Raw genomic sequence first — 72,089 nt, 5'->3', positions numbered from 1 at the left:
ATGACTCTAATCAGCCTTTAATAACAGGGCACTACAATGGGATCCTTCATGACTCTAATCAGCCTTTAATAACAGGGCACTACAATGGGATCCTTCATGACTCTAATCAGCCTTTAATAACAGGGCACTACAATGGGATCCTTCATGACTAATCAATCTTTAATAACAGGGCACTACAATGGGACCCTTCATGACTCTAATCAGCCTTTAATACAGGGCAGTACGATGGGATCCTTCATGACTCTAATCAGCCTTTAATAACAGGGCACTACAATGGGATCCTTCATGACTCTAATCAGCCTTTAATAACAGGGCACTACAATGGGATCCTTCATGACTCTAATCAGCCTTTAATACAGGGCACTACAATGGGATCCTTCATGACTAATCAGCCTTTAATAACAGGATCAATGGGATCCTTCATGACTCTAATCAGTCTTTAATAACAGGGCACTACAATGGGATCCTTCATGACTCTAATCAGCCTTTAATAACAGGGCAGTACGATGGGATCCTTCATGACTCTAATCAGCCTTTAATAACAGGGCACTACAATGGGATCCTTCATGACTAATCAATCTTTAATAACAGGGCACTACAATGGGACCCTTCATGACTCTAATCAGCCTTTAATAAAGGGCAGTACGATGGGATCCTTCATGACTCTAATCAGCCTTTAATAACAGGGCACTACAATGGGATCCTTCATGACTCTAATCAGCCTTTAATAACAGGGCACTACAATGGGATCCTTCATGACCCTAATCAGCCTTTAATACAGGGCAGTACGATGGGATCCTTCATGACTCTAATCAGTCTTTAATAACAGGGCACTACAATGGGATCCTTCATGACTCTAATCAGCCTTTAATAACAGGGCACTACAATGGGATCCTTCATGACCCTAATCAGCCTTTAATACAGGGCAGTACGATGGGATCCTTCATGACTCTAATCAGTCTTTAATAACAGGGCAGTACGATGGGATCCTTCATGACTTTAATCAGCCTTTAATAACAGGACAGTACAATGGGATCCTTCATGACACTAATCAGCCTTTAATAACAGGGCAGTACGATGGGATACTTCATGACCCTAATCAGCCTTTAATAACAGGGCACTACAATGGGATCCTTCATGACTCTAATCAGCCTTTAATAACAGGGCACTACAATGGGATGCTTCATGACTAATAAGCCTTTAATAACAGGGCACTACAATGGGATACTTCATGACTCTAATCAGCCTTTAATAACAGGGCACTACAATGGGATCCTTCATGACTCTAATCAGCCTTTAATAACAGGGCACTACAATGGGATCCTTCATGACTCTAATCAGCCTTTAATAACAGGGCACTACAATGGGATCCTTCATGACTCTAATCAGCCTTTAATAACAGGGCAGTACGATGGGATCCTTCATGACTCTAATCAGCCTTTAATAACAGGGCAGTACAATGGGATCCTTCATGACTCTAATCAGCCTTTAATAACAGGGCACTACAATGGGAGCCTTCATGACTCTAATCAGCCTTTAATAACAGGGCACTACAATGGGATCCTTCATGACTAATCAATCTTTAATAACAGGGCACTACAATGGGACCCTTCATGACTCTAATCAGCCTTTAATACAGGGCAGTACGATGGGATCCTTCATGACTCTAATCAGCCTTTAATAACAGGGCACTACAATGGGATCCTTCATGACTCTAATCAGCCTTTAATAACAGGGCAGTACGATGGGATCCTTCATGACTCTAATCAGCCTTTAATAACAGGGCAGTACAATGGGATCCTTCATGACTCTAATCAGCCTTTAATAACAGGGCACTACAATGGGAGCCTTCATGACTCTAATCAGCCTTTAATAACAGGGCACTACAATGGGATCCTTCATGACTAATCAATCTTTAATAACAGGGCACTACAATGGGACCCTTCATGACTCTAATCAGCCTTTAATACAGGGCAGTACGATGGGATCCTTCATGACTCTAATCAGCCTTTAATAACAGGGCACTACAATGGGATCCTTCATGACTCTAATCAGCCTTTAATAACAGGGCAGTACGATGGGATCCTTCATGACTCTAATCAGCCTTTAATAACAGGGCACTACAATGGGATCCTTCATGACTCGAATCAGCCTTTAATAACAGGGCACTACAATGGGATCCTTCATGACTCGAATCAGCCTTTAATAACAGGGCACTACAATGGGATCCTTCATGACTCTAATCAACCTTTAATAACAGGGCACTACAATGGGATCCTTCATGACTCTAATCAGCCTTTAATAACAGGGCACTACAATGGGATCCTTCATGACTCTAATCAGCCTTTAATAACAGGGCACAACAATGGGATCCTTCATGACTCTAATCAGCCTTTAATAACAGGGCAGTACGATGGGATCCTTCATGACTCTAATCAGCCTTTAATAACAGGGCACTACAATGGGATCCTTCATGACTCTAATCAGCCTTTAATAACAGGGCACTACAATGGGATCCTTCATGACTTTAATCAGCCTTTAATAACAGGACAGTACAATGGGATCCTTCATGACACTAATCAGCCTTTAATAACAGGGCAGTACGATGGGATACTTCATGACCCTAATCAGCCTTTAATAACAGGGCACTACAATGGGATCCTTCATGACTCTAATCAGCCTTTAATAACAGGGCACTACAATGGGATGCTTCATGACTAATAAGCCTTTAATAACAGGGCACTACAATGGGATACTTCATGACTCTAATCAGCCTTTAATAACAGGGCACTACAATGGGATCCTTCATGACTCTAATCAGCCTTTAATAACAGGGCACTACAATGGGATCCTTCATGACTCTAATCAGCCTTTAATAACAGGGCACTACAATGGGATCCTTCATGACTCTAATCAGCCTTTAATAACAGGGCAGTACGATGGGATCCTTCATGACTCTAATCAGCCTTTAATAACAGGGCACTACAATGGGATCCTTCATGACTCTAATCAGCCTTTAATAACAGGGCACTACAATGGGATCCTTCATGACTCTAATCAGCCTTTAATAACAGGGCAGTACGATGGGATCCTTCATGACTCTAATCAGCCTTTAATAACAGGGCACTACAATGGGATCCTTCATGACTCTAATCAGCCTTTAATAACAGGGCACTACAATGGGATCCTTCATGACTCTAATCAGCCTTTAATAACAGGGCACTACAATGGGATCCTTCATGACTCTAATCAGCCTTTAATAACAGGGCACTACAATGGGATCCTTCATGACTAATCAATCTTTAATAACAGGGCACTACAATGGGACCCTTCATGACTCTAATCAGCCTTTAATACAGGGCACTACAATGGGATCCTTCATGACTCTAATCAGCCTTTAATAACAGGGCACTACAATGGGATCCTTCATGACTCTAATCAGCCTTTAATAACAGGGCACTACAATGGGATCCTTCATGACTCTAATCAGCCTTTAATAACAGGGCACTACAATGGGATCCTTCATGACTCTAATCAGCCTTTAATAACAGGGCAGTACAATGGGATCCTTCATGACTCTAATCAGCCTTTAATAACAGGGCACTACAATGGGATCCTTCATGACTCTAATCAGCCTTTAATAACAGGGCACTACAATGGGATCCTTCATGACTCTAATCAGCCTTTAATAACAGGGCACTACAATGGGATCCTTCATGACTAATCAGCCTTTAATAACAGGGCACTACAATGGGATCCTTCATGACTCTAATCAGTCTTTAATAACAGGGCACTACAATGGGATCCTTCATGACTCTAATCAGCCTTTAATAACAGGGCAGTACGATGGGATCCTTCATGACTCTAATCAGCCTTTAATAACAGGGCACTACAATGGGATCCTTCATGACTAATCAATCTTTAATAACAGGGCACTACAATGGGACCCTTCATGACTCTAATCAGCCTTTAATAAAGGGCAGTACGATGGGATCCTTCATGACTCTAATCAGCCTTTAATAACAGGGCACTACAATGGGATCCTTCATGACTCTAATCAGCCTTTAATAACAGGGCACTACAATGGGATCCTTCATGACCCTAATCAGCCTTTAATAACAGGGCAGTACGATGGGATCCTTCATGACTCTAATCAGCCTTTAATAACAGGGCACTACAATGGGATCCTTCATGACTTTAATCAGCCTTTAATAACAGGACACTACAATGGGATCCTTCATGACTAATCAGCCTTTAATAACAGGGCACTACATGGGATACTTCATGACTCTAATCAGCCTTTAATAACAGGGCACTACAATGGGATCCTTCATGACTCTAATCAGCCTTTAATAACAGGGCACTACAATGGGATCCTTCATGACTCTAATCAGCCTTTAATAACAGGGCACTACAATGGGATCCTTCATGACTCTAATCAGCCTTTAATAACAGGGCACTACAATGGGATCCTTCATGACTCTAATCAGCCTTTAATAACAGGGCACTACAATGGGATCCTTCATGACTCTAATCAGCCTTTAATAACAGGGCACTACAATGGGATCCTTCATGACTCTAATCAGCCTTTAATAACAGGGCAGTACGATGGGATCCTTCATGACTCTAATCAGCCTTTAATAACAGGGCACTACAATGGGATCCTTCATGACTCTAATCAGCCTTTAATAACAGGGCACTACAATGGGATCCTTCATGACTCTAATCAGCCTTTAATAACAGGGCACTACAATGGGATCCTTCATGACTCTAATCAGCCTTTAATAACAGGGCACTACAATGGGATCCTTCATGACTAATCAATCTTTAATAACAGGGCACTACAATGGGACCCTTCATGACTCTAATCAGCCTTTAATACAGGGCAGTACGTCCTTCATGACTCTAATCAGCCTTTAATAACAGGGCACTACAATGGGATCCTTCATGACTCTAATCAGCCTTTAATAACAGGGCACTACAATGGGATCCTTCATGACTTTAATCAGCCTTTAATAACAGGACAGTACAATGGGATCCTTCATGACACTAATCAGCCTTTAATAACAGGGCAGTACGATGGGATACTTCATGACCCTAATCAGCCTTTAATAACAGGGCACTACAATGGGATCCTTCATGACTCTAATCAGCCTTTAATAACAGGGCACTACAATGGGATGCTTCATGACTAATAAGCCTTTAATAACAGGGCACTACAATGGGATACTTCATGACTCTAATCAGCCTTTAATAACAGGGCACTACAATGGGATCCTTCATGACTCTAATCAGCCTTTAATAACAGGGCACTACAATGGGATCCTTCATGACTCTAATCAGCCTTTAATAACAGGGCACTACAATGGGATCCTTCATGACTCTAATCAGCCTTTAATAACAGGGCAGTACGATGGGATCCTTCATGACTCTAATCAGCCTTTAATAACAGGGCACTACAATGGGATCCTTCATGACTCTAATCAGCCTTTAATAACAGGGCACTACAATGGGATCCTTCATGACTCTAATCAGCCTTTAATAACAGGGCAGTACAATGGGATCCTTCATGACTCTAATCAGCCTTTAATAACAGGGCACTACAATGGGATCCTTCATGACTCTAATCAGCCTTTAATAACAGGGCACTACAATGGGATCCTTCATGACTCTAATCAGCCTTTAATAACAGGGCACTACAATGGGATCCTTCATGACTCTAATCAGCCTTTAATACAGGGCACTACAATGGGATCCTTCATGACTAATCAGCCTTTAATAACAGGGCACTACAATGGGATCCTTCATGACTCTAATCAGCCTTTAATAACAGGGCAGTACGATGGGATCCTTCATGACTCTAATCAGCCTTTAATAACAGGGCACTACAATGGGATCCTTCATGACTCTAATCAGCCTTTAATAACAGGGCACTACAATGGGATCCTTCATGACTCTAATCAGTCTTTAATAACAGGGCACTACAATGGGATCCTTCATGACTCTAATCAGCCTTTAATAACAGGGCAGTACAATGGGATCCTTCATGACTCTAATCAGCCTTTAATAACAGGGCACTACAATGGGATCCTTCATGACTAATCAATCTTTAATAACAGGGCACTACAATGGGACCTTCATGACTCTAATCAGCCTTTAATAACAGGGCAGTACGATGGGATCCTTCATGACTCTAATCAGCCTTTAATAACAGGGCACTACAATGGGATCCTTCATGACTCTAATCAGCCTTTAATAACAGGGCACTACAATGGGATCCTTCATGACCCTAATCAGCCTTTTAATACAGGGCAGTACCCTTTAAATAAATAACAGGGCAGTACAATGGGATCCTTCATGACTTTAATCAGCCTTTAATAACAGGGCACAGTACAATGGGATCCTTCATGACACTAATCAGCCTTTAATAACAGGGCAGTACGATGGGATCCTTCATGACTCTAATCAGCCTTTAATAACAGGGCACTACAATGGGATCCTTCATGACTCTAATCAGCCTTTAATAACAGGGCACTACAATGGGATGCTTCATGACTAATCAGCCTTTAATAACAGGGCACTACAATGGGATCCTTCATGACTCTAATCAGCCTTTAATAACAGGGCACTACAATGGGATCCTTCATGACTCTAATCAGCCTTTAATAACAGGGCACTACAATGGGATCCTTCATGACTCTAATCAGCCTTTAATAACAGGGCAGTACGATGGGATCCTTCATGACTCTAATCAGCCTTTAATAACAGGGCACTACAATGGGATCCTTCATGACTCTAATCAGCCTTTAATAACAGGGCACTACAATGGGATCCTTCATGACTCTAATCAGCCTTTAATAACAGGGCACTACAATGGGATCCTTCATGACTCTAATCAGCCTTTAATAACAGGGCACTACAATGGGATCCTTCATGACTCTAATCAGCCTTTAATAACAGGGCACTACAATGGGATCCTTCATGACTCTAATCAGCCTTTAATAACAGGGCACTACAATGGGATCCTTCATGACTCTAATCAGCCTTTAATAACAGGGCAGTACAATGGGATCCTTCATGACTAATCAGCCTTTAATAACAGGGCACTACAATGGGATCCTTCATGACTCTAATCAGCCTTTAATAACAGGGCACTACAATGGGATCCTTCATGACTCTAATCAGCCTTTAATAACAGGGCAGTACAATGGGATCCTTCATGACTCTAATCAGCCTTTAATAACAGGGCACTACAATGGGATCCTTCATGACTCTAATCAGCCTTTAATAACAGGGCACTACAATGGGATGCTTCATGACTAATAAGCCTTTAATAACAGGGCACTACAATGGGATACTTCATGACTCTAATCAGCCTTTAATAACAGGGCACTACAATGGGATCCTTCATGACTCTAATCAGCCTTTAATAACAGGGCACTACAATGGGATCCTTCATGACTCTAATCAGCCTTTAATACAGGGCAGTACGATGGGATCCTTCATGACTCTAATCAGCCTTTAATAACAGGGCACTACAATGGGATCCTTCATGACTCTAATCAGCCTTTAATAACAGGGCACTACAATGGGATCCTTCATGACTCTAATCAGCCTTTAATACAGGGCACTACAATGGGATCCTTCATGACTAATCAGCCTTTAATAACAGGGCACTACAATGGGATCCTTCATGACTCTAATCAGTCTTTAATAACAGGGCACTACAATGGGATCCTTCATGACTCTAATCAGCCTTTAATAACAGGGCAGTACGATGGGATCCTTCATGACTCTAATCAGCCTTTAATAACAGGGCACTACAATGGGATCCTTCATGACTAATCAGCCTTTAATAACAGGGCACTACAATGGGATCCTTCATGACTCTAATCAGCCTTTAATACAGGGCACTACAATGGGATCCTTCATGACTCTAATCAGCCTTTAATAACAGGGCACTACAATGGGATCCTTCATGACTCTAATCAGCCTTTAATAACAGGGCACTACAATGGGATCCTTCATGACCCTAATCAGCCTTTAATACAGGGCAGTACGATGGGATCCTTCATGACTCTAATCAGTCTTTAATAACAGGGCAGTACGATGGGATCCTTCATGACTTTAATCAGCCTTTAATAACAGGACAGTACAATGGGATCTTTCATGACACTAATCAGCCTTTAATAACAGGGCAGTACGATGGGATCCTTCATGACTCTAATCAGCCTTTAATAACAGGGCACTACAATGGGATCCTTCATGACTCTAATCAGCCTTTAATACAGGGCACTACAATGGGATCCTTCATGACTAATCAGCCTTTAATAACAGGGCACTACAATGGGATCCTTCATGACTCTAATCAGTCTTTAATAACAGGGCACTACAATGGGATCCTTCATGACTCTAATCAGCCTTTAATAACAGGGCAGTACGATGGGATCCTTCATGACTCTAATCAGCCTTTAATAACAGGGCACTACAATGGGATCCTTCATGACTCTAATCAGCCTTTAATAACAGGGCAGTACGATGGGATCCTTCATGACTCTAATCAGCCTTTAATAACAGGGCAGTACAATGGGATCCTTCATGACTCTAATCAGCCTTTAATAACAGGGCAGTACGATGGGATCCTTCATGACTCTAATCAGCCTTTAATAACAGGGCACTACAATGGGATCCTTCATGACTCTAATCAGCCTTTAATAACAGGGCACTACAATGGGATCCTTCATGACTCTAATCAGCCTTTAATAACAGGGCAGTACGATGGGATCCTTCATGACTCTAATCAGCCTTTAATAACAGGGCACTACAATGGGATCCTTCATGACTCTAATCAGCCTTTAATAACAGGGCACTACAATGGGATCCTTCATGACTCTAATCAGCCTTTAATAACAGGGCACTACAATGGGATCCTTCATGACTCTAATCAGCCTTTAATAACAGGGCACTACAATGGGATCCTTCATGACTCTAATCAGCCTTTAATAACAGGGCACTACAATGGGATCCTTCATGACTCTAATCAGCCTTTAATAACAGGGCACTACAATGGGATCCTTCATGACTCTAATCAATCTTTAATAACAGGGCACTACAATGGGACCCTTCATGACTCTAATCAGCCTTTAATACAGGGCAGTACGATGGGATCCTTCATGACTCTAATCAGCCTTTAATAACAGGGCACTACAATGGGATCCTTCATGACTCTAATCAGCCTTTAATAACAGGGCACTACAATGGGATCCTTCATGACTCTAATCAGCCTTTAATACAGGGCACTACAATGGGATCCTTCATGACTAATCAGCCTTTAATAACAGGGCACTACAATGGGATCCTTCATGACTCTAATCAGCCTTTAATAACAGGGCACTACAATGGGATCCTTCATGACTCTAATCAGCCTTTAATAACAGGGCAGTACGATGGGATCCTTCATGACTCTAATCAGCCTTTAATAACAGGGCACTACAATGGGATCCTTCATGACTAATCAATCTTTAATAACAGGGCACTACAATGGGACCCTTCATGACTCTAATCAGCCTTTAATAACAGGGCAGTACAATGGGATCCTTCATGACTCTAATCAGCCTTTAATAACAGGGCACTACAATGGGATCCTTCATGACTCTAATCAGCCTTTAATAACAGGGCACTACAATGGGATCCTTCATGACCCTAATCAGCCTTTAATACAGGGCAGTACGATGGGATCCTTCATGACTCTAATCAGTCTTTAATAACAGGGCAGTACGATGGGATCCTTCATGACTTTAATCAGCCTTTAATAACAGGACAGTACAATGGGATCTTTCATGACACTAATCAGCCTTTAATAACAGGGCAGTACGATGGGATACTTCATGACCCTAATCAGCCTTTAATAACAGGGCACTACAATGGGATCCTTCATGACTCTAATCAGCCTTTAATAACAGGGCACTACAATGGGATGCTTCATGACTAATAAGCCTTTAATAACAGGGCACTACAATGGGATACTTCATGACTCTAATCAGCCTTTAATAACAGGGCACTACAATGGGATCCTTCATGACTCTAATCAGCCTTTAATAACAGGGCACTACAATGGGATCCTTCATGACTCTAATCAGCCTTTAATAACAGGGCACTACAATGGGATCCTTCATGACTCTAATCAGCCTTTAATAACAGGGCAGTACGATGGGATCCTTCATGACTCTAATCAGCCTTTAATAACAGGGCAGTACAATGGGATCCTTCATGACTCTAATCAGCCTTTAATAACAGGGCACTACAATGGGAGCCTTCATGACTCTAATCAGCCTTTAATAACAGGGCACTACAATGGGATCCTTCATGACTAATCAATCTTTAATAACAGGGCACTACAATGGGACCCTTCATGACTCTAATCAGCCTTTAATACAGGGCAGTACGATGGGATCCTTCATGACTCTAATCAGCCTTTAATAACAGGGCACTACAATGGGATCCTTCATGACTCTAATCAGCCTTTAATAACAGGGCACTACAATGGGATCCTTCATGACTCTAATCAGCCTTTAATAACAGGGCACTACAATGGGATCCTTCATGACTCTAATCAGCCTTTAATAACAGGGCACTACAATGGGATCCTTCATGACTCTAATCAGCCTTTAATAACAGGGCACTACAATGGGATCCTTCATGACTCTAATCAGCCTTTAATAACAGGGCACTACAATGGGATCCTTCATGACTCTAATCAGCCTTTAATAACAGGGCACTACAATGGGATCCTTCATGACTAATCAATCTTTAATAACAGGGCACTACAATGGGACCCTTCATGACTCTAATCAGCCTTTAATACAGGGCAGTACGATGGGATCCTTCATGACTCTAATCAGCCTTTAATAACAGGGCACTACAATGGGATCCTTCATGACTCTAATCAGCCTTTAATACAGGGCACTACAATGGGATCCTTCATGACTAATCAGCCTTTAATAACAGGGCACTACAATGGGATCCTTCATGACTCTAATCAGTCTTTAATAACAGGGCACTACAATGGGATCCTTCATGACTCTAATCAGCCTTTAATAACAGGGCAGTACGATGGGATCCTTCATGACTCTAATCAGCCTTTAATAACAGGGCACTACAATGGGATCCTTCATGACTAATCAATCTTTAATAACAGGGCACTACAATGGGACCCTTCATGACTCTAATCAGCCTTTAATACAGGGCAGTACGATGGGATCCTTCATGACTCTAATCAGCCTTTAATAACAGGGCACTACAATGGGATCCTTCATGACTCTAATCAGCCTTTAATAACAGGGCACTACAATGGGATCCTTCATGACTCTAATCAGCCTTTAATAACAGGGCAGTACGATGGGATCCTTCATGACTCTAATCAGCCTTTAATAACAGGGCACTACAATGGGATCCTTCATGACTCTAATCAGCCTTTAATAACAGGGCACTACAATGGGATCCTTCATGACTAATCAGTCTTTAATAACAGGGAACTACAATGGGACCCTTCATGACTCTAATCAGCCTTTAATACAGGGCAGTACGATGGGATCCTTCATGACTCTAATCAGCCTTTAATAACAGGGCACTACAATGGGATCCTTCATGACTCTAATCAGCCTTTAATAACAGGGCACTACAATGGGATCCTTCATGACTATAATCAGCCTTTAATACAGGGCACTACAATGGGATCCTTCATGACTAATCAGCCTTTAATAACAGGGCACTACAATGGGATCCTTCATGACTCTAATCAGCCTTTAATAACAGGGCACTACAATGGGATCCTTCATGACTCTAATCAGTCTTTAATAACAGGGCACTACAATGGGATCCTTCATGACTCTAATCAGCCTTTAATAACAGGGCACTACAATGGGATCCTTCATGACTCTAATAAACCTTTAATAACAGGGCACTACAATGGGATCCTTCATGACTCTAATCAGCCTTTAATAACAGGGCAGTCTGGGATCCTTCATGACTCTAATCAGCCTTTAATAACAGGGCACTACAATGGGATCCTTCATGACTCTAATCAGCCTTTAATAACAGGGCACTACAATGGGATCCTTCATGACTAATCAGTCTTTAATAACAGGGCACTACAATGGGATCCTTCATGACTAATCAGTCTTTAATAACAGGGCACTACAATGGGACCCTTCATGACTCTAATCAGCCTTTAATACAGGGCAGTACGATGGGATCCTTCATGACTCTAATCAGCCTTTAATAACAGGGCACTACACTGGGATCCTTCATGACTCTAATCAGCCTTTAATAACAGGGCACTACAATGGGATCCTTCATGACTCTAATCAGCCTTTAATACAGGGCACTACAATGGGATCCTTCATGACTAATCAGCCTTTAATAACAGGGCACTACAATGGGATCCTTCATGACTCTAATCAGCCTTTAATAACAGGGCACTACAATGGGATCCTTCATGACTCTAATCAGTCTTTAATAACAGGGCACTACAATGGGATCCTTCATGACTCTAATCAGCCTTTAATAACAGGGCACTACAATGGGATCCTTCATGACTCTAATAAACCTTTAATAACAGGGCACTACAATGGGATCCTTCATGACTCTAATCAGCCTTTAATAACAGGGCAGTACGATGGGATCCTTCATGACTCTAATCAGCCTTTAATAACAGGGCACTACAATGGGATCCTTCATGACTCGAATCAGCCTTTAATAACAGGGCACTACAATGGGATCCTTCATGACTCGAATCAGCCTTTAATAACAGGGCACTACAATGGGATCCTTCATGACTCTAATCAACCTTTAATAACAGGGCACTACAATGGGATCCTTCATGACTCTAATCAGCCTTTAATAACAGGGCACTACAATGGGATCCTTCATGACTCTAATCAGCCTTTAATAACAGGGCACAACAATGGGATCCTTCATGACTCTAATCAGCCTTTAATAACAGGGCAGTACGATGGGATCCTTCATGACTCTAATCAGCCTTTAATAACAGGGCACTACAATGGGATCCTTCATGACTAATCAGTCTTTAATAACAGGGCACTACAATGGGACCCTTCATGACTCTAATCAGCCTTTAATACAGGGCAGTACGATGGGATCCTTCATGACTCTAATCAGCCTTTAATAACAGGGCACTACAATGGGATCCTTCATGACTCTAATCAGCCTTTAATAACAGGGCACTACAATGGGATCCTTCATGACTCTAATCAGTCTTTAATAACAGGGCACTACAATGGGATCCTTCATGACTCTAATCAGCCTTTAATACAGGGCACTACAATGGGATCCTTCATGACTAATCAGCCTTTAATAACAGGGCACTACAATGGGATCCTTCATGACTCTAATCAGCCTTTAATAACAGGGCACTACAATGGGATCCTTCATGACTCTAATCAGTCTTTAATAACAGGGCACTACAATGGGATCCTTCATGACTCTAATCAGCCTTTAATAACAGGGCACTACAATGGGATCCTTCATGACTCTAATAAACCTTTAATAACAGGGCACTACGATGGGATCCTTCATGACTCTAATCAGCCTTTAATAACAGGGCAGTACGATGGGATCCTTCATGACTCGAATCAGCCTTTAATAACAGGGCACTACAATGGGATCCTTCATGACTCTAATCAGCCTTTAATAACAGGGCACAACAATGGGATCCTTCATGACTCTAATCAGCCTTTAATAACAGGGCAGTACGATGGGATCCTTCATGACTCTAATCAGCCTTTAATAACAGGGCACTACAATGGGATCCTTCATGACTCTAATCAGCCTTTAATAACAGGGCACTACAATGGGATCCTTCATGACTCTATGACGTTTTACTGCCTACGCGGAGCCCCACCGGGCCTTCACAACTGGACTGCCGACGTTATCTACCCGAAGGAGATCCGGCTGGCTCCTCCGTCGCGACGTTACCTGAACGCCCATCTGCGGCCTGCTAACCGTTAGCTGTCTTACCGGCTGCTCTCAGAATAGACAATCGGACAATTTATTTATTTTTATTATTATTATGTTTCTTCTTGGGCCTCTATAACTATATCTATTGTTTTTATTTTTTTGTTTTGCGATTTGGATTAATCCCCTCTACCACACGGAACCCCACTAATCTACTGACGGAATGCAAGAGGTGGCTAACAACAGACCTCCATCCTATGCTAGCTTGCTACCGATGGCCTGGCTAGCTGTCTAAATCGCCGTGACCCCCAACCAACCTCTCCACTCACTGGACCCATTTGATCACTCGACTAAGGATGCCTCTCCTTAATGTCAATATGTCTTGTCCATTGCTGTTCTGGTTAGTGTTTATTGGCTTATTTCACTGTAGAGCCTCTAGTCCTGCTCACTATACCTTATCCAACTTATTAGTTCCACCACCCACACATGCAATGACATCTCCTGGTTTCAATGATGTTTCTAGAGACAATATCTCTCTCTTCATCACTCAATACCTAGGTTTACCTCCACTGTATTCACATCCTACCATACCTTTGTCTGTACATTATACCTTGATGCTATTTTATCGCCCCCAGAAACCTCCTTTTACTCTCTGTTCCAGACGTTCTAGACGACCAATTCTTATTGCTTTTAGCCGCACCCCTATTCTTCTCCTCCTATGTTCCTCTGGCGATGTAGAGGTGAATCCAGGCCCTGCAGTGCCTAGCTCCACTCCTATTCCCCAGGCGCTCTCTTTTGATGACTTCTGTAACCGTAATAGCCTTGGTTTCATGCATTAGAAGCCTCCTCCCTAAGTTTGTTCTATTCACTGCTTTAGCACACTCTGCCAACCCGGATGTACTAGCTGTGTCTGAATCCTGGCTTAGGAAGACCACCAAAAATTCCGAAATTTTAATGACAAACTACAACATTTTCAGACAAGATAGAACTGCCAAAGTGGGCGGTGTTGCAATCTACTGCAAAGATAGCCTGCAGAGTTCTGTCCTACTATCCAGGTCTGTACCCAAACAATTTGAACTTCTACTTTTAAAAATCCACCTCTCTAAAAACAAGTCTCTCACCGTTGCCACCTGCTATAGACCACCCTCTGCCCCCAGCTGTGCTCTGGACACCATATGTGAACGGATTGCCCCCCATCTATCTTCAGAGCTCTTGCTGCTAGGCGACCTAAACTGGAACATGCTTAACACCCCAGCCATCCTACAATCTAAACTTGATGCCCTCAATCTCACACAAATTATCAATGAACCTACCAGGTACCCCCCCAAAGCCTTAAACACGGGAACCCTCATAGATATCATCCTAACCGACTTCCCCTCTAAATACACCTGCTGTCTTCAACCAAGATCTCAGCGATCACTGCCTCATTGCCTGCATCCGTAATGGGTCAGCGGTCAAACGACCTCCACTCATCACTGTCAAACTCTCCCTGAAACACTTCAGCGAGCAGGCCTTTCTAATCGACCTGGCCGGGGTATCCTGGAAGGATATTGATCTCATCCCGTCAGTAGAGGATGCCTGGATATTTTTTTAAAATGCCTTCCTAACCATCTTAAATAAACATGCCCCATTCAAGAAATTTAGAACCAGGAACAGATATAGCCCTTGGTTCTCCCCAGACCTGACTGCCCTTAACCAACACAAAAACATCCTATGGCGTTCTGCATTAGCATCGAACAGCCCCCGTGATATGCAGCTGTTCAGGGAAGCTAGAAACCATTATACACAGGCAGTTAGAAAAGCCAAGGCTAGCTTTTTCAAGCAGAAATTTGCTTCCTGCAACACTAACTCAAAAAAGTTCTGGGACACTGTAAAGTCCATGGAGAATAAGAACACCTCCTCCCAGCTGCCCACTGCACTGAAGATAGGAAACACTGTCACCACTGATAAATCCACCATAATTGAGAATTTCAATAAGCATTTTTCTACGGCTGGCCATGCTTTCCACCTGGCTACTCCTACCCCGGTCAACAGCACTGCACCCCCAACAGCACTCGCCCAAGCCTTCCCCATTTCTCCTTCTCCCAAATCCATTCAGCTGATGTTCTGAAAGAGCTGAAAAATCTGGACCCCTACAAATCAGCCGGGCTAGACAATCTGGACCCTTTCTTTCTAAAATTATCTGCCGAAATTGTTGCCACCCCTATTACTAGCCTGTTCAACCTCGCTTTCGTGTCGTCTGAGATTCCCAAAGATTGGAAAGCAGCTGCGGTCATCCCCCTCTTCAAAGGGGGGGACGCTCTTGACCCAAACTGCTACAGACCTATATCTATCCTACCATGCCTTTCTAAGGTCTTCGAAAGCCAAGTCAACAAACAGATTACCGACCATTTCGAATCTCACCATACCTTCTCTGCTATGCAATCTGGTTTCAGAGCTGGTCATGGGTGCACCTCAGCCACGCTCAAGGTCCTAAACGATATCTTAACCTCCATCGATAAGAAACATTACTGTGCAGCCGTATTCATTGATCTGGCCAAGGTTTTCGACTCTGTCAATCACCACATCCTCATCGGCAGACTCGACAGCCTTGGTAGCCTTGGTTTCTCAAATGATTGCCTCGCCTGGTTCACCAACTACTCCTCTGATAGAGTTCAGTGTGTCAAATCGGAGGGTCTGCTATCCGGACCTCTGGCAGTCTCTATGGGGGACATCAATGAGGTCGCTCTTGCTGCTGGTGAGTCTCTGATCCACCTCTACGCAGACGACACCATTCTGTATACTTCAAATCAAATCAAATAAAATTTATTTATATAGCCCTTCGTACATCAGCTGATATCTCAAAGTGCTGTACAGAAACCCAGCCTAAAACCCCAAACAGCAAGCAATGCAGGTGTAGAAGCACGGTGGCTAGGAAAAACTCCCTAGAAAGGCCAAAACCTAGGAAGAAACCTAGAGAGGAACCAGGCTATGTGGGGTGGCCAGTCCTCTTCTGGCTGTGCCGGGTGGAGATTATAAAAGAACATGGCCAAGATGTTCAAATGTTCATAAATGACCAGCATGGTCGAATAATAATAAGGCAGAACAGTTGAAACTGGAGCAGCAGCACAGTCAGGTGGAAGTTGAAACTGGAGCAGCAGCATGGCCAGGTGGACTGGGGACAGCAAGGAGTCATCATGTCAGGTAGTCCTGGGGCATGGTCCTAGGGCTCAGGTCAGTTGAAACTGGAACAGCAGCATGGCCAGGTGGACTGGGGACAGCAAGGAGTCATCATGTCAGGTAGTTCTGGGGCATGGTCCTAGGGCTCAGGTCCTCCGAGAGAGAGAAAGAAAGAGAGAAGGAGAGAATTAGAGAACGCACACTTAGATTCACACAGGACACCGAATAGGACAGGAGAAGTACTCCAGATATAACAAACTGACCCCAGCCCCCGACACATAAACTACTGCAGCATAAATACTGGAGGCTGAGACAGGAGGGGTCAGGAGACACTGTGGCCCCATCCGAGGACACCCCCGGACAGGGCCAAACAGGAAGGATATAACCCCACCCACTTTGCCAAAGCACAGCCCCCACACCACTAGAGGGATATCTTCAACCACCAATTTACCATCCTGAGACAAGGCTGAGTATAGCCCACAAAGATCTCCGCCACGGCACAACCCAATCGGGGGGGGGGCAACCCAGACAGGATGACCACAACAGTGAATCAACCCACTCAGGTGACGCACCCCCTCCAGGGAAGGCATGAGAGAGCCCCAGTAAGCCAGTGACTCAGCCCCTGTAATAGGGTTAGAGGCAGAGAATCCCAGTGGAAAGAGGGGAACCGGCCAGACAGAGACAGCAAGGGCGGTTCGTTGCTCCAGAGCCTTTCCGTTCACTTTCCCACTCCTGGGCCAGACTACACTCAATCATATGACCCACTGAAGAGATGAGTCTTCAGTAAAGACTTAAAGGTTGAGACCGAGTTTGCGTCTCTGACATGGGTAGGCAGACCGTTCCATAAAAATTGAGCTCTATAGGAGAAAGCCCTGCCTCCTGCTGTTTGCTTAGAAATTCTAGGGACAATTAGGAGGCCTGCGTCTTGTGACCGTAGCGTACGTGTAGGTATGTACAGCAGGACCAAATCAGAGAGATAGGTAGGAGCAAGCCCATGTAATGCTTTGTAGGTTAGCAGTAAAACCTTGAAATCAGCCCTTGCTTTGACAGGAAGCCAGTGTAGAGAGGCTAGCACTGGAGTAATATGATCACATTTTTTGGTTCTAGTCAGGATTCTAGCAGCCGTATTTAGCACTAACTGAAGTTTATTTAGTGCTTTATCCGGGTAGCCGGAAAATAGAGCATTGCAGTAGTCTAACCTAGAAGTGACAAAAGCATGGATTAATTTTTCTGCATAATTTTTGGACAGAAAGTTTCTGATTTTTGCAATGTTACGTAGATGGAAAAAAGCTGTCCTCGAAATGGTCTTGATATGTTCTTCAAAAGAGAGATCAGGGTCCAGAGTAACGCCGAGGTCCTTCACAGTTTTATTTGAGACGACTGTACAACCATTAAGATTAATTGTCAGATTCAACAGAAGATATCTTTGTTTCTTGGGACCTAGAACAAGCATCTCTGTTTTGTCCGAGTTTAATAGTAAAAAGTTTGCAGCCATCCACTTCCTTATGTCTGAAACACATGCTTCTAGCGAGGGCAATTTTGGGGCTTCACCATGTTTCATTGAAATGTACAGCTGTGTGTCATCCACATAGCAGTGAAAGTTTACATTATGTTTTCGAATAACATCCCCAAGAGGTAAAATATATAGTGAAAACAATAGTGGTCCTAAAACGGAACCTTGAGGAACACCGAAATTTACAGTTGATTTGTCAGAGGACAAACCATTCACAGAGACAAACTGATATCTTTCCGACAGATAAGATCTAAATCAGGCCAGAACATGTCCGTGTAGACCAATTTGGGTTTCCAATCTCTCCAAAAGAATGTGGTGATCGATGGTATCAAAAGCAGCACTAAGGTCTAGGAGCACGAGGACAGATGCAGAGCCTCGGTCCGATGCCATTAAAATGTCATTTACCACCTTCACAAGTGCCGTCTCAGTGCTATGATGGGGTCTAAAACCCCATTGTTTGTCTTCAGGAAGGCAGTGAGTTGCTGCGCAACAGCCTTCTCTAAAATTTTTGAGAGGAATGGAAGATTCGATATAGGCCGATAGTTTTTTATATTTTCTGGGTCAAGGTTTGGCTTTTTCAAGAGAGGCTTTATTACTGCCACTTTTAGTGCGTTTGGTACACATCCAGTGGATAGAGAGCCATTTATTATGTTCAACATAGGAGGGCCAAGCACAGGAAGCAGCTCTTTCAGTAGTTTAGTTGGAATAGGGTCCAGTATGCAGCTTGAAGGTTTAGAGGCCATGATTATTTTCATCATTGTGTCAAGAGATATAGTACTAAAACACTTGAGCGTCTCGTCTCTCTTGATCCTAGGTCCTGGCAGAGTTGTGCAGACTCAGGACAACTGAGGTTTGGAGGAATACGCAGGTTTAAAGAGGAGTCCGTAATTTGCTTTCTAATAATCATAATCTTTTCCTCAAAGAAGTTCATGAATTTATCACTGCTAAAGTGAAAGTCATCCTCTCTTGGGGAATGCTGCTTTTTAGTTAGCTTTGCGACAGTATCAAAAAGGAATTTCGGATTGTTCTTATTTTCCTCAATTAAGTTAGAAAAATAGGATGATCGAGCAGCAGTAAGGGCTCTTCGGTACTGCACGGTACCGTCCTTCCAAGCTAGTCGGAAGACTTCCAGTTTGGTGTGGCGCCATTTCCGTTCCAATTTTCTGGAAGCTTGCTTCAGAGCTCGGGTATTTTCTGTGTACCAGGGAGCTAGTTTCTTATGAGAATTTTTTTAGTTTTTAGGGGTGCAACTGCATCTAGGGTATTGCGCAAGGTTAAATTGAGATCCTCAGTTAGGTGGTTAACTGATTTTTGTCCTCTGGCGTCCTTGGGTAGGCAGAGGGAGTCTGGAAGGGCATCAAGGAATCTTTGTGTTGTCTGTGAATTTATAGCACGACTTTTGATGTTCCTTGGTTGGGGTCTGAGCAGATTATTTGTTGCAATTGCAAACGTAATAAAATGGTGGTCCGATAGTCCAGGATTATGAGGAAAAACATTAAGATCCACAACATTTATTCAATGGGACAAAACTAGGTCCAGCGTATGACTGTGACAGTGAGTGGGTCCAGAGACATGTTGGACAAAACCCACTGAGTCGATGATGGCTCCGAAAGCCTTTTGGAGTGGGTCTGTGGACTTTTCTATGTGAATATTAAAGTCACCAAAGATTAGAATATTATCTGCTATGACTACAAGGTCTGATAGGAATTCAGGGAACTCAGTGAGAAACGCTGTATATGGCCCAGGAGGCCTGTAAACAGTAGCTATAAAAAGTGATTGAGTAGGCTGCATAGATTTCATGACTAGAAGCTCAAAAGACGAAAACGTCATTTTTTTTTTTGTAAATTGAAATTTGCTTTCGTAAATGTTAGCAACACCTCCGCCTTTGCGGGATGCACGGGGGATATGGTCACTAGTGTAGCCAGGAGGTGAGGCCTCATTTAAAACAGTAAATTCATCAGGCTTAAGCCATGTTTCAGTCAGGCCAATCACATCAGGATTATGATCAGTGATTAGTTCATTGACTATAATTGCCTTTGAAGTAAGGGATCTAACATTAAGTAGCCCTATTTTGAGATGTGAGGTATCATGATCTCTTTCAGTAATGACAGGAATGGAGGTGGTCTTTATCCTAGTGAGATTGCTAAGGCGAACACCGCCATGTTTAGTTTTGCCCAACCTAGGTCGAGGCACAGACACGGTCTCAATGGTGATAGCTGAGCTGACTACACTGACTGTTCTAGTGGCAGACTCCACTATGCTGGCAGGCTGGCTAACAGCCTGCTGCCTGGCCTGCACCCTATTTCATTGTGGAGCTAGAGGAATTAGAGCCCTGCCTATGTTGGTAGATAAGATGAGAGCACCCCTCCAGCTAGGATGGAGTCCGTCACTCCTCAGCAGGTCAGGCTTGGTCCTGTTTGTGGGTGAGTCCCAGAAAGAGGGCCAATTATCTACAAATTCTATCTTTTGGGAGGGGCAGAAAACAGTTTTCAACCAGCGATTGAGTTGTGAGACTCTGCTGTAGAGCTCATCACTCCCCCTAACTGGGAGGGGGCCAGAGACAATTACTCGATGCCGACACATCTTTCTAGCTGATATGCACGCAGAAGCTATGTTGCGCTTGGTGATCTCTGACTGTTTCATCCTAACATCGTTGGTGCCGACGTGGATAACAATATCTCTATACTCTCTACACTCGCCAGTTTTAGCTTTAGCCAGCACCATCTTCAGATTAGCCTTAACGTCGGTAGCCCTGCCCCGGGTAAACAGTGTATGTTCGCTGGATGATTCGCTTTAAGTCTAATACTGCGGGTAATGGAGTCGCCAATGACTAGAGTTTTCAATTTGTCAGAGCTAATGGTGGGAAGCTTCGGCGTCTCAGACCCCGTAACGGGAGGAGTAGAGACTAGAGAAGAATCGGCCTCTGACTCCGACCCGCTGCTTAATGGGGAAAACCGGTTGAAAGTTTCTGTCGGCTGAATGAGTGACACCGGTTGAGCGTTCCTACAGCATTTCCTTCCAGAAACCGTGAGAAAGTTGTCCGGCTGCGGGGACTGTGCCAGGGGATTTATACTACTATCTGTACTTACTGGTGGCACAGACGCTGTTTCATCCTTTCCTACACTGAAATTACCCTTGCCTAACGATTGCGTCTGAAGCTGGGCTTGCAGCACAGCTATCCTCGCCGTAAGGCGAGTACAGCGGCTGCAATTATAAGGCATCATGTTAATGTTACTACTTAGCTTCGGCTGTTGGAGGTCCTGACGAATCGTGTCCAGATAAAGCATCCGGAGTGAAAAAGTTGAGGAAAAAATAAATAAATATATGAACGGTAATTAAAAAGTGAAAACCGTAAAGTTGTCAGGTAGCAAAATAGGTTGGCAACAAAACGCACAGCAACTCGAAAACAAGCCTACTTCCGGCCCTTCTTTGGACACTGTGTTAACAACCCTCCAGGCAAGCTTCAATGCCATACAACTCTCCTTCCATGGCCTCCAATTGCTCTTAAATACAAGTAAAACTAAATGCATGCTCTTCAACCGATCGCTACCTGCACCTACCCGCCTGTCCAACATCACTACTCTGGACGGCTCTGACTTAGAATACGTGGACAACTACAAATACTTAGGTGTCTGGTTAGACTGTAAACTCTCCTTCCAGACCCATATCAAACATCTCCAATCCAAAGTTAAATCTAGAATTGGCTTCCTATTTCGCAACAAAGCATCCTTCACTCATGCTGCCAAACATACCCTTGTAAAACTGACCATCCTACCAATCCTCGACTTTGGCGATGTCATTTACAAAATAGCCTCCAATACCCTACTCAACAAATTGGATGCAGTCTATCACAGTGCAATCCGTTTTGTCACCAAAGCCCCATATACTACCCACCATTGCGACCTGTATGCTCTCGTTGGCTGGCCCTCGCTTCATACTCGTCGCCAAACCCACTGGCTCCATGTCATCTACAAGACCCTGCTAGGTAAAGTCCCCCTTATCTCAGCTCGCTGGTCACCATAGCATCTCCCACCTGTAGCACACGCTCCAGCAGGTATATCTCTCTAGTCACCCCCAAAACCAATTCTTTCTTTGGCCGCCTCTCCTTCCAGTTCTCTGCTGCCAATGACTGGAACGAACTACAAAAATCTCTGAAACTGGAAACACTTATCTCCCTCACTAGCTTTAAGCACCAACTGTCAGAGCATCTTACAGATTACTGCACCTGTACATAGCCCACCTATAATTTAGCCCAAACAACTACCTCTTTCCCAACTGTATTTAATTAATTTATTTTTTTTGCTCCTTTGCACCCCATTATTTTTATTTCTACTTTGCACATTCTTCCATTGCAAAACTACCATTCCAGTGTTTTACTTGCTATATTGTATTTACTTTGCCACCATGGCCTTTTTTGCCTTTACCTCCCTTCTCACCTCATTTGCTCACATTGTATATAGACTTGTTTATACTGTATTATTGACTGTATGTTTGTTTTACTCCATGTGTAACTCTGTGTCGTTGTATCTGTCGAACTGCTTTGCTTTATCTTGGCCAGGTCGCAATTGTAAATGAGAACTTGTTCTCAACTTGCCTACCTGGTTAAATAAAGGTGAAATAAATAAATAAAATTAATAAATAATCAGCCTTTAATTACAGGGCAGTAATATGGGATCCTTCATGACTCTAATCAGCCTTTAATAACAGGGCACTACAATGGGATCCTTCAGGACTCTAATCAGCCTTTAATAACAGGGCACTACAATGGGATCCTTCATGACTCTAATCAGCCTTTAATAACAGGGCACTACAATGGGATCCTTCATGACTCTAATCAGCCTTTAATACAGGGCACTACAATGGATCCTTCATGACTAATCAGCCTTTAATAACAGGGCGGTACGATGGGATACTTCACAATCTAATCCAGTGGTAATCAAACCTTTCCCCGGGGACCCATCAGCCATTCCATGTATTTAATCTAATCCAGAGCTAGAACACGTGATTCAACTTGTTGACTATTTATCAAGCCATTGACTAAGTGAGTCAGGTGAATTAGTTCAGGGCTACAACAAAATTGTGAAATGTCTGGGGGTCCCCGAGGAGAGGTTTTGAGAACTGCTCTAATCGGCCTATAACAAGAGGGTACTCCAATGGGAACCTTGATCGCTGTAGCAAGGTGAGAAAGCTAGAAAGCAAGAGAGCTGACGCTGGCTATCAGGGAGCCAATGGCCTTTGACCAAAACATTTAGATGATCACAGATAAGCTTAATGAGCTATTGCTCCCAAAACAACTCACTTTAACGCCTCTGAGAATAGCCTTCACCAGCACTTGAGGTTGGACATAACCCAATGTATGAGAGGGTTTTGACCAATGAGGAATTAAGACTGTGTCCGTCTATCAGTTTATGTAATTACCCCTATACTGGCTTACTGACTTAGCAGTGTAATATGTCCAAAATAGAAATCCTCAAAGAACCATCTGACTGATGAATTGAAATATAATACTACAACCATAGAAGACATTTATTGTATTATACTGTAGACCAGAGGTGTCAAACCCAATCGACGGAGGGCCGCGTGTCTGCTGTTTTTTAAAAATATTTTAAGACCTAGACAATCAGGTGAGGGCAGTTCCTTACAAAATAGGATCCCTAATTCATCAATTAAGGACCATCAAAGGGTGGACCTAAAACCCGCAGACACTCGGGCCGCCGTGGAATGAGTTTGACACGTGCTGTAGACTGTAGATGCCTAAATTATTTAAAAACCTTGGGTACAGTACACCTTTTTACAGCTGTATTGGACATGTTCTTTCAATATGAGACCATTACAACCAGTATACAATGGCGCCGGAAGAAATGGCAGCAGTTTTACGGGCGCCCAAACAATTAAGCAACCAATTGTGCTACTATGTGTTTTTTTCTCATTATTTGTAACTTATTTTGTACATAATACGGCAAAAAGAGCTGCTGGATATCAGGACAGCGATCACTCACCCCAGATTAGATAAAGATTTTCTCTTCAACAAGCAGGACACACAAGACATTCTCCAAACACCCGACAGGGCCAACATCCCCGTTATTTGCAAGAGGAAGAGACGCAGATACAGAGGACACAGAGCCGGATGCAAACAACAGCTGGTGCACGAAATTTAGGAAGTCTCTGGATTTTGCTCGCCTGAAGTAGAGTATATTGTGATAAATTGCAGGCCACACTACTTGCCTAGAGAGTTTTCAGCTATACCTTTCGTGGCTGTGTATTTACCACCACAGACAGATGCTGGCACTAAGACCGCACTCAGTCAGCTGTATAAGGAAATAAGCAAACAGGAAACCACTCACCCAGAGGCGGTGCTCCTAGTGGTCGGAGACTTTAATGCAGGGAAACTTAAATCAGTTCTACCAGATTTCTACCAACATGTTAAAGGTGCAACCAGAGGGGAAAAAATTCTAGATCACCTGTACTCCAAACACAGAGACGCGTACAAAGCTCTCCCTCGCCCTCCATTTGGTAAATCTGACCACAACTCTATCCTCCTGATTCCTGCTTACAAGCGAAAATTACAGCAGGAAGCACCAGTGACTCGGTCTATAAAAAAGTGGTCAGATGAAGCAGATGCTAATCTACAGGACTGTTTTGATATCACAGACTGGAACATGTTCTGGGATTCTTCCAATGGCATTGAGGAGTACACCACATCAGTCACTGGATTTATCAATAAGTGCATTGAGGACGTTTGAGTCCCTGGCGGCGTAGTGTGTTGCTGATGGTAGGCTTTGTTACTTTGGTCCCAGCTCTCTGCAGGTCATTCACTAGGTCCCCCCGTGTGGTTCTGGAATTTTTGCTCACCGTTCTTGTGATCATTTTGATCCCACGGGGTGAGATCTTGCGTGGAGCCCCAGATCGAGGGAGATTATCAGTTGTCTTGTATGTCTTCCATTTCCTAATAATTGCTCCCACAGTTGATTTCTTCAAAACAAGCTGCTTACCTACTGCAGATTCAGTCTTCCCAGCCTGGTGCAGGTCTACAATTTTGTTTCTGGTGTCCTTTGACAGCTCTTTGGTCTTGACCATAGTGGAGTTTGGAGTGTGACTGTTTGAGGTTGTGGACAGGTGTCTTTTATACTGATAACAAGTTCAAACAGGTGCCATTAATACAGGTAACGAGTGGAGGACAGAGGAGCCTCTTAAAGAAGAAGTTACAGGTCTGTGAGAGCCAGAAATCTTGCTTGTTTGTAGGTGACCAAATACTTATTTTCCACCATAATTTGCAAATAAATTCATTAAAAATCCTACAAGGCCTCTCTCAACTTTTTAAGTGGGAGAACTTGCACAATTCGTGGCTGACTAAATACCTTTTTGCCCCACTGTACATACCTCAACCAGAAGCCATGGATTACAGGCAACATTCGCACTGAGCTAAAGGGTAGAGCTGCCGCTTTCATGGTGCGGGACTCTAACCCGGAAGCTTGCAAGAAATCCTGCTATGCCCTGCGACTAACCATCAAACAGGCAAAGCATCAATACAGGGCTAAAATTTAATCATGCTACACCGGCTCCGACTCTCGTCTTATGTGGCAGGGCTTGCAAACTATTACAGACTAAAAGGGAAGCATAGACGCGAGCTGCCCAGTGACACGAGCCTACCAGATGAGCTAAATCACTTCTATGCTCGCTTCGAGGCAAGCAACACTGAGGCATGCATGAGAGCATGAGCTGTTCCGGACGACTGTGTGATCACGCTCTCCGTAGCCGACGTGATTAAGACCTTGAAACAGGTCAACATACACAAGGCTGCGGGGCCAGACGAATTACCAGGACGTGTGCGCCGGGAATGTGCTGACCAACTGGCAGGTGTCTTCACTGACATTTTCAACATGTCTCTGATTCAATCTGTAATACCAACATGTTTCAAGCAGACCACCATAGTCCCTGTGCCCAAGAACACAAAGGCAACCTACCTAAATGACTACAGACCCGTAGCACTCATGTCCGTAATTTGCATACCGCCCAATCAGATCCACAGATGATGCAATCTCTATTGCACTCTACACTGTCCTTTCCCACCTGGACAAAAGGAAACTTATGTGAGAATGTTATTCATTGACTACAGCTCAGCGTTCAACACCATAGTACCCTCAAAGCTCATCACTAAACTAAGGATCCTGGGACTAAACACCTCCCTCTGCAACTGGATCCTGGACTTCCTGAAGGGCCGCCCCCAAGTGGTGAGGGTAGGTAGTAACATCAACACTGGAGCCCCTCAGGGGTGTGTGCTCAGTCCCCCCCTGTACTCCCTGTTCACCCACGACTGCATGGCCAGGTATGACTCCAACACCATCATTATTAAGTTTGCAGATGACACAACAGTGGTAGGCCTGATCACCGACAGTGATGAGACTATAGGGAGGAGGTCAGTGACCTGGCCAGGTGGTGCCAGAATAACAACCTATCCCTCAAAGTAACCAAGACTAAGGAGATGATTGTTGGCTACGGGAAAAGGAGGACAGAGCACGCCTCCATTCTCATCGACGGGGCTGTAGTGGAGCAGGTTGAGAGCTTCAAGTTCCTTTGTGTCCACATCACTAACAAACTAGAATGGTCCAAACACACAAAGACAGTTGTGAAGAGGGCATGACAAAGCCTATTCCCCCTCAGGAAACTAAAAAGATTTGGCATATGTCCTGAAATACTCAAAAGCTTCTACAGCTGCAACATCGAGAGCATGGTTGCATCACTGCCTGGTACGGCAATTGCTGGTACGGCCTCTGACTGCAAGGCACTACAGAGGGTAGTGCATACGGCCCAGTACATCACTGGGGCTAAGCTGCCTGCTATCCAGGACCTCTACACCAGGCGGTGTCAGAGGAAGGCCCAAAAAATTGTCAAAGACCCCAGCCACCCCAGTCATAGACTGTTCTCTCCACTACCGCATGGCAAGCGGTACCGGGGTGCCAAGTCTAGGACAAAAAGGCTTCTCAACAGTTTTTACCTCCAAGCAATAAGACTCCTGAACAGGTAATCAAATGGCTACCCGGAGTATTTGCGTTGTGTGCCTCCCCAACACCTCTTTTACGCTGCTGCTACTCTCTGTTCATAGAGAGTATATATGCATAGTCACTTTAACTATACATTCATGTACATACTACCTCAATTGGCCTGACCAACCAGTGCTCCCGCACATTGTCTAACCGGGCTATCTGCTTAGTGTCCCGCCACCCGCCACCCACCACCCGCCAACCCCTCTTCTACGCTACTGCTACTCTCTGTTCATAGAGAGTATATATGCATAGTCACTTTAACTATACATTCATGTACATACTACCTCAATTGGCCTGACCAACCAGTGCTCCCGCACATTGTCTAACCGGGCTATCTGCTTAGTGTCCCGCCACCCACCACCCACCACCCGCCAACCACCACCCGCCACCCGCCACCCACCACCCGCCAACCCCTCTTCTACCCTACTGCTACTCTCTGTTCATCATATATGCATAGTCACTTTAACCATACCTCCATGTACATACTACCTCAATCAGCCTGACTAACCGGTGTCTGTATGTAGCCTCACTACTGTTATAGCCTCGCTACTGTATATAGCCTCGCTACTATTATTTTTCACTGTCTTTTTACTGGTGTTTTATTTCTTTACTTACCTATTGTTAACCAAATACATTTTTTGCACCATTGGTTAGAGCCTGTAAGTAAGCATTTCACTGTAAGGTCTACACCTGTTGTATTCAGCGCCCGTGACAAATAAACTTTGATTTGATTTGAACCACTCATCATGCTTTTTCCAAACCAAGAATCGAAGTTCCATGGCTTTTATTTATTATTCAAATTGAACAGCTACAGCAATGCATACATCAGTGACACGGTCGGAGTGGAAGTGATCTGCTGTCCCTACAGGACATTTCCTACTCCCCACAGTACAGCCTCATATCATTTAAATTTGAACAGACAATATTATACAGAAATGCACAATCCTGTCAGGCTGTATCACCGTCTGGTACGGCAACTGCTCCGCCCATAACCGTAAGGCTCTCCAGAGGAAAGTAGGGTCTGCACAACGCTTCACCGGGGGTAAACTACCTGCCCTCCAGGACACCTACACCACCCTATTCCCTCCGCAAGGCAATCAAACAAGCTAAGCGTCAGTATAGAGACAAAGTAGAATCTCAATTCAACGGCTCAGACACAAGAGGTATGTGGCAGGATCTACTGTCAATCATGGATTACAAATACAAAAAGAAAAACCAGCCCAGTCACGGACCAGGATGTCTTGCTCCCAGGCAGACTAAATAACTTTTTTGCCCGCTTTGAGGACAATACAGTGCCACTGACACGGCCCGCAACTAAAACATGTGGACTCTCCTTCACTGCAGCCGACGTGAGGAAAACATTTAAACGTGTCAACCCTCGCAAGGCTGCAGGCCCAGACGGCATCCCCAGCCGCGCCCTCAGAGCATGCGCAGACCAGCTGGCTGGTGTGTTTACGGACATATTCAATCAATCCCTATCCCATTCTGTTGTTCCCACATGCTTCAAGAGGGCCACCATTGTTCCTGTTCCCATGAAAGCTAAGGTAACTGAGCTAAACGACTACCGCCCCATAGCACTTACTTCCGTCATCATGAAGTGCTTTGAGAGACTAGTCAAGGACCATATCACCTCCACCCTACCTGACACCCTAGACCCACTCCAATTTGCTTACCGCCCAAATAGGTCCACAGACGATGCAATCTCAACCACACTGCATACTGCCCTAACCCATCTGGACAAGAGGAATACCTATGTGAGAATGCTGTTCATCGACTACAGCTTGGCATTTAACACCATAGTGCCCTCCAAGCTCGTCATCAAGCTCGAGACCCTGGGTCTCGACCCCGCCCTGTGCAACTGGGTACTGGACTTCCTGACGGGCCGCCCCCAGGTGGTGAGGGTAGGCAACAACATTTCCACCCCGCGTTCTGAGCCCTCTCCTGTACTCCCTGTTCACCCACGACTGCGTGGCCACGCACGCCTCCAACTCAATCATCAAGTTTGCGGACGACACAACAGTGGTAGGCTTGATTACCAACAACGACGAGACGGCCTACAGGGAGGAGGTGAGGGCCCTCGGAGTGTGGTGTCCGGAAAATAACCTCACACTCAACGTCAACAAAACTAAGGAGATGATTGTGGACTTCAGGAAACAGCAGAGGGAACACCCCCCTATCAATCGAGAGCATCCTGTCGGGCTGTATCACCGCCTGGTACGGCAACTGCTCCGCCCACAACCGTAAGGCTCTCCAGAGGGTAGTGAGGTCTGCACAACGCATCACCGGGGGCAAACTACCTGCCCTCCAGGACACCTACACCACCCGATGTCACAGGAAGGCCATAAAGATCATCAAGGACAACAACCACCCGAGCCACTGCATGTTCACCCCGCTATCATCCAGAAGGTGAGGTCAGTACAGGTGCATCAAAGCTGGGACCGAGAGACTGAAAAACAGCTTCTATCTCAAAGCCATCAGACTGTTATACAGCCACCACTAACATTGAGTGGCTGCTGCCAACACACTGACTCAACTCCAGCCACTTTAATAATGGGAATTGATGGGAAATGATGTAAAATATATCACTAGCCACTTTAAACAATGCTACCTAATATAATGTTTACATACCCAACATTATTCATCCCATATGTATACGTATATACTGTACTCTATATCATCTACTGCATCTTTATGCAATACATGTATCACTAGCCACTTTAACTATGCCACTTTGTTTACATACTAATCTCATATGTATATACTGCACTCAATACCATCTACTGTATCTTGCCTATGCCGCTCTGTACCATCACTCACTCATATATCTTTATGTACATATTCTTATCCCCCTACAGTTGTGTCTATAAGGTAGTAGTTTTGGAATGGTTAGCTAGATTACTTGTTGGTTATTACTGCATTGTCGGAACTAGAAGCACAAGCATTTCGCTACACTCGCATTAACATCTGCTAACCATGTGTATGTGACAAATAAAATTTGATTTGATTTGATGTCACTGGAAGGCCAAAAGGATCATCAAGGACAACAATCACCCGAGCCACTGCCTGTTCACCCCGCTATCATCCAGAAGGCGAGGTCAGTACAGTTGCATCAAAGCAGGGACTGAGAGACTGAAAAACAGCTTCTATCTCAAGGCCATCAGACTGTTAACTTCTCTAGGGTAGGGGGCAGCATTGGGAATTTTGGATGAAAAGCCTGCCCAAATTAAACTGCCTGCTACTCAGCCATAAAATAATCGAGTAGAATATGCATATAGTTCGTCGATTTGGATAGAAAAATGGTTTGAATGGTGTCTGTGAGTATAACATAACTCTTGTGGCAGACAAAAACCTGAGAAAAAATCCAACCAGGAAGTTGGAAATCTGAGGTTTGTAAGTTTTTCAACTCTTGCCCTATCGAATACACAGTGTCTATGGGGTCATATTGCACCTCCACTAGATGTCAACAGTCTTTGGAACCTTGTTTAATGCTTCTACTGTGAAGTGGGGGCAAATGAGAGGGGAATGAGTCAGAGGTCTGCCAGAGAGCCACGAGCTCAGTCTCGTGATAGTTAGCTTGCGTTCCATTGCAATTCTACAGACAAAGGAATTCTCCGGTTGGAACATTATTGAAGGTTTATGTTAAAAACATCCTAAAGATTGATTCTATACTTCGTTTAACATATTTCTACGGACTGTAACGGAACCTTTTGACTTTTCGTCTGATATCGCGTCATGAATTTGGAATACTGGACTGAACGTGCTAACAAAAGGAGGACATAAATGATGGACATCGAACAAAACAAATATTTATTGTGGAACTGGGATTCCTGGGAGTGCATTCTGATGAAGATCATCAAAGGTAAGTGAATATTTATAATGCTATTTCTGACTTCTGTTGACTGCACAACATGGTGGATATCTGTTTGGGTTGTTTTGGTCTCTGAGCGCAGTACTCAGATTATTGCATGTTGTGCTTTTTCCGTAAAGTTGTTTTGAAATCTGACACAGCGGTTGCATTAAGGAGAAGTGGATCTAAAATTCCATGCATAGCAATTGTATCTTTTAGCAATGTTTATTATGAGTATTTCTGTAAATTGATGTGGCTTTCTGCAAAATCACCGGATGTTTTGGAACTACTGAACATAACGCACCAATGTAAACTCAGATATTTGGATATAAATATGGACTTTACCAAACAAAACATACATGTATTGTGTAACATGAAGTCCTATGAGTGTCATCTGATGAAGATCATCAAAGGTTAGTGATTCATTTTATCTCTATTTCTGCTTTTTGTGACTCCTCTCTTTGACTGGAAAAATTGCTATGTTTTTCTGTGACTTAGCTCTGACCTAACATAATCGTTTGGTTTGCTTTTGTCGTAAAACCTTTTTGAAATTGGACACTGTGGCTGGATTTACAACAAGTGTATCTTTAAAATGGTGGTAAATACTTGTATGTTTGAGGAATTTTAATTATAGGATTTCTGTTTGTTTTGAATTTGGCGCCCTGAGGTTTCACTGGCTGTGGACGAGGTGGGATGCTGTAGAGGTTTTAAACAGCTATCACTAACATTGAGTACCTGCTGCCAACATACTGACTCAACTCCAGACACTTTAATAATGGAAAAATGGATGTAATAAATGTATCACTAGCCACTTTAAACAATGCCACTTAATATAATATTTACATACCCTACATTACTCATCTCATATGTATATACTGTACTCTATACCATCTACTGCATCTTGCCTATGCCGTTCTATACCATAACTCATTCATATATTTTTTGTATGTACATATTCTTATTCATTCCTTTACACTTGTGTGTATAAGGTAATTGTTGTGAAATTGTTAGGTTAGATTACTCGTTGGATATTACTGCATTGTCGGAACTAGAAGCACAAGCATTTCACTACACTCGCATTAACATCTGCTAACCATGTGTATGTGACAAATAACATTTGATTTGATTTGAGAATGAGTTACAATAATGAGGTCATTGTCATACTGGTCCCCATTGAGAGTCAAATCCACAACCCTAGTGTTGCAAGTGCCACGCTCTACCAATTCAGCTACACGGGACTGAGCTAATCCCTACAGTACAGTCCCTGCTTTCTATAGTACAGTCCCTAGTCCCTACAGTACCTAATCCCTACAGTACAGTCCCTACTCCCTACTGTACAGTCCTTAATCCCTACTGTACAGTCCCTACTCCCTACAGTACCTAATCCCTACAGTACAGTCCCTACTCCCTACAGTACCTAATCCCTACAGTACAGTCCCTACTCCCTACAGTACAGTCCTTAATCCCTACAGTACAGTCCCTACTCCCTACAGTACCTAATCCCTACAGTACAGTCCCTACTCTCTACAGTCCCTAATCCCTACTGTACAGTCCCTACTCTCTACAGTCCCTAATCCCTACAGTACAGTCCCTACTCCATACAGTACCTAATCCCTACAGTACAGTACCTAATCCCAACAGTACAGTCCCTACTCCCTACAGCACAGTCCTTAATCCCTACTGTACATTCCCTACTCCCTACAATACCTAATCCCTACAGTACAGTACCTAATCCCAACAGTACAGTCCCTACTCCCTACAGCACAGTCCTTAATCCCTACTGTACATTCCCTACTCCCTACAGTACCTAATCCCTACAGTAAAGTCCCTACTCTCTACAGTCCAGTCCCTAATCCCTACAGTACATTCCCTACTCCCTACAGTACCTAATCCCTACAGTAAAGTCCCTACTCCCTACAGTACAGTCCCTAATCCCTACTGTACAGTCCCTTGTTCCTACAGTATTCAGGTACACTGTTCCAAGAGTTCCACTACAGTAGTGAAGTGAATGAGGCCGCGGCTGCAGTAGCGGCTGAGGCAGCATAGGTGTGGCAGTAGCCTGTACTTTCCCTTGAGGAGCTTGGCCAGATGTGTGTGGTGAGGTCTCAATTATGTGGGGAGATGGAGGATTCCCCCGCTGGATGACAGATGTTTTTCTATGCAGAGGGAGGAGGGGTGCTGGGGGATGAGTGGGGGAGAGGGAGAGGATGGAGGGATGGTGGGGTGAGGGTGAGGTGGGAGGGGTGATGGGGGAGTTGTAGAGGAGGGAGGCACAGGGAAGAGAGGAGGAGTGTTGACTGCTCCTGTGAACTGTGCCAAAGCTTCTTCTGAGAGAGAAAGACAGACTCCAAGAGATATGGGAGATTAGGGTATCAACAGAACATGTGTTTCCTGAAATAAAGAGAGTCATTTTAAAAAAGTAAAAAATATATAGCCTCAAAGAACAATACAAGGAGAACACAACTACGATTCTTTTCTGCAATGTGTTCACCGGTACGGAGAGCTTTTTGATTAGCTGAAGAGGTGCTGCATGATGTACTGTAGACGGTTCAAAATACCAACTACTGATTCACTGACGGACAGACAAGAGGCAAAACAACAAGTGGAGTGTTGTGCAGAGAGTCTATCTAGTGCAAAAACTCTTTTTTTTATGGGGGGGAAAAATTAAACAAAATCACCACCCTCTCCAAGAGCTGTAGTGGTTGCCATTCTAAAAAATGAAACAAAATCACCACCCTGTCCAAGAGCTGTAGTGGTTGCCATTCTAAAAAATGAAACAAAATCACCACCCTGTCCAAGACCTGTAGTGGTTGCCATTCTAAAAAATGAAACAAAATCACCACCCTGTCCAAGACCTGTAGTGGTTGCCATTCTAAAACATGTGTGTATAGCAGATTGAACTCTTGTCTCCCAGAAAGTTATATGTCAATGTGTGAAGGCTAACCTTAACAAACTGTCTTATAAAAAATACAGTGGGTATGCACCAAATGGCAGCCTATTCTTTATGTAGTGCAATACTTTTGAACATACAATGCATTCAGAAAGTAGTCAGACCCCTCGACTTCTGTCCTCAATACAAAAAAAACAGTTTTCGCTTTGTCTTTATGGGTTATCGTGTGTAGATTGACAAGGATAAAAATAAAAATAAACATTTTAGAATAAGGCTGTAACATAACAAAATGTGGAAAAAATGAAATGGTCTGAATACTTTCCGAATGTACTGTAGATAGGCCCTGGTCAAAAGTGGTGCAAGATAAAGGGAATAGGGTGCCATTTGGGATACGAACAGGGTTATTTCAGGCTGCTGCTATTTGGGATACAGTTATGGTTATTTCAGGCTGCTGCTGTTTGGGATACAGTCAGGGTGATTTCAGGCTGCCGCTATTTGGGATACAGTCAGGGTGGTTTCAGGCTGCTGATATTTGGGATAAAGTCAGGGTTATTTCAGGCTGCTCCTTATATGAAAAGAAACAGACTGGCAAGTTCTCTCACTGTGATTGATCAAGTCAATGTGACCACTAAGTTTCTTGATCATAGCCTCTCCCCTCTGTCCCCTCGTGTCATGAGCTCGTGGAAGAAGCAGTTACCCCTCCGTTCTCTTTCCCCCTACGTCCCTGCTGGCTTGTGGATATAGCTCATTTAGTAGGGCCGTTGGAAATATCTGCCAACACTGCTGCTCTCTCCTCTCTTAAAATAACCTCTGAAGCCAGGCGAAGCAATGTGAAGGGCCTCACTTCATTGTTCAGGGCTACAAAAGGTAGGTTGTGTCTTTTCCTCTTAAAGGAAAAAACGGACAATTTAAAACCCATGGGGTGGTTGTCAACAGTGGCTATCCATCCAATAAATACACAGGAAAATGGTGGCCAACTGAAAGATGTCCCTTTGAACAGCTAGTGGCCCTGAAAAGCAAATAAACAAATAAAATAAAATGTTATTGTTCACATACACATGGTTAGCACATGGATGAACGATGGCTGAGCGACATAGGCAAGATGCAATAGAATTTTATTTGTCACATACACATGGTTAGCAGATGTTAATGCGAGTGTAGCGAAATGCTTGTGCTTCTAGTTCCGTCAATGCAATAATAACCAACGAGTAATCTAACCGAACAATTCCACAACTACTACCTTATACACACACAAGTGTAAAGGGATGAAGAATATGTACATAAAGATAAATGAATGAGTGATGGTACAGAACGGCATAGGCAAGATGCAGTAGATGGTATTGAGTACAGTATATACATATGAGATGAGTAATGTAGGGTATGTAAACATAAAAGTGGCATAGTTTAAAGTGGCTAATGATACATGTATTACATAAAGATGGCAAGATGCAGTAGATGATATAGAGTACAGTATATACATATACATATACATATACATACGAGATGAGTAATATAGGGTATGCAAACATTATATTAAGTGATATTGTTTAAAGTGGCTAGTGATACATTTTTTACATCAATTTCCATCAATTTCCATTATTAAAGTGGCTGGATTTGAGTCAGTATGTTGGCAGCAGCCACTCAATGTGTCGCTGTTTAACAGTCTGATGGCCTTGAGATAGAAGCTGTTTTTCAGTCTCTCGGTCCCAGCTTTGATGCACCTGTACTGACCTTGCCTTCTGGATGGTAGTGGGGTGAACAGGTAGTGGTTCGGGTGGTTGTTGTCCTTGATGTTCTTTTGGGCCTTTCTGTGACATTGGGTGTTGTAGGTGTCTTGGAGGGCAGGTAGTTTGCCCCCGGTGATGCGTTGTGCAGACCGCAACATCCTCTGGAGAGCCTTGCGGTTGAGGGCGGTGCAGTTGCCGTACCAGGCGGTGATACAGCCTGACAGGATGCTCTCAGTTGTGCATCTGTAAAAGTTTGTCAGGGTTTAAGATGACAAGCCACATTTCTTCAGCCTCTTGAGGTTGAAGAGGCGCTGCTGCGTCTTCTTCACTACACTGCCTGTGTGGGTGGACCATAACAGTTTGTCTGTGATGTGTACACCAAGGAACTTAAAACGTTCCACCTTCTCCGCTACTGTCCCGTTGATGTGGATAGGGGGAGTGCTCCCTCTACTGTTTCCTGAAGTCCACGATCATCTCCTTTGTTTTGTTAACGTTGAGTGAGAGGTTGTTTTCCTGACACCGCACTCCGAGGGCCCTCACCTCCTCCCTGTAGGCCGTCTCGTCATTGTTGGTAATCAAGCACACTATTGTTGTGTCGTCTGCAAACTTGATGATTGAGTTGGAGGTGTGCATGGCCACGCTGTCATGGGTGAACAGGGAGTACAGGAGGGGCCTGAGCACACACCCTTGTGGAGCTCCAATGTTGAGGGTCAGCGAATTGGAGGTGTTGTTTCCTACCTTCACCACCTGGGGGAAAGAGAGAAAATAAAGAGACGTAGAGGAAAAACAGATGATCCCAAATCATAGCGGCTGGGGGAAGTACAAGGTAAAGAATAAAGGTAATTTAGAAGAGAGCAGGATAAAGTGGACTAGAATGTTCTGCTTCACCAAGAGTGGAACACAGATCATGGAAAGTTGAATAGTTGAATAGTTGCACGTTTGACTATTTGTGGTCTGTCTTTAGAAATGTTCTCTTGAACACCTTAACAATGGAAACCTGTGAGAGTGGCTGTTTATATACATTCTACTGATAGCTAGATATTTCAAGGTTATTTAACTGTAGAAGGAAAATATGATTTCAACCCAGCGGGAACATCTGGTTGAAATAAGTCGCCATACTGCCATTTCAAGCCCAGTAGCACAGGGACAAACCATACCTTGTACAAAATTGAAAAACAAAAGAGTGAATTGAATGAATTCATTCCAATAATAAACTGATCCTTTGCGCAGGGAGATACACACAGACATCATTCAGTGAGTCTAAGTCTGCTCAGGCCCTGCATGACATTAGATAACTCGTGTTAGTAACAATGTTCCTACTGGAAACACTGTCGCCCAGCATGCAACAGACTATGAAACATGTTTTGTCATTTCACGCTAATTAGCATTGCCAATCACTCTCTACTGAAAAGGACACAGGAAAGTTCACTGTGACCCTATGAATATCCTTGACATAATGCATTATCTTATAACTCTTTATAAGCTATGTATGATGTATTATAATTCATGACATAATTAGCATACTATTATTTTCAATAATAATAATGACTTAGCAACTCTGAGAAGAGGGGGTTAGAAGATTGGTGACAGTTCTCAGAATCTAATTATATTTAACACCTGAAAATGAATGGCAAACCCCCAGCTCCTGAACTCCTGTCTCTCTCCTCACTTCGGCATATAGATGAGTTCCCCTTGTCTGCTTCTAATGCAGCGGTTGCATCTGCCTCGGTTTTGTTTACCTGTCAAATAAGAACTAATCTATGCCAGGGTTTGGGTTGGCAATGTTATGTTTTGAAACGGCTCACCTTTGACTCATGTACGCCTGCTACATGTTTCTGCTTGGAGTTGAATATATATTTATATTCTCGATGTGTACAAGAGGTTGCAGATGTTTTTGATCTAAGACAATGTGGCTTCTACTCTGGTCAATAATTGATGCCAAGGATACATTAATAGGACTTTGATCTCTCTAGCTCTCTCTCTCTCCCTCTCTCTCTCTCTCTCTCTGTCTCCCTCTCTCTCAGTCTCCCTCTGTCTCTGTCTCTGTCTCCCTCTCTCTCTGTCTCTGTCTCCCTCTCTCTCTCTCTCTGTCTCCCTCTGTCTCTGTCTCTGCCTCTGTCTCTGTCTCTGCCTCTGCCTCTGCCTCTGTCTCTGTCTCCCTCTCTCTCTGTCTCCCTCTCTCTCTGTCTCTGTCTCTGTCTCTGTCTCTGTTCCTCTACCTCTCTCTCTCCCTCCTTTCTCTCTCCCTCCTTTCTCTCTCTCTCTCTGATCCTTTCTCTCGTGACACGTTTCGGTGGTTGAATGAATCATCTAAAGGCCATTGTTTCCCATCAAGCAATCACGGATTACAAAAAGAAAACCAGCCCAGTCACGGACCAGGATGTCTTGCTCCCAGGCAGACTAAATAACTTTTTTGCCCGCTTTGAGGACAATACAGTGCCACTGACACGGCCCGCAACTAAAACATGCGGACTCTCCTTCACTGCAGCCGACGTGAGGAAAACATTTAAACGTGTCAACCCTCGCAAGGCTGCAGGCCCAGACGGCATCCCCAGCCGCGCCCTCAGAGCATGTGCAGACCAGCTGGCTGGTGTGTTTATGTTACGCCCCTGAAAACAGGGGAGAAATAATCACGAGAGTGATACGGTGTTGTATTCTCAAGTCAACATTTAGTTCAATCATTTCACAAAAGTAACACATTACATAACAGAAAACCCATTATACAAATAACACAGCAAAATATCTTATTAACAACACGCATGTTCGTTCACAATCGACATAAAATGGCAGCTACTCTCAGTACGATGCTATCCTTCACTTCAACCGAGCAGGGCTAATATTACTCTCTTCAAACTTAACTCTAACTTCCTCAAGACGTTACTAAAACACACCTTAAACACTCTTGACATGTTCGCTAGTTATAACATTTAAATTACTATTTGTATCATCAATAAAGTACCTGAAAACAGGGGAGAAATAATCACGAGAGTGATACGGTGTTGTATTCTCAAGTCAACATTTAGTTCAATGAGAAAAGACCGCGAATTTCCCCAGGAATATGCGTGGAGACCAGAGCAATCGATCTCCGGCTCATAGATTAAGAGCATTTCGTAGATCACAGATTAACACTTTTAGGCACCACAAAATAAAGTAATCAATATAACGTTTACACATTACTCTCACAATTCGTACCCTTTGACAGATTTGAACTTTAACACAATTATATGAATGTTATCAATCTCTATCAACTAATACTGAATGCATATTTTTAACCTTAGATGTTTTAAGATCCTCACATACTATGAACTTACTAATACTTTTCAATGTATAACAGGCTATGAATATGTCCTTTAACCTGTCACACTCTCCCCGACAAAATAAATGTTGTCCCAACATTACCAACATTGTCTTCTTCAACAGTTCGTATGCACTGGACCTAGAAAATCCTCTTCTGTAAGGTAGTACTTGAGCAGAAGTCACGGGTCACAGTTCAAATATAACTAACAAGTTATATTCACAGTCCATATCTGTTGACCAGCTATATAACATAAGCAGTATTTTCTCATACTATTGATCAACAGTCCATCAATTTTAATGATCTATATGCATAGTCTGTAAATTGTCTCTTTTGACAGTCTGTGAAATCTGACAGTAGTCCATGGTCAAACATGTCAACTCTGTAGCCTCATGTTTGCTGAAGCCCATACATGTAAGGTGGCTGAAAGTAACATTGCTGTAGTGATGGCAGCCATGGAACCAGTCCTGGTGCAGAGTAGACAGGGAACAACTGTGGCTGTGGCTGTATACTGTAGCAGGAAGGGATACCAAGCTGATCATAGGTGATACGTCTTGGAGGGTGTCTCTCTCTTTGTGGCAGCTGGTAGGCTGGTTCCTCAGGTTCAGCAGCATCAGTATATGAAGGAAAGGCACTTGGTGGACGATCATCAGGCAAATTTTCAGCAGGCAAGTTAATCTCCTCAGCAGGTAGGTCTTTAACTGTTGTCTCCTCAAGCCGCTTTTCAACAAGAGGCTGTGCTGGTAGTGTATAAGGGACTGGCACTGCAACTGTCTGTTTCACTGTTGGGGGTCTGTGTTCCCACTCTCTCGCTGGTTCAGCATTCCTCTCCTCAGGTACTGTAGGAGATGTGGGAACCTGTAGCGGATCATGATGAAGGTCATATTCATCCCCACTGTCTTCATCAGAATCTAGAGTCTGTGATGCAGGCTGGTGTCTCCTCGTTTTCTGACTTTTGTCCACTTTGGTCATTTCTGGTTGTGTCTCAAAAGGTAAGTGGTCACGGGACATGAGCAGATTTCTGTGCAGGACCCTGGAGCGTCCCCTACCCTTTTCTGGTCTCAATTCATAAATCGGCAGGTCTGAACCCATTTGTCTCACCACTGTGTGAATTGTATCTTCCCAATAGTTACAGAGTTTTCCTGGTCCTCCTCTTGGTGTCAGGTTTTTAATCAGAACTCGCTCGCCAGGCTGTAGCACTGAACTCCTAACTTTAGTGTCATAGTACTTCTTACTTCTTTCAGCGGCTTTCTGAGCATTTTCATTTGCAATGGCGTATGCTTCTTCCATCCCTCGTTTCCAGTTCTCCACGTATTCTCGCTGGTTACTGGAACCTGCCTCTGTGCACAATCCAAAGAGCATATCAACTGGAAGCCTGGGTGATCTCCCAAACAGAAGATAAAATGGTGAATAGCCAGTCACTTCGCAACGGGTGCAGTTATAGGCATAAACCAGTTTGTTCAGAGACTCCTTCCAATTTGACTTTTGTGTCTCAGTTAGTGTCTTTAACATTTGCAACAATGTTCTGTTCATGCGTTCCGCTTGACCGTTTCCCATCGGGTGATAGGGTGTTGTCCTGGACCCCGCCATGCCACTGAGTTTCTTTAACTGATGGAACAACTGATTTTCAAATTCTCCCCCTTGGTCATGGTGGATGCGAGACGGGAACCCAAACTTCAGGGCAAAATCATTGAAGATGAGATTTGCAGCAGTTTTACCTGACTTTGATGTGGTGGCGTAGGCTTGAGTGAAATGTGTAAAATGATCAACAATCACGAGGATGTACTCATATCCCCCTTTGCATCTGTCGAGATGAAGGAAGTCTATACATACCAGTTCAAATGGCTGTGTTGTCACAATGTTTGTCAGAGGAGCTCTTGTTGCATGGGCTGGCCTTTTCTGCTTGACACAGCTACAAGTTTTAGTCACATAGTGCTCGATGTCAGATTGCATATATGGCCAGAAGAAGCGGTCACGTACTAGTGATACAGTGCGGTCAGTACCTTGGTGTCCCATGTTATTGTGCAACTCTTCCATCACTTTACCTTTGTACTGCTCTGGTAGAACTAACTGCTTGCGGGCTGTAGTGATTCTGTACAAAATGCCATCACTGTCTATTGTCAATTTGTCCCATTCTCTGAATAGGCATTTTGTCTTTGGACTGAATTTCTTTTGCTCTTTAACTGGCGGTTTGGAACCCGACAGTTTGAAATTGAGCACAGGACGGATGACTGGATCAGATTCTTGTGCTTCTCTAATCCCATCTTTTGGGATCGAGCTGGTTGTTGCAGTGGTTGTCTCACCTTCAGCTGATACTGACATAGATGCAGCTGAAAATGACCAAGGTACAACAGCCTCTTTCTGTACCTCAACTGCTTGTATCGTGGCGGCGATGGTGTCTGGTGGAAGCTCCTCAGAACATTCTCTCATCAGTGACTCTACATCCAGTGGCATCCTTGACAAAGCATCTGCATCACCGTTCTCTCTGCCTGGCCTGTACTTTATTGTAAAGTGGAAATCAGCCAAGTCTGCAACCCACCTGGAAGTGGTTGCGTTCAGTTTTGCAGTAGACAGAATGTAGCAGAGCGGGTTGTTATCGCTGTATACAGTGAAGGTGGGAGCATAGTACAAATAGTCATGGAACTTATCAGTGATTGCCCATTTTAGAGCTAGAAATTCTAGCTTGCTCGAGTGGTAGTGATAGTTCTTCTCAGCTGCTGTTAAGGTTCGAGAGCCATAAGCAATGACCCTAAGCTTCCCCTCTTGCTTTTGATAAAGAACTGCTCCCAAGCCTTGGTGTGACGCATCAGTGTGTACAACAAATGGCTGAGTGAAATCAGGGAAACCTAAAACTGGTGGGTGAAGCAAACACTCAATCAGCTGTTCAAGTGCCTGTTGATGCTGGTCAGTCCACAGGATTGGCTTGTTTGAGGGCACCACATGACTTACTTTCTTTGTTTTTGTTTTCCGTGGGTGGTCAGGTAATTTCTCTGAATCTGCTTTCAGGAGGTCATACAGGCAGCTGGCACTCCTAGAAAAGTCTTTGATGTACTGTCTGTAGTACGTGAGTAAACCAAGCATTTTTCTGAGCTGGCCCACAGTCTCTGGTCTGATTTCTTTCAATGCTCTTACTGCTTCAAAATCGGCTGGGTCAACTCGGCTGCCCTCTGCAGACACTATTCTGCCCAAATAACGGACCTGGGGTTTAAAGAGATCACACTTACTTGGTTTGAGTTTAATGCCATACTCTCTGAGACGCTGCAAAACTTTTCGCACATCATTCACATGGCTGTTGAATGTTTTACTGAAAACTAGCGTGTCGTCCAGATAAGGAATGCAGATGTTATCCCGGAGCCCTTCCAAACACTCCTCCATACACAGCTGAAAAGCTGCAGGAGCGTTCATGAGGCCGAATGGCATACGTATCCACTCATAGAGTCCCCACGGTGTCACAAATGCTGTCAGTGGTCTGCTTTCTTCAGAGATGAACCCCTGGTGATACGCTTTCCCCTGATCTAAGAGGGAGAACCAGGAATTACCACCTAAACTGTCCATGATGTCTTGGACCCGAGGGATGGGCTGGCGGTCGGGATGTGTCTTTCTGTTCAGGTCTCTGTAATCTATACACAACCGGAGGGTCCCGTCCTTCTTACGAACGCACACGACAGGTGAAGAATATGAAGAGTTTGACTTCCTAACCCAGCCCTGGACTATGAGGTCATAAATGTAACCCTTCATCTCCTGATACAGTGGCCTGGGCACTGACATGTATGTGCGCTTTACTGGTTCAGAGTCCTTTAGAGAAATAGTCATTTTCAATCGTTCAATGCAGCCAATGTCATTGTCTGATCTGGAGAAGGAGTGACACTCTTCTCTAAGCATTTTCCTAACAACCTCTCTCTGTTCTTCGGTTAGGTGAGTTAAACCTACTGGTGGATCCCACTGTTCAGTATCAGTACATGGGGTTCGAACGCTGGTGTGATTCACTGTGGCTGAGGTGACAGTTTTTCATAGACTTGGGCAGGTAACACAGTCATAATGGTTTGTACTGTACCGATTATTGTGCGTCCTAGCAGGGCAATGTCGTGGTCAGTGGGGTTAGAGACATCAAGCAGGATAACTGGAAAACCACCTTTACTGACTCTGACTAGTGTGTCAAAGAACTCAAGGTCATCTGGCCACTGCGGGTTCAGGTCTGGCTGGAAAAGCATTGTCATGTCATCTTTGAAAGGCTGGGAAGCTACACGGCACTCAATCTGAATGCTACTGTGTTTTGGTACAGCAACCTTCTCTTTCTTGGTTTTCACTGCGTATTCATCTGTCTGTTCTGCGCTAACAGCCTGTATAAAAGCTCTCACCTTGTTTCTTTTGAGGCTTGGGAAAGCTGTTTTTACTGTACTGTATCGTTTAGTCTTTTCGGTCATTGTCAGGATGTGCTCGATAACATTGAAACCTATGATGGGATGAGATAGGTGACAGCCTTTCATTACCAGCACTGGGATGATCAGTTCCTTTGTTTGGTCAGTTTCAGAGGCTAGACGAAAAGTTGTTTCAATCCATCCCAGGTACGGCATTTCAGTCCCATTTGCTGCAGTCAACCTTAGATCATCAGGTGAGTCCAAGATTTCTGAAACATCTCTCAGCCTTGCGTTTGGGAGAGATTCCTCTTTCCATCGTTCATCAATGACCGATACCTGAGAGCCTGTGTCCCATAAAGCTTGGAGGTGGTGGCGATTCAGGTGACACTCAATAAGGCACTGTCTGCCGACTAGCGAGGTGACCTTACGGGGTGGCAACCTTGAGCTAGGGATGGTAAGGAGTGGGCATTTTTCTCTGTGCAGGAAAACCTTTCACTGGTAGAGTCAATTTTCAGGTGAGTGCATTTTTTCTTATGTTTAGTCCAATGTTGGTTTTGACATACTTTGGAACAGTACAGTGTCTCTTTACATGATGAACATTGTTTCAGGTTCTCAAATGACTCTTCTCTGGCACAATTTGCACATTTCTGGGACTTTTTGGTAGCTACGGTTAACACTCGTCCCTCAGCGGTAACCCGTTTCCGTTTAAAGGGGCCTCCCTTGATGGCCTGGCTCCCCGGATTTTACATCCAGCTTGAAAATGTTCTCCACTCCCACATCGGAAGCAGTGTGTGCAGCGTGCATCTGTTCTGGCCTGCTGGCAGACAAAACACCTCCTTGGAGCTTGAGCAGAGTGGTTGGTATACCGGTTAGGTGCATATTGATGCTGTGCAGGCTCAAGTGCTTGGGACCGACTGTAGTTGCTGTAATACTGCTGCTGGGAAACAGGTGGCTGGGGGTCCCTATCTGGCCTCCTAACTGGGGGTGGGGCATAGGCACAAGGCTGTGACTGAAACATAGGCTGCTGTAATGTCTCCTTAATCTGAGCAATCTCTGCACTGAGACCTTTTAGAGAAGCTACACCTGTCTTAAGTTCAGCTAACTCTGTTAACAGTTCTGCGGGTATCGTAGCTTTGGCTTCCTTCACAGGACACTTTGCAGATGGCATATCCTCTAACTGGACTACACTTACAGTTGTAGCAGGCTGTGGGGCATTAAACCGCTTTTTGTTTCGTCTTTCTCTCTCATTAGCACAAGCAATGTTAAGCTTCTCTAGCAAAACCTCATCTGATGTTTCGCTCTCTAGCAGGAGAGGCTGCATGTCTATCCTGATACTGTCACTCTGGAGACCCGTAAGGACTGTGTGTAAACACATGCTCTGGACTAGAGCAGGGTCATACTTAAGCCCTGATTCTGACTCCTGGGATGCAAACAGTACTTTTTGCCTCAAATCTAAAACGCGCATCAGGAAGCTTTGAGGGGTCTCCTTGCTATGCTGTGCTTCTGAAGCTAGCTGTTTGTAAAGCTCTGTTGCACTCCTCTCTTGGAAGTGGGAACGCAGGATACATCTAAGTGTGGGAAGAGTAAGCTGGGGTTTACCTTCCAAGTAGCTGCGTAGCTGTGAGCCTGGAGAAATAGCCCTGACTACTGCGTCTACTATTTCTACCTCAGGATATCCTCTGTTAAGTCCATTTTCAATCTGATGGGCAAGGCTGGAAAAAATCAGTTTTTCTTTTTGGCCCGGTTCACCTATCTGACCAGAAATTTTAAACTCTTTGCGCCAGTATGAGCTGGGCTGTGCATTGGGTGAGAGCGGCACGCTCCCCTGAAGATTGGCATGGTGTTGGGGCTGACGCAGAGAATCACTGACTTTGGCTGCAGTAACCTGCAACCTCAGTTCCCACCCCTTGTTGTGGGGTTACAGTTCTCATTTCCTCTATTCTGTGATGTGTTCCGGCTGGTTCAATATCATGGTCACCTTGCCCTGTTTTGTTATCTCTGCCACTGATCATCTCTGTCATTTCGTCTCTAAGTAGCAACAATTCCGACATGCCGCCATCTTCTAACTCTGTAACTTCCTCTCTTTCAAGGAACATCATAATGCGAGTCATTAATGCTATGCGGGATTTGTCTTTAACATCTCTTCTCAGTTCGCCTGATATTTCAAGGAAATCACATATCTCTAGTAATTTGTCTTTAGTCAGGGTGTGTAATTCTCCTACTACCTCTTCCTGTAGTTCTTCCAAGGCGCTTGTCATGTTGACAGAACAGGAGGAACTTTTACTGTGCAGGAGTTGACTCTGAATTAGATGGTCCTTACTGTCTCTGATGGTCGATCAATGGCCTCAGTTGACACGTACTTAACCACTAACTTCCAACTTCCCTCGAACAGCAACACTTTCCTCACTGCAGCCTGCCTGAGTTGTTATGTGGAGATTTAGCTGGCTCGGAATTCAGCGACCAGGGTGTGGAAACTGGACATCTGAGCAGCAATCTCAGCGGAGCTTCCAAAAATGTTACGCCCCTGAAAACAGGGGAGAAATAATCACGAGAGTGATACGGTGTTGTATTCTCAAGTCAACATTTAGTTCAATCATTTCACAAAAGTAACACATTACATAACAGAAAACCCATTATACAAATAACACAGCAAAATATCTTATTAACAACACGCATGTTCGTTCACAATCGACATAAAATGGCAGCTACTCTCAGTACGATGCTATCCTTCACTTCAACCGAGCAGGGCTAATATTACTCTCTTCAAACTTAACTCTAACTTCCTCAAGACGTTACTAAAACACACCTTAAACACTCTTGACATGTTCGCTAGTTATAACATTTAAATTACTATTTGTATCATCAATAAAGTACCTGAAAACAGGGGAGAAATAATCACGAGAGTGATACGGTGTTGTATTCTCAAGTCAACATTTAGTTCAATGAGAAAAGACCGCGAATTTCCCCAGGAATATGCGTGGAGACCAGAGCAATCGATCTCCGGCTCATAGATTAAGAGCATTTCGTAGATCACAGATTAACACTTTTAGGCACCACAAAATAAAGTAATCAATATAACGTTTACACATTACTCTCACAATTCGTACCCTTTGACAGATTTGAACTTTAACACAATTATATGAATGTTATCAATCTCTATCAACTAATACTGAATGCATATTTTTAACCTTAGATGTTTTAAGATCCTCACATACTATGAACTTACTAATACTTTTCAATGTATAACAGGCTATGAATATGTCCTTTAACCTGTCACATTTACGGACATATTCAATCAATCCCTATCCCAGTCTGTTGTTCCCACATGCTTCAAGAGGGCCACCATTGTTCCTGTTCCCAAGAAAGCTAAGGTAACTGAGCTAAACGACTACCGCCCCGTAGCACTCACTTCTGTCATCATGAAGTGCTTTGAGAGACTAGTCTAGGACCATATCACCTTCAAATAGGTCCACAGACGATGCAATCTCAACCACACTGCACACTGCCCTAACCCATCTGGACAAGAGGAATACCTATGTGAGAATGCTGTTCATCGACTACAGCTCGGCATTTAACACCATAGTGCCCTCCAAGCTCGTCATCAAGCTCGAGACCCTGGGTCTCGACCCCGCCCTGTGCAACTGGGTACTGGACTTCCTGACGGGCCGCCCCCAGGTGGTGAGGGTAGGAAACAACATTTCCACCCCGCTGATCCTCAACACTGGGGCCCCACAAGGGTGCGTTCTGAGCCCTCTCCTGTACTCCCTGTTCACCCACGACTGCGTGGCCACGCACGCCTCCAACTCAATCATCAAGTTTGCGGACGACACAACAGTGGTAGGCTTGATTACCAACAACGACGAGACGGCCTACAGGGAGGAGGTGAGGGCCCTCGGAGTGTGGTGTCCGGAAAATAACCTCAGACTCAACGTCAACAAAACTAAGGAGATGAAACAGGAAACAGCAGAGGGAACACCCCCCTATCCACATTGATGGGACAGTAGTGGAGAGGGTAGTAAGTTTTAAGTTCCTCGGCGTACACATCACAGACAAACTGAATTGGTCCACCCACACAGACAGCATCATGAAGAAGGCGCAGCAGCGCCTCTTCAACCTCAGGAGGCTGAAGAAATTCGTCTTGTCACCAAAGCACTCACAAACTTCTACAGATGCACAATCGAGAGCATCCTGTCGGGCTGTATCACCGCCTGGTACGGCAACTGCTCCGCCCACAACCGTAAGGCTCTCCAGAGGGTAGTGAGGTCTGCACAACGCATCACCGGGGGCAAACTACCTGCCCTCCAGGACACCTACACCACCCGATGTCACAGGAAGGCCATAAAGATCATCAAAGACAACAACCACCCGAGCCACTGCCTGTTCACCCCGCTATCATCCAGAAGGCGAGGTCAGTACAGGTGCATCAAAGCTGGGACCGAGAGACTGAAAAACAGCTTCTATCTCAAGGCCATCAGACTGTTATACAGCCACCACTAACATTGAGTGGCTGCTGCCAACACACTGACTCAACTCCAGCCACTTTAATAATGGGAATTGATGGGAAATGATGTAAAATATATCACTAGCCACTTTAAACAATGCTACCTAATATAATGTTTACATACCCTACATTATTCATCTCATATGTATATGTATATACTGTACTATATATCATCTACTGCATCTTTATGTAATACATGTATCACTAGCCACTTTAACTATGTCACTTTGTTTACATACTAATCTCATATGTATATACTGCACTCAATACCATCTACTGTATCTTGCCTATGCCGCTCTGTACCATCACTTACTCATATATCTTTATGTACACATTCTTATGCCCTTACACTTGTGTCTATAAGGTAGTAGTTGTGGAATTGTTAGCTAGATTACTTGTTGGTTATTACTGCATTGTCGGAACTAGAAGCACAAGCATTTCGCTATGCTCGCATTAACATCTGCTAACCATGTGTATGTGACAAATAACATTTGATTTGATTTGATTTGAGCAGGACCCCAGTCAGTCAGATAGGGATGAATATAACTACCTACCTATGGAGAAGCTCTTCTTTATTTCTCTTTAATGACTAATTGAGTTGGAGCTGAATCAATGTTTGTCCTATGAGACACAATCAGAGGCATGAACGTGGAATAACACTGTCACATAAATTAACTGGGAAAGTGCATCAACCCCGACAGGTGCCAACGTGATTCACCTCTGGGAAAATACACAATACATTTAAACAATTTCATATATAGCCGCGATGATATATGAGTCCGGTTTTAAATGCCACATCTATGTAGGTACCGTGTGCATCTGAAACGCACCGGCACTTTACAGCATTAGAGAACTTGTTATTATCATTATATTTCATGTACGTATATATGTGTTGAAATGGGAACCGGATGAAAACATTTCTAATCTTTTCATACCATCGTGCTCCCCTGAACCAACCTGCATGGCTTGCATATCTTCTTTTCACACTGTCCTTTCCAGCATGGCCCATGCCACCATGGTGTATGCGTAACCATGCCAGCGGAGTATAGCTCAGCTCAGTGGTGTTAAAAGGGTATTGGCTATCCAGCGAACAAAGGACATATTCTACAGTACAGTTAGACACTCATCAAGCTGTGGGCTTTGGGGTCGACCCTTTCTGGCTGGCTTACTCATTGTCTACCCCAGTGCTGTCATTCATGTGGTGCTCAGGACAGCACACACCAGCACACACAGCACACTCTGCAGGCTTCAGGAGCGAGGGAACATGTGGATAACAGATTCATAACCGGCTCCTAAGGGGGACTCTCCAGTACTTGGACGGATTATCTTTCTAAATGGAATTAGCCCTGTGCATCATCAAATGGAGGGAGATGCAACATATTGCGCCTTCTCCCTTAAACTATGGCTTAATCTGGTATTCAGGCGATGCAATGAAATACAATAGCGTCCCTGGTTTTAGTTTATACTTAATATGGTTGTAAGAAACTGATACGTGTAACCCGGAGGGTGAAAGTGGTTGAAATGACGTCATTGGTTGTAATGATATAATTTCAACCTGCTTTGCCTGCTGGGACGTCATATGTCAGTATAATCTCTCTCTACCTAGTGATTAAAAAACTAACACTAAACATGCTTTAAAGGGATTCTCCGGTACTTTTGTATACTTTTTAGCCAGTAGTTCTGAAAGTAGGCCCCACGAGCCAAAAGTGGTCCCCGAAAATGGCCTACTACGTTACATCACTCGCTCTGCTGTGTGATTCTTGCAAGTTGTCACTGGGGGGGGGGTTAGGGAAAATGTCCGTACAGCTTCCAGAAAACAGTATTTTTCAAAATAGGGATTTCGTGGCTAATTATGAATGTACAAACTACACATTGACACAAAGCAGGAGGTTTAAAAAAAGACTTACTAGTCGCCAAAGTACCAGAGCATGTCTTTACGTGTATGACTTCTAAGGGTCATTGCAATGCCTGTTACTCGCTGAAGGCCAAAAAGCTGTTTGTGCCAAAACATACACACTTTCCTGGCCAGGATTCCAGATAAACCTCACAATTGGCAGACTTACGTGGCCCCAGGACGCAACAAGGAGGGGGAGAATAGAGAAAATAATTTGGGTTGATACTCATCATCGCTCATCGCTGGTGGTGCGCTCGGCGAACAGATGCCTGGCAGAAATCAACTTGATGAGGCATACACACACACTTCAGCACGCACTTCCGCACACACACACACACACACACACACACACACACACACACACACACACACACACACACACACACACACATACTTGATGAGGCTAGTCCTGCTGGAGGCAATTAGGTGTCAACATTCTCTGGTTATGTTCTCAGGGAGATGAGACAACCTGCTACGGAGGGGAGGAGGGAGAGAACACTCATCCATCCTTCCTATCCCTCCCGTCTTCCCCCCATCCTCCTCTCCTCCTCCCATCGTCCTCTCAGGCTCTCGCTGGTCGATTGCAGAGTTCAAATGTGAATATAATAATAATAATAATATAATAATACTGAAACAGTCAAACCAAACACCTCTCGGATAAAACATTTTCCGAAAGTGTAAAACCCAACAAATAATAAATGATCTCTTCAGTTGTTAAGTCGGGAAATCTCTCCCCAACTTTGCACATTTTGGTCTAAATAAAAGACCACTTACAGGTGTTAGAGCTACCTTCGATAATTGAGTGCTCCAAATTAAAATGAGGGCTCTAATCGAGCGTTACCATGGAGATATAACACTAAATGAGTCTTCATCACGCCCTTCCCTCCCCTTGTAGAGAAGACTATCATTAGACTATCATTCAAAACATCCCCTTGTCCCTTGGGAGCTTTCCTGTCACTTTGTTCAAAGACTGATCAGAAGACCAGCTACACTGACAGCTCATTTGAATAAACCTACACCGCTGAGTACTGCACCGTCCTGCTCTCTGACTCCAGCCCAACCCCTGGTGCACCTACTTATTCTCATGATCATATCAACTGAACCCCTCCTTTGTCTACTGTAACACCTGTCTGTCTGCAATTGTCTCTAGTGGCGTCGTGGCAATTTCTGTAACATCAGGAAATAGTGTGGGCGACTCCCTTTAAGAAAGCTCAAGCCTCGCAGTACAAAAGGGCTTTGACTCTCGTTACGACGACGGTCGGCGACAGCAGCGACAGAGTCCCCTGCAACCATCCATAATTGGACTTAAGGTTGCCTCTATTATGTGCTTGTGGAACAGCAATCTAACATTTTGCCATCTGTTTGCGTTAGTGTTAATCATATCCATTCTCCTCCCGTTATTGTTCCAGATGGCTTCCATAATTGCGTTGTTTCTTTGTGCAGATGTTTATGGAAACGGTTTAGGAGCGCCGCCAGTGCTCAGGTCGGGTTGATAAAACGCTGGAGGGGTAATGGGGAAAAAAATTCAATTTTCACAGGCAGGTTCCAAGTTGTTATCAGTAGCTGGCTATAGTTGCGTAAACATTGTAATTTTCGCCAATAGCCCCGAGTCACTTGGTGGAAAACTGGGGCTGTAGTAACATGTCCTGAAGAAGCAATTCAATGGTGAGAGAATGAATGGGCTGCCATGTGGTCTGGAGTAAGACTCCCTTGTATATTATGAGAGAATCTGTCATTATATTGGGAAAACTGCAGCATGTACTATACGTAACAGCAGCTATTGTGGCAGTAACTTAAGTTCCGATACTTAATGGCTTGTGGAGCTTAAGCCAATATGTCCTCTTGACAATACTGTACATACGATGCTTTAATAACCATAGATGACTCTGTCTGTGTTTTATGTAAGCAACAATGCAACAGAGGTCGCAGTTTATTGTCACAGGTTAAAATGTTCTATGCCAACCAACATTACATGGTTACTAGGTAGACTACAATACCAAAGTTCAAAAACCTTCTACTGCAGTATGCAAAATCCTTTGTCACACAGAGGGTTTCTTGGTCGTCTTCTTTGAAGCAAAAGTATACACCTCACACACACGGTTATGGGTTAAATTAAAAAAGAAGACACTTGAACTATGTCAGATATAGTGTAAAATGTTAAAGTATTTAGTACACATCCCAATATTACACTTTATATACATCACAGAAGACTGAAATATAACAAAACCGTTTGGCATAGAAAGCAAAAAAATGATAATAAGTAATTATGAAATTATGAAAGATATGAATAAAATGACACCAATGAGGCCACTAGGTCATTTGACTGCAGGAAAGGGCTACAAGTATCCGAGGTGTTATTCATCCTAACCTGGCTCTACATTTCCTTTTCAACCAGGTAGAAAGTGAACATAATCCCTAATCATCTGCACCCAACAGCACTGCTGATTTGATATGAATTTGACACATTTCGCTGACTAGAACACGGCGGCTTCTCCTCCTACATGGCAATTTGAAAATGCCCTCATTTCCCCCTGTCATTGTGTGCATAGCAATACTTCCCGCTGCAATGCAGTGAAATCACATTAGCAGTGCTGATGCTGTGGCGTTGGTAAAACGGCAGCCAGGGGAATGGGGGTCACCCACACTCCCCCGCACTCTGATTCATCTCCTCAGAAAAGGGTCAAAGGTCAGATAATGAGGCCTGATATCATCGCAGGTAGCTTCCCCAGCGAATGTGGAGGCAAATTAGGGTCAGAAATATTTTGAGGAGGTGTTCCATTCATAACAGGTGTTCATGTTTATAAGCATTTAGACTAAATATATTCATTAGCACTCTAGTCACAATATTACCAATATATTGTAGCTTGTGTGTGGGATGAACGTTGCACAGGTGCTCATGTATTTGTCTTATTGTGATATTTGCCCTCTTGCTCTTTGGTTGTTTTGTGACCATTGTTTTCATGTTAGATTCTTTCTTTCTTTCTTTCTTTCTTTCTTTCTTTCTTTCTTTCTTTCTTTCTTTCTTTCTTTCTTTCTTTCTTTCTTTCTTTCTTTCTTTCTTTCTTTCTTTCTTTCTTTCTTTCTTTCTTTCTTTCTTTCTTTCTTTCTTTCTTTCTTTCCCTCTCTCTACCTCTCTCTCTCTCTCTCCGCCTTTCTCTCTCTCTCTCTCTCTCTCTCTCCGCCTTTCTCTCTCTCTCTCTCTCCTTTTTTTTATGAGAAGACAAACTTAAATTTGTTTAAGCATTACAAATATCATCAATTCGCTTATGTCACCCAAAACAAACTTATCACACATTCCATTCAACATACATTGTACACCATGTTGGTTCTCCTGCCACAACTTTAACACATGAACACATTTATATGGTCTCTTCTTCATTGTATAAGTACAATTGGATTGAGCTATTATTGTCCCATTAAGAATCCCAATGACAAAAGCAAATGTATTGAGCTTACACATCCGCAGTGTTAGCTCATCTCTTACTCTGGCAGTCATTTCCTTTGTGTTCCTGAATCAATCTGGAAATCAATTAAATGAAATAATGTATAATTCACGACCTATACCCACCTCGGCTATTTGCATGAAGCACAATTGCTGCAGTAGGCATTACATACAAAGAGTAGTCTCAATGACCGACCTATCAAAGAAGGATAAATCCGATGGGGCACCATGCAGACAGATTTTTCATTATGATGCTAATGAGACAATGGCATTTTTTGGGGGCGGATGGGAAAAAAAACTGCATAGCATATTCTCAATGGGGGAGGCTGCAGAAATGTAGCAGATTGCAAACACACATGGTTTTGCAGCAAAATACAGTATACCTTCAGCAAATAGTCATTCAGATATCTCTAGTTACAGTTTAGAGGCTAATGTAACTACATACACGCATACGCATGCAAACACACACACACACACACGCACCCACACACACGCACACACACACACACACACACACACACACACACACACACACACACACACACACACACACACACACACACACACACACACACACACACACACACACACACATAGGACTGCTGGGGGTACAGTGTCAGTGTCAGTGTGGTGATTACACTTCAAGCCACAGAGGGAGTATTTCCAGACCTCATGGCCACACATGTCAAGTTTTCATACCACAATCAGGCGCATGGCGGAGGTGAAAAGCCCTGTGAATAATAGCCAGGATTGGCTTTCATGAGCTGTAATAAAACAGATTGGAACGGATTGAGGAGTAAAGAGAAGGGGGGGCACAATTACATTATAGAGAATCTGAGTATCTGCAATGGATCAGGGCACATGAAATGGAGAACCACTAATCATTTGGAATATTAAGGTTCCCCGAGAGAAGTTTTGTCTTCATTTGGAATAAAGAGTAGCGATAAGAGGAGGGGGGAAGAGGTGTAATGTGCAATAGCAGCTGTGGCATGGTGATGTGTAATGTGCAGGAATGGAGGGAGTGTGAAAATGGAGGACTGACCTCCACATAGCTCCCTCGTAACCGTAATATGGGTTCATGGACACACGTTTATATCATCACACACAGACAATGTGGGTTAGTAAATTGTAGTTTTGAAAGAACAGGCTCATGAAGAAGTCATGGTACATTTGATAGCCTACTGTATATTATCATGTACTGGAAAACAGACTGTTTTCCTCTGTCTTTCCCCTAAGAACCAAAGGTTGCTACTTTGGGTCCAATTTGGCCAGATTATTCCTGATTCAGCCTTTTATATTTCATCACCTGAACAACCTGCTGTATTTGCCTTTTTTTTCCACCAATCAGAGAAGGGGCTGAAACATGCTTACGGTACTACTTTTAAATCACTTTATCGTATAGTACGCTGCGAAATGTCAATACAATTGTTGTCAGAGTAATGTAGTTACATGGATTTGGCTCGGAAAACAAGTGAAAACCAACAGAGTATAACACCGGGGGATGAAAATTAAAGGGGTGTTACACTTCGAGAATATTTAGTTGTCGATTAGGAATGACTCAAATCCAACTTTCGAGACAGTGTTTTATTGACAGTTGGTTCACAAGGTCAACGTTCAGTTTAAAGTTTTTCGATTTCACAGTTAAAGCGTGGTTCCTTGTCAAGGTCATTGACACGCCTATACAACAACCCTATTCTAACCCACAGAGAGACCTTGAGAATCCGTATCACCTGAAATCACTGTCATTGTGAGGAACACGTGTCATACCCTGCTTTACACCACATATTACAGACACTAAATGCCATTCACAATTAGTTCAATGTTTAATTAATGAATTACTCCTAGTGATTTATCAACATGATTTAGTATCCATAATGACCTCCGTGGCTACCCACAAGCCACCAGGAGACTTATAGTAACTATATGCCATTAATGTCTCTGAGCGGTCCCACTGTCAAACTGAACTGTCTAGTGCCGCACCTCGATGGACACCCTTTCATGACGTAAAGTATCCCATACAGGCCATTTCTGATTGGTCAACACATATAGGCCCGATCTGATTGGTCAAGCCATACTGCAGTACCCCAAAGGACTTGGCCTGGTCATAACATGGCTTATAGGATGACGTCTATAAGAAGAACAGTGTAGTATGCAACTCATAGATCGACGTTAACCACCTCAATAAAAAATAGAGATGGGTCAGCTACAGTACAGTAAAACACGGAAGTGATTTATGACGTGTTTATGTTCCATACATTGGCTGAGGCAATGGCACTTTGATTGCTATTGGCAGGACAGGAGAGGGCCAACTGTTTTATTAATGATAAAATATGGATTTTTTTTAAATGAGTGTGTGTAAATCAGTACATTCTGTCAATGGTTCTCACGTCAAGACCACAGGGCTAAGTCTTGTATCAGCTTAAAGCTATTGGGCCTGGAGGCAGGCTCTAGTTTTGCAATATGGCCAAAATGCTTTTATTGAGTAGTTATTCACACATTGATAGATGGAGAGAGCGTATTGAACATACAGTTAATATACACTTAATATTAAATCGGGTAGAAATTTGGAGATGTACCACATTTAATGGGTGGCAGGTAGCCTAGCGGTTAGCGCATTGGGCCAGTAATTGAAAGGTTCCTGGTTCGAATACCTGAGCCGTCAAGGTGAGAAATCTGCTGATGTGTCCTTGAGCAAGGGACTTAACCTTCATTTGCTCCAGGGGCATCGTATTACTATGTCACAATAAAACCTCTTTCTTATTTAATTTTTTTGTTGTTGTCAGAAGGTCAGCTCTTGTACTGTAGCTAATTGAGGTTGTTAAAAGTTGATAGTTTCAATTCTTTCACATTTCCTATTAATCGTATTCACCTCACTGTGTCCTTTATCAATTTGCTCGTTTTTACTCACACCTCGTTATTCAGTTAAATATCTTATTTTCAGGGTCTACCAACCAAATGTAGGATGGCAACCACATTTGTATATGATAACATTTCATTTCATTATGCTAGTTGCAGTGTGTTACTTTCTACCCCATAGTTCATTAAAAGTTAAATGCAAACTAGAAAACTATTTACACTCACTGATGAAGAAGAAGTAGAAAACGGTTTAAAAGCCTACATTCACAAATACTTGCTTAAGGGATAATGTATTGGTTTTTAAGAGTGGTTTCCTCTGTGGTGCTGTATTGCTTCTAAGGACTAAAGTTTGGGTGACTATTTTTAAATAGCCAATTTAAATATTTAGAAATGTTTTCTTCACCACTTGCCTTTGGACTGTTACACAGACAACCCACTGGGCACAGACGTCAATTCAATGTCTATTCCACTTTGGTTCAAAATTGATTCAACCAGTGTGTGCCCAGTGGGAAACAACTGAGCTGGTAAAATCAATCTTGTAACTAATTTCTTTCAGCTAGATTATTTAGATATTTTGCAAAAATGTTGTATTTCTTGCTGGATTTTGGTACTTACTGGAGGACAAAAGCATTGTTGCACAACTAAAACAGAAACTTGATTTAATTTGTGATTCAGAGTCTATACATTTGAATTGATTTTGTAGAATTTTGGTTTAATTCTGCATACCAGCTGAATCATTTGGGAATACACATCCTTCTTGAATGCACATCATTCTTTACATGACATTTGTGCCATCCCTTGTTCTTCTATTAGAGATGTTGGGTTTAGTGCTAACTGACCGTAGGGCTGTGAAGGTCATGGAATTTAACTGGTCAGCCAAATGACCGCGGTCACTGTTATAGTAATTTGAATAACAAAACACATTTGCTCCTTTCTTCCGCACCTGACTGCATGTGCTGCTGCAGGGAGGCGTTGCCTAGGCAACCACAGACTCGTTTCAGCAAAGAGCAACAATATTTAACCTAATCACTTTGTAATGACGGACTCAATCGCATGAATCGCCGACTGTCCTGTCTTCAGTCAGCTGTTTGTTCCACAACAAAAATGATATATACAGTATATATGTTTTTTTTTTAATGATGGTCTTCATTCATAATAGTGCCAGCCCGGGGACACGATTAGCACGATTAATTGCGCCAGCCGTAACTGACCGTTATACCTCTCAAAAAGACTGGGAAATAAACCCGTATGGAGTTCAAAATGACCACCAAAATATTTCTTATTATATAGTTGCATGTTAAGCTAGTCGCTAGCCAACATGGACCTCTGAGTCAATTGTGGGAGAATAGGATGATGCGTTGGTGGGTTTATAAATGAGCTTATTAACACCGGGGTCATTAGCAGGCTCAAACACAACCACCTTATTATAAAGCAGCTGGACCACTCCGTAAAAAAAACTCAGAGACTTTAGTCTGACCTCATTAGTATAAGCATATGGTGGCAACCTGCGTGTAAGCAAGCAGGGCAGCCATCCAAGAGTGCGTACGTAGAGAAGGGAAGAGTGACCTAGCTCCCTCCTGTGAGGATTAATATTGGATCTGTAGGATGAGCTGTCATGATTTCTTCTTAAATACTGTACCGTAGCAGAAGACAAAGTTTTCAGAGGAGTCAGGATAGCGGTTCAGCTTGTAAGTGAGAAAAAGCATTTATTTTTCTTTCCCCCGAAATTCATGCAGTCTTACGAGAGTGAGTTTTTTTTACTGCACCGCTTTTAATCAATTTATAAGCTACAATTTATGCAGGTGTATGTTAAATACTATTTGCATCAAAGTTACAATTCCTGAATAATCACTTGTGCAGAGAGAATCAATGTTGGGGGACCTGTCAAAAGAAATTCCAGCTTGTTGAACACAATATGATGAGACTGATGACATATACAATTGCATTGTAAAGCTAACTAGCTCGCACATTAGTTTCATTGCTAAATACATAGTTATTTTCTACTTCCTCATTTCAAAACCCCACCATTTTTTAGGCTACACTTATACAGCAGAGTCAAGCCAAACTGTGGTGTACTGTATGTTTCGTCATTGTACCACAGGGGAAATCATTAGTTAGCAGTATTACGGTTGGAGCTTAACTGTTCTGACAGTAACCGGTGAGAATGACATACACGAAATAAGCCTTCAGATAAAGACAGGGTCGGCATGGAAACAAGATGTGACTCCTATTACTACCTGCAGCGCCTTAAAAACTGCCCCCAAAGAACAGCCATTTTCCCAGCTATCATTGCTGGGAAGATAGCCTGGAGATTGGTGCTCGGCCCGATGTCAGATCTTCCTTGACATGCTTTGATGAAGGCTAGAAATAGGGCTAGCTACAGGACTTCTGGGGAGAAGAAGAAGGAGGGGGGCTTTCAAAGCTCTAAATTACAGATTATTAGAGGACTTACAGTATACAGGCCTACAGACTGTCTGGGAAGGGGGAGAGTCTTTTAATATTTCTGTGAGTACAAAGCCATGTCATAAGAAGTCTACTTGGGGTGTCCTAAAGTTTTTGTACAGTTAGTTAGGACCAAGGACAGGAGGTTGTGAATTCCACCTTGTGAATAGACCAGGAAAATCTCTAGTTGCTGGCATGTACCCTAAAACTAAGGTCCAGAGTTTTTCAAAAAATTCTGTCCGTGGTCTTAACAACTATACAATACCTTCAGGTCACCTCAAATTACCTTTCTCATAAAGTCTCTTTCCGCTTGAGGCGACTATACTCCCTGCATATCAAAGTAGATTTACCTAATATTCAAGTAGATTTACCTGATAGAGAGTGTTAACATAATGCCACAGTGTTTGCCTAGGTTTCTTTGCCTTTTTGGTTTAGTCAGAGAGTAACCTAGTTGATTCAGCAAAGGCAAACAGTGTGCTACTGGAGAGGTGGGAGATAATGTATAATTTACTTGGGACTTGAATATTTCTTCTTTCGCCTCTCTCTTTTTTGCTCCTTCTCTTGCTCCCCTTCATTCCCCTTCTCTTTCTTTCTTTCTTTCTTTCTTTCCTTCTTTCCATCTTTCCTTCCTTCCTTCCTTCCTTCCTTCCTTCCTTCCTTCCTTCCTTCCTTCCTTCCTTTCTTTCTTTCTTTCTTTCTTTCTTTTTTTCTTTCTTTCTTTCTTTCTTTCTTTCTTTCTTTCTTTCTTTCTTTCTTTCTTCCTTCCTTCCTTCCTTCCTTCCTTCCTTCCTTCCTTGATTCCTTTCTTCCTCTTTCTCTCACTCTCTCCCTCTCCTCCATTGCTGACATGCACATGCACAGTACCTCATATGTGGAGCTAATCATTTTCAAGGCAATGATTTACGGTCTCACTTTGCTAATAAAGAGTGAGTAACAAGCTGTCAATGAGAGCCCAAGGATATTTATGAGCCTTCTAAAGGAACATTTCTCTCTCTACCCTGACAATAAGGTTTATTTTTTTGGCTGATGTTATACAAGTTCACCCAGGAAGGCATGATGACGTGAATAATGATGGGTGTTTGTGATAGCGTCTAATTTTCTTTTTTTCTCATTCAAAAGTGACAAGAGAATAGGATGTGACTCAAAGGACGTCTCAAAATAGAGGTATATTTTGAATAGTTTCATATGCAAATGAAACCAGCTTTTCAAACAGCAAGACCTTGGACAGTGGCATTGTAAATGGAATAGCTCCGGAATCTAAATCGATAGTCATGGAAATTGAATATTTTTGGGAATATTTATATTATATTCAGATGTGAACGTTTCCAAGTCATTCATTGTTGTTTAACTTCTTGGTGTCTATCTTAGGACAGTCTGGATTCTCTTCCACACTCTTAGAAAAAAAGGTGCTATCAAGAACTTCAGCTGTCCCCATAGGAGAACCCTTTAAAGAACCATATTTGGTTCCAGGTAGAACCTTTTTGGGTTCCATGTAGAACTGTGTCCATAGAAGGTTCTACATGCAACCTAAAAGGGTTCAACCTGGAACCAAAAAGGGTTCTACCTGGAAACAAAAAGGGTTCTACCTGGAGCCAAAAAGGGTTCTACCTGGAGCCAAAAAGGGTTCTACCTGGAGCCAAAAAGGGTTCTCCTATGGGTACAGCCGAAGAACAATTTTGGAACTCGTTTCCTAAGATTGCACTCTCACTGCTGGAGTGGCTTCAGTCTAATAAGGGAACAAAGCACACTCTGGAGCAATCGATGCACTTGTCATTCACAAGTATGTTTAGAGCTCCAGAAAGGTCACGAAGCCCAAAAAACGTTGATTGTCACATAAAGTGCGTATAAGTCTCAAGTATCATGCCTGCGAATCATCATATCTCAGTAAATCAAATCGGAGAACTCTGACTTTAAAAGTCTCATCACCTTCTGCAGGTCATTGTCACGTTCGTGTGGAGAGACGGATGTTGAGTTTAAGCGGATGTTGAGTTCCACATATTTATTATAAAGTGAAACTTAGCAAAAACAAAACAATAAATCAACAAACTAACAACGAAACGTGACTACGTGGTGCACATGCACAAAACACAAAATAATATCCCACAAACACAGGTGGGAAAAATGCTACCTAAATATGATCCCCAATTAGAGACAACGATTACCATCTGCCTCTAATTGGGAATCATAGAAATCACCAACATAGAAAAATAAACTAGAACACCACATAGAAATAATAAACTAGAATATCCCCAGTCATGCCCTGACCTACTACACCATAGAGAAAGAAGGGCTCTCTATGGTCAGGGCGTGACAGTCATAGAGTACATAATGACACCTTTGTAACCTTTATGCAATTGATACATCTTTTATCATTACTTAGATCTCTGTAATTCCGCTGGACGCGCTTAATCAGAGTTCCCATGGATACGCGGCAAACGTTTTTGTGCCATTTAACACATATCAGAGATATATTACTATAATGAACCCAATGACATGAATTCAATATTTGCATTAATCTTTCATTAAGTTATGGCTATGGCAAAATACGTCTGGAGGCAGTTTCAAATAAAGCCGCATTGTATTATTGTAATTAAATGCATTTTCCATAAGGTATGAGGCTCATTTCTCGGTGATTGTTGAAGATTAATCATGGGTAATGCTTATAGCCGACCAGCACGGGGTCAGGACATTTTGCGAAGCTCAAGGAAACATATTTCACTCTAATCCACTCATCTCTGTAAGACAGAGGAGTATGATTCACTCCTCTCTCCGTTTCACATGGATCACATGGCGACAGATCTAGTTTTAGAATTCGGTTGGTGGTTGAAGCTGAAGGACGAATGGATGAATTACTTCAAATCATATCAAATCAAATCAAATGTTATTGGTCACATACACATGGTTAGCAGATGTTAATGCGAGTGTAGCGAACTATAGTATTCAATAGAAAGGAGAGGATCTGGCTTGGTTTTTGTACTCTCGTCCCCTGTTGTGCTTTTGATTCAACACTGGAAACAAGCCGTATAAATAACAACACCCCAAACCCCAACGATGCTATATCCCGGATTAGGATTCCTGAACAACTCCTACATTTTCATGCTGTCCATGCAAGTGTTGAATTGGAATTTGCATCGGACCATTTTCCCAGAATCCCGGGAATATTTTTAGAAGATGTTGGGGGGGCGACCATTACTCATCCCTAAGATAAACATTAGACCAGAACAGTCAGAGATAATAGTCCAAAGATGTAGATCCACCTTTGTAGGTGGCAGATAAAGGGAGAACACCTGCTGTTCGCAGACTCTGCTCTGAGTGAAATTAGAAACGAGAGACAGGGAACCTGCGGGAGCCAAACGGAAGGAAGACATGGCCTCAGTCAGAACAAGAACAGAGAACAAGAGTGTTGCTGAACTGGAACAAGGAAACAAGGCAAAGCCTCAGACAAGAATAGAGAACAAGGAAATGGAGAAGACACTAACTTGTGTCATTGAACCTGATAGCCTACATCTCTCAAGACAAGGCCTCAGAAGAAGAAGAGAGAACGGGAAGAAGGATAAGACTAAAGACACTAACTTTTGTTATTGGACCTGATTAGGGTTTCAATAAATTCCCTGGGTTTTCCAGAATACCTGGTTGGAAGGTTCCGGATTTCCTGCTTACAGTAATTCCTTCCTGATTCCGTGAACTTCCAACAGGGATTTGGTGAAAACCAGGGAATTTATTGAAAGTTCCCTGAATTTTGCAAGCCTAATCCTGATACATCATTCACTCTTAATGCCCCCATGCAGTCTTTTTAATACATTTTATAAATCATCACTTTATGTCTAATAAATAACTGTGTTTATTTTTTAATTTTTTAAAAGAAATTCAAAATAGATTTTTTAGCATTTATTTCCCTGAGCCTGTGTGGGCGTGGGAATACAAATTGGAATATATTTACATATACAGCCCAGATTGACTGATAGAATCATCTAGAGCCCACCCCCTTACCCCTAAATGCAAAAATAGATTCACATAAATTCTCTTGTCAGTTACTTACATAACAGAATAAACAGATCGTAAACAACTTTTCAAGTTATTGTTTTACAATTCATGCTCTGGAAGGTAGAACTCACAGTAAAACGTATTTCTATTCTAATCCTTACCAAATAAGTAAAACCTGTTTTAGTGACTGAAGGTACTTAAGTAACATTTGATACTTGATGTAACATTTTCTGTGATCGGACACTTTCTTATCAGGATAGTAAATTAAATACATATATGCACCAAAACAAATTACAGAGAGTATTGAGTCTTACATATGAGAAGGAAAGACATACACAAGTAATATAATATGAATAAAACAATAACTTTATTGAAAGTATAAGGTCAGGGGAATTCATTGTCTCATTCAAACCTGAAAACAAAGTGCAAGTTACATCACTATCATAACCCTAACCTCATACACAATTGCTTACCCTCGCATTCAGGTACCACACAAGCAAACGTGGTCATATTCTCCTTTCTATCTCTCCTGTAACAAAACCAACACTTTCTAGGACCCAGATTAAGCGTAATCCTGCGCTAAGAAGCATTTTCAATGGAAAGTGTCTGGTAAACCACTTCAAAAATGTACTCAATTCATTATACATCTTCTCATGTTCATTGTCTGAACTCCGTGCACATGTTGAATGCCAAGATTATGGCCAGGAGTTGTTTTTTTTGGCTACATGTTGCGCTTTCTCCCCAACCCCTGTGTAGGTAAAACAACAGCCTACCTGTTGATTGCTCGTTGTAGCCTACTATTTCTCATTTCGCAAACTTTTAAATCTGTAATTTTATTCAGTCTTGCATTGTGTTAGTTCACTCCATTTGCTACACATGGAGCCTCTTTGCCACTTTGATTGGCGAACATAAACAACAAGGTACGCACGTGTAGGCTATTAGACAAATCTACATTGAAAAGTTAGTTGTCTTATTGAATTACTCATTTGAAATGTCATGGTATATCATTGTATGTAACAATGTCACATGGATGTTTTAATTCTATTTAGAAAAAGCCTTTTCAGTGTTAAATAGGCCTGTACATTATTTTTTTTGTGATTTCACCCCCCAAACAGCTTACACAGAAAAGGCTTCATCATCATTTTCACAATTTCAGAGGGTTTGTCACATTCTGACCTTTATTTCCTATGTTTTGTCTTTATTTAGTATGGTCAGGGCGTGAGTTGGGGTGGGCAGTCTATGTTTGTTTTTCTATGTTTGGTTTCTGTTTCGGCCTAGTATGGTTCTCAATCATGGGGCGGCAGGGTAGCCTAGTGGTTAGAGTGTTGGACTAGTAACCGAAAGGTTGCAAGTTCAAATCCCCGAGCTGACAAGGTACAAATCTGTCGTTCTGCCCCTGAACAGGCCGTCATTGAACATAAGAATTTGTTCTTAACTGACTTGCCTAGTAAAATAAAGGTAAAAAAATAAATAATAATAAATAAAAAAAATTAAAAATCAGAGGTGAGTGTTGTTAGTTGTCTCTGATTTAGAATCATACTTAGGCAGCCTGGGTTTCACTGTTGGTTTGTGGGTGTTTGTTTCCGCGTGTGTGTTTGTCGGTTGTTGTAGAGTTCACGGTATCGTTTATTGTTTTTGTTCACGTGTTCATTTGTCTGTATTAAAAACATTGTGCACACTTACCACGCTGCATCTTGGTCCGATCCGCTTCAGACGAAGAGGAGATCTGCCGTTACAGGGTTATTTCAACTTGAAAGTGTGGAAGTAGTATTAAAAAAACAGGGAATCATGTTTTTTCTTGCAGCGCCCCTTTAAAAGGTCAGGTCAGAGCTAAACGGTTAAACAGCTACTGTGACCTGACACGTCACCCTGACATCCCCTTTAATTCTTCCCTTCTGCAAAACACGGTACAGCCTTCTGAGCTCGATTTTGCCCAATTGGTTTTCAAAAAAGGTTCAAATGAATGGGAAGCAAAACGCTCTTCAATCTGTAGTAGAGGAGAGACCGCAGAGAAATTGATATTCTGCCAGGCTTGCTTAAACATTTGACGCATACACAGGTTTTAATTGCAGGAAATACAGAACGTTCGTTCCCTGGGTATTTGGTCCAAAATAACAAACCCCTGAGCGCATGTAGATAATAGATTTGTGTTTGCTGAAGTCAACACAATGCAAGTTCCCTTTGTTTGTGCGTTGGCTATGGAGCCCAGAAGATCACACGCGTCAGGGTCTTTGAAATAGGAAATGTTTCAAGCTAAACACATCCACATAATCACATTTTGAGTGGTTATTGATATGCAAAACCCCTAACGAATGTGAGACTATTTGGGGAACAGAAACTAGGTGTTAAACTGGATGAATGGCATATTAACTGGGGAAACTTTAGGCAGTGATGCCACGTGGAAACTTTTTGTACAAGCTTAATGGAGATGGTTCAAAACCATGCTTGTTTGATGAGTAACCTTAGCTGAGACCTGAAGACTTGCGTTAGCTCCCAGAGCTAATGCCTAGGCTTTAGCTCAGTGGGCTAACACAGTCATGCGGTGTGCAGGAGACTCAGGTTTTAACCGGATCAGTCACAAGCACAGAGTTGGTCTGACACAACAATGATGGTCTGGTAAACATCTGGATATTTAAGAGATTTCCAACGAGTGATCAACAAAGCTTTAGATAAAAGCTATGCAACATTGGTTGAAACTTTAAGACATTTTGTAGATCCATACAGTAGCTTGTGTTAATTGAGACAATTTATTCTCGCCACTGTACACCCATAAAATAAACCCAAACTGAGAGAGGCGTAAAGAAATGTGGCATATAGCATATGTGTGTTATCATGCAAATATCCGGACTTGTCATTGCTTGTCATGGTGTAAATCAGACTCTGAGGATTAAAGTGAATTGCATACTGTATCTCATTTGCAAAGTTCAGGCTAGCACAGCTGCATGGAACACACACACACACATGCACACACAAATTCTCTCTCTCTCTCTCAATATCTTAACATCAGTAAATCACCATCAGACAAAGTGCCAGAAATAACATGCCCACTGGCTTTGACCAACTTTTCTAAAATAATATCACATTATCTACACCATGATTAGGCAAATGTAATCAAGATTTTGATTAAAAACAACCTAAACGCAGCTAGGAGTCCTTGTTAACAAGGACTTAAATAAACATAATAAATAACAAAAACAATACATTATATTATTTATATTTATAAATTGTGTGGTTCAGTCCTGTTTGTTTGGTTACCATGGCAACTACTGTAGCTATCGAGTAAACTTACCAGCTACTTCAGTGGATGTTGAACACATTTCTACTGGCAAATTAAAACATTTCTAGCGGCAAGTGGTTTAAATTATAGCCATGGTATAAAAGGGAAAATCAACTCGGGGCTCTGCGCTCTCTGGAAAATAATTCAACTCCGTGGAAGGTCAGTCCCACTCAGCTAGAACATCGTGGAGCACACCTTCCATGTCCTTAATTATTTTCCATAGAACGCATACCCCTTGATGATTCTCCCTTACAAAGTTATTGGTCGAGTCACGACACCATAACCATAATACAGTATGTCCAAGCGATACTATTGGGGATATTGTCTCTCGGATATCTCACACACACACACACACACACACATACCAAATTGTCCTGGCAGAATCCTAGTGGACCATGAAATTAATCTAGCGTGATAAATGATTCATTATTTTAGTCTCCTCTTTTTATCCCCAATCTATCTCTGGGGGAACCCTTGAGAGCATTCATGTTGACAATGCGAACAGACCTGGACATGGTGTTAGCTGCTTGTTTGTTATCCTTTGTTATCCTTAGAAACATGAACCTTGACACTGTAGTACTAAGTGACCCTAAGGCTGCAAGTGTCATCATACTGTAATTTATACTATGATAATATTTCCCAAGGCCTTTATATGTGATATTCAAACTGTACCTAGTGATAGTGGTGAAGGCCGTCTCTGTAATTTATAACACTGCAAGGTGGTTTGTTTGTTTCATCCCTCAATCTCTGAGGAGGAGGGTTTTGTTGGATTTATCTGGGAATAGAATATAATATAATAGAATAGTTATACACCAAGCTATTGCATAATCTGTTATTCTTAGTCAGAAATTGGTCAGAGAAAGGATGAGGATATGTACTAGGAAATGAAAACATGTCATACAGTATGATACCAATTAGAATACGATTTCAAATCGTGTTTTCACACACTGTGCACAGCTCTTATAGTAACCATTTTTTTAAAGAAACATATTTTTAATTTTTATTTTTTTTACCTTTATTTAACTAGGCAAGTCAGTTAAGATGACACCATAGGAACAGTGGGTTAACTTGTTCAGGGGCAAGAACAACATATGTTTACCTTGTCAGCTCGGGGATTTGATCTTGCAACTTTTCGGTTACAAGTCCAACACTAACCACTAGGCTACCTGCCGCCCCATCCCATAAGTGAACCACAATTGATTTTTCCAAAGTTACCGGAATCTTGATACATGTCTGTCATTGAACATACCATAATTAGATAGTAGTTCTTTAAACAATACAAGTTCATTTACCAACATTTCTGGAACTCTTTGTAACAAATTCTGTGCACAAATTAGCTTACATACCTGTTAGTGAGCGTTTCTCCTTTGCCAAGATAATCCATCCACCTGACAGGTGTGGCATATCAAACAGCTGATTTAACAGCATTATTATTACACAGGTGCACCTTGTGCTGGGGACAATACAAGGCCATTCTAAAATGTGCAGTTTTATCACACAACACAATGCTACACATGTCTCAAGTTTTGAGGGAGTGTGCATTTGGCATGCTGACTGCAGGGATGTCCTCAGGGCTGTTGCCAGAGAATTGAATGGTAATGTCTCTGCCATAAGACGCCTCCCACGTCATTTTTGAGAATTTGGCAGTATATCCAATCAGCCTCACAACTGCATACCAAGTGTAACTAAATCCGCCTAGGGCCACCACATCCAGCTTCTTCACCTGATGGATCTTCTGAGACCAGCCACCCAGACAACTGATGAAACTGAGAAGTATTTCTGTCTGTAATAAAGCCCCTTTGTGGGGAAAAGCTAATTCTGATTGGCTGGACCTGGCTTCCCAGTGGGTGGGCCTGGGTCCAAAGTAGGTGGGCATATGCCCTCCCTAGCCCACAGGTCGCTACGCCCCTGCCCAGTCATGTGAAATCCATAGATTAGGGCCTAATGAATTTATTTCAATTGACTGATTTACTTACATGAACTGTAACTCAGTAAAATCTTTGAAATTATTGCATGTTGCGTTTATATTTTGGTTCAGTATAAATGCATCATAAGTGTCTACATACCAGATGTTATAACATGGCGTTATATAATGTACCAATCTCTGTGTCACATTATTGCATTGAATGGAATGATGGACGTCATAACAATGTCATATGTTGTTATAGTGTGAACAGACACCTTAAGTAAAGTGATTAATTGGAGGTGTAAAACCATTTTAATGTGTCTAATATCACAGCTGAGAGTATTATAAAACCATTCAGGAGCTCCATGAAACAATTGGCAAATTGGAGCACAGATGTATTTAGGATTTATTTTATTTAGGAAACAAGACGATTAACAAGTTGGATCACGTTCAGATATACAAAATATACATTATTATAAAAACATGAACTTGCCATAAAGCAAACATACATTGAAGTTGATATATTTTTAACAAAGTCACAACAGGGTTTGTGAAAGCTGAGAACAAAAAGAAAGATTTGCAGACGACAGTAACAATGACAGATACATGTTTATTATTTATTTGTCACATGCTTTGTCACATGCTTCGTAGACAACCATGGTCCTTTTCCAACAATGCAAAGAAAAAATAAATAAATAGTGACACAATAAATAAATACACAGTGAATAACGAATAACAAGTTTTAAAAAACTTGGCTATTGACACGACATCCTCCGAAATCGCCTCCTCTCCTTGTTCGGGCGGCGTTCAGCGATCGACGTCACCGGCTTTCTAGCCATCGCCGCTCCATTTTTCATATGTCCATTTGTTTTGTCTTGTTCCATACACGCCTGGTTTTCATTTACCAATCAATCTACATGTATTTAGTCCTCTGTTCAGCCATCATGTATTTGTGTGTAATTGTTCTTTGTTTATGGTGTATGTTCACGTGCAATACTTTTATAGTTAATGCTCTGTGTTTTTGGGCACTTATGTCATTTTCTGTGCCTATTGTTGAACGGAATAAAAGTGCGCATGTTTACTCTACTCTGCTCTCCTGCACCTGACTTCGCCTCCCTTATACCGCCATAACAGAATTACACACCCAACGGCAGGAGCAGATACCTCGGTTAGCGGAGTCGAGGAGCACGTCCAGGAACATTCAGCTATGTTAAATCATCTTGGTGCCATGATGGATCGCGTTGTCCAGACCATGGACCACTGGGAGAGACAGGAGGTCTCCCCAGTGCCTCGACCAGCACAACCGGGGTTCCCTCTATCCGTCCCGTCCGGAACCAGTCCCAGTGGGATACGCCTCTCCCTTCCCAGGGAGTATGATGGGACGGCAGCACAGTGCCAGGGATTCCTATTACAACTGGACCTCTTCCTGGCCACTGTGCACCCAGCTCCCTCGGGAAGGGAGAGAGTTTCTGCCCTCGTCTCATGCCTCTCAGGAAGAGCTCTGGAATGGGAAAACGCTGTGTGGGGAGAAGGAGACGCGGTGTTGGACCACTTTGAGGAGTTCACCCGTCGCTTCCGGGCCGTCTTCAACCATCCGCCCGAGGGTAGAGGGGGAACAGCTCTTCCATTTAAGGCAGGGGACGAGGAGTGCCCAAGATTATGCCCTGGAATTCCAGACCTTGGCCGCCGGAGCAGACTGGAACGACAGGGCCCTCATCGGCCACCATCTCCTTTGACGACGCGGGGGGTTCACGAGGAGAAAATTAGTCTCTTTCTCATTGACTGTCTTGTGTTTCCCGTGGTACTAGACCTTCACTGGTTAGATCTTCATAACCACACTATTTCCTGGCAACAGAGGGCTCTCACAGGGTGGTCGCGAGAGTGCTTGGGGAGGTGTGTAGGGGTTTCCGTTGGTGCTACCACGGTGGAAAGTCCTGACCAGGTCTCCAATGTGTGCATCCCCCCAGAATATGCCGATTTGGCTCTCGCCTTCTGTAAAAAGAAGGCGACTCCATTACCACCCCATCGAAGGGGGGATTGTGTGACAAATCTCCTGGCAGACCCTGCGCTTCCCAGGAGTCACGTGTATCCCCTGTCGCAAGCGGAGACAGTGGCTATGGAGATATATGTTTCTTTTTAAAAAAAAATATTTTTGCATTTTCCAATTAAGAACATTCAAAACAAAAGTGAAAAGATATTAGACAACGATAGGACAAAGTGACAGTAACAGACGAGCGTAACAAAAAAATTATTATAATTATATATACAGACATACAATGAAAAAAATTAAAATAATAATGAGACATTGGATCATATGGTCACCTGCCGTAGGCTACATATTATAGTGTGAAACATTATGTGCAGATTATATAGAGATTCAATCAATGTGATGTGGGGGGAGGTTGAAAAAATTGTATAAAATGTCTTTAACTTATTCCTCAAGCAGTAAGTGATTTTCTCCAGTGGGATACAACTATTAACTTCCTATAGCCACATTGCAACTGGCAGGGAGGAATCCAATTTCCATTTCAAGGCAATACATTTCTTGGCAATCGCTAGCAACATTTCTGTTAGCTTTATAGTATGGCTTTGCCTAAGATTGGTGTTAGTAAAGTTACCCAGTAGACAGACCTCCGGGTCTAACGGGAATGCAACCCCGTGAATTGAGGATATGGTATCGCAGACCCCCTGCCAGAAACCGTGTAGTTTTGAACACTGCCAAGTGGAATGGAGGAAGGTTCCTTCATCTGAGCCACATCTAAAACATAGGGAGGAGATATCTGGGTTGAACTTGTGCAGTCTAGATGGGGTGATATAGGGCTGATGGAGGAAATTAAACTGAATCAGTCTGTATCTGGAGTTCAATGTGGATGTAACACCATCCCTGCATAGGTCACTCCATAGATCCTCATCAAGATCAATACCCAGATCTTTCTCCCATCTAAGTCGGGGTTTATCTAGCTCAGGCAGTGTTAGTCCTGACATAAGAGCATCGTAAACACGGGAAATGGTCTTGAACAGTGGTTGGTCTGCTTGGCAGAGTTGTTCAATAGGTGACATCTTAGGTAGGTTCCATTGTCCCTTGAGAGTCACCCTAATAAAGTTTTGTAGTTGTAGGTAGCTAAAGAAGTCCCTGTTAGGCAAGTGGTATTTCTGTTTCAGCTGATCAAAAGACATAAGAACTCCCTCCTCATAACAATGTTCCAGAAGAGTAATCCCCTTATCTGACCATGGTCTAAAGTTACTATTCTGGAAAAACATAGGAATCAATCTATTGTTCCATAAAGGGGTTTTAGGGGAAAGGAACCCCCTCGTCCGAACAGCTCATGCAGTTTGCACCATGTCAGGACAGAATGTATGATTAAAGGGTTGTCTGTGATGGTTTTTATAGATTTTCTGTCCCATTTGTAAAACAATTCTGCCCCAGTGTCATCATTTACCTCAAGCTTTTAAATGTTCAACCATGAGGGAGAGGGACCATTGTCAAAACTCTGAGCCAGAAACCTAGACTGTGCAGCCCAGTAGTACATTCTAAAATTGGGGAGGTTTAAGCCCCCTTGACTGCAATCAAGGGTCAGTTTATCCAGGCCAACCCTAGGGGTTTTGGCGTGCCAGATAAACCGTCTGGTCAGCTTGTGGAGACATATGTTTCTGAATCCCTGCGTCAGGGGTCCTCCACTTCACCCGCCTCCTCGAGTTTCTTTTTTGTGAAGAAGAAGGACGGAGGTCTACGCCCATGCATTGACTATAGAGGTCTCAATCAAATCACGGGTACAGTTACAGTACGGTACAGTTACCCGCTACCTCTTATCGCCACGGCGATTGAGTCAATGCACGGGGCGCACTTCTTCACTAAACTGGATCTCAGGAGTGCGTATAACCTGGTGCGTATCCGGGAGGGAGACGAGTGGAAGACAGCGTTTAGTACCACCTCAGGACATTATGAGTACCTCGTCATGCTGTAAGGGTTGATGAACGCT

This window comes from Oncorhynchus nerka, linkage group LG15 (genome assembly GCF_034236695.1).
Source record: "Oncorhynchus nerka isolate Pitt River linkage group LG15, Oner_Uvic_2.0, whole genome shotgun sequence".
In the NCBI taxonomy this organism is placed as follows: domain Eukaryota; kingdom Metazoa; phylum Chordata; class Actinopteri; order Salmoniformes; family Salmonidae; genus Oncorhynchus; species Oncorhynchus nerka.
This window is presented reverse-complemented; position numbering follows the sequence as displayed.